A 64,104-nucleotide genomic window follows, 5' to 3' on the forward strand; every position below is an offset into this window, starting at 1 on the left:
GTCACTTAACTTCTCTGGGCCTCAGTTTACTAATTTGAAAAAATGGAAGAAAATGTTTTAAAATATAGGTTTCATTATTATTCATGTATGGTGAAGCCAACAGATCAAAAAACAACTGCCGCCTGACCAGGTGGTGGCGCAGTGGATAGAGCATCGGCCTGGGACACAGAGGACCCAGGTTAGAAACCCCTAAGGTCGCTGGATTGAGCACGGGATCACCATATTGAGCGCAGGGTTGCTGGTTTGAACATAGGATCATAGACATGACTCCATGGTCACTGGCTTGAGCCTAAAGGGCACTGGCTTGAGGCCCAAGGTTGCTAGAGTCGTTGTCCCCCCCCACACACACACACCCCAGTCAAGGCACATATGAGAAAACAATCAATGAACAACTAAGGTGCTGCAACGGAAGAATTGATGCTTCTCATCTCTCTCCCTTCCTGCCTGTCTGTCCCTGTCTGTCCCTCTCTCTGTCTCTCTCTGTCTCAGTCTCTCTCGCTAAAAAAAAAAGACAACTGCCATTGAAAAGATAGTCTGTTACTCACAGATCCCAAGTGAAGGGGGCACTCCACGCCACAAAAGGCCACACGGGGAGCACCAGGGTTGGTCAGGAGGCAGAGAGGGGGAATGTCACAAGAGTCTTTATTGTGGTTTCTGTGGGAAAGAACAGGTGAGGCACAGTAAGCTAAGATTGGCTAGTTTGAATAATTTCGAACTGAGCAGGCTTTCTGGCATAGGGGCTGTCCCTGGCTGTCTGCTAACCCGGCCATGGGGTGAGCAGGGCAAGTGGGAGTGGCCCTGAGTGTGAGAGCCCATAAAGAAGGTGGTCAGGGTGCTTGGTTTGTACATGAAAAGCATGCTCCTGGGCAAGTTGTTTGCTTTCTCTAGAAATTAGCTAGCCCTGGGAGGAACAGTACCTCCAGAGTCAGCAAGGCCCCAAGATGTCAAGTCATCAAAAATACAGAATAAAAACTATGATCAGTACAGGGGAATAACAGCATCTCTGCATTTGTTTGGAGATTAAACCAGTTATTGTGGTGAAAGACCCAGCATGGTGAGCAGGTAGCAGGAGCACAATACAGGCTAGACTCCACAGCCACATCTCACCTCCTCTGAGAAGCCTTCCCAGACTGACCCCACCTGGCATATCTTTTGCTTGATGCCCCTGGGTTCTGATTAGCACTGTCAGGCCTTTACTTCTACACCTGTGAACTTTTACACATGTTTCTGGGGGACCAGGGGTCTCACCAGCTGGGGCTGATGGGGAAAGAGTGGGCAGCTCAGTGTGAATCAAAGAATATTTTGAAGGAAATAGATGAGAACAGTCATACACCTGCCTGGATACTCAGACCATCTGGTAACAGTTTGACCAGGAAACCCACCCCCCTCAGAGAAGTCAGTACAGGGGAGGGGTCTTCTCTCCTATATAGGACATTTGCATATTGTTTCAAGAAGTGCACACACCTCTTCCAGCCCCCCCCTCAGGAATCAGAACCAGAGGGTCTGCTTTCAGGAGAGCAGTGAGCGTGTTGATGGTCAGGAATGGAACCAGAGAATCTGGAGGGGTTAGTTCCAGAATATTCCCTCTCCCAGGCCCCCACTAGCCCTTTGTTATGAGCTGATTTGTGCCCCTCCCCCACCCCCAAATTAATATGAGAAGGCTCTAACCTCTAATACCTCAGAATAAGACTATGTATGTACGGTCTCTAAAGAGGTTTTTAAGTTAAAACAGGTTCTTAGGGTGGGCGCTAAACCAATATGACTGGTGTCCCTACAAGAAGAGGGTAGCAGGACAGAGACACATAGAGGAAAGACCATGTGAGGACACAGGGAGAAAGTGGCCGTCTGCCAGCCCAGGAGAGCAGCCTCAGGAGAAACCAACCCTACCTACACCTCGATCTCAGACTCCCAGCCTCCAGAACTGTGAGACAATCGATTCCTGTTATTTAAGTCACCCCACCTGTGGCACTTTGTTATGGCAGCCTGAGAAAACCTGTGCCCCCTTTGGAGACCGATGGGGGCCCCATCTTTTTTCCAGAAGCGGAAGCTGTGGTTGGGAGACACAGGTGACCTTCACGCACAGGAGTCTGATGGCCAAGGTTCGGCCAGTGGTTCTTACACTTGAGTGTGCATCAGCACCACCTAGTAGGGTTTTTTTAAAGCACAGGTCACTTGTCCCACCCCCAGGTTTCTGAGCCAGGAAAATCTGGAGTGGGCCTGGGAATCTGCATTCCTGACAAGTTTGTTCTTATTTGGAGCTGATACTGCTGACCCAGGGACCACACTTTGAGAACAAATGATTATGACGCTCATTAAACTTGGAGAAAACACTGGCCGCACAGCTTGAGTCCCCTGTGGGAGGGTCTCTTGTAGAGATGGGCCATGTAACCCAGTGTTTTTCAAACTCTGTTATGCACTGGCAGGTCCTGGGGAGCTGCAAACACAGCCACCCCGGGGCCACGGCCTGGACAGTGGAACCCCAGGGGTTCTAATACACAGCCAGCGGTAGGAACCACGGCTCCAGTCTGTACCCCCACTGCGGAGGCAGCTCCAGGTCCGGAGGATGGCAGAGGTTACCAGCAGCCTCATACAGCAATGGGGGCAGGTCAAGGAACGGAGTGCCAATCTCCTGAGGACCCCGACTCCCCAGCGGAGTGGTGGTGGTTGTGCTTTTTCAAGCCCCAGAAACCTTTCTTCAAATGAAGCGTTGTTACTCAGAACCCTAGGATATAAACCACACAAAACCAGGTCTGCCTTGGTAGCAGCGGGGTGGGCCCTGGAGCCCTGCCCACCCAGCAGTCTCACCTCTGTCCTCAGGTTCCTGAGGAATGTGCCCTGAAATCCCTGCTCTCCCCCGAGATGGCCTCTCAGGGGGACCCTGGGGAGTCTGAGGGCTTTGGGCTAGGAGCAGGCAGGCACTTTCCCCCAGAACAATGGCGACCAGAGACTGGCTGCCAGCACTCCACTTCTTATCAACCTGTCAGGAGTATGACCTGTGGCAAAGCCAAGGCGGGGGTCAGGGAGGTTTGTAGCAAAGGCTCCTTCCCATGAGCAGGACAACAGCCCCCAGTGGAAAGGGCAAAATCAAGTCGTAAACAGTCATCGCAACAGTGTCTTTCAGACATTCCTGACTGACATGTAGGAGAAAAAAGACTTCATTATAATGATGTGCTCACGTGAAAATACATGGAACTCAGACAAAAGGTTCAAGACACAAGGCTCATTCGGTTACATGTACTACATTAGCATCTATTTTATTCTATTCCCTCATTTTTAAATGCTGTTTCTTACCCAGTAAATCAATTTCACACCCTGCCACTGGGTCACATCCTGCAACTTGAAAAGTACTGGAGGCATGTGAAAGGCTGAGCAGGAAGGGCCAACATCCTCCCAGAGTCCGTTGCTGGCGGGCTCTAAGCAGGGCAGGGACAGCTGGGATCGGTGCTTTCAGGAGCTTGGAAAGGAGCCGGCAGCCTGTGGGTGGCCTGAAGGGCAAAGACCAGCCTCAGTCAGGGCTGCCTACAGCCTTCCTCCTTTTGCAAACACCACCTGAACACACTTTCCTTTGAGAGAAGGGAATAGGATTCAATTCTGGCATCAGCTCCTCCAGGAAGCCTTCCTGATTGCCTCCCCTTTGCCAGGACTGTAAGTGCTTGGTGTCCTGTCTGTACCCCCTCTCAAGGCCCAATGCCCAGCCAGACCAGGCAGCTCAGAAATGTAGAGAGCAGAATAAATGAGGGAGTAGATAACCCAGGCCCAGTTGGAGCCCCTGGCCCTGTCTTGCCCGCCTCCCACCCTGCATCCTGGCAGCTGCCCTGCCCGCCCTGTGGGACCCGCCCGGCGCCACAGGGATCAGGCCAGCTAAGGGTTCCGGGCATGGGTGGAGGGGTCTGTCCAGGGCAGGGAGTGGCCAAACGTGGTGTAGGGATGGAGATCAGCAGAACGCGAGAGGAAGAGAGCTCCCTGACCAGCAGTGTTCCCGGGTCAGGCTCTTGGAAGGGCTCTTAGGCACGGCAGGCTGGGGGAGGCGAGGTGATAAGGGAGGGCAGGAGGGAGCTGCTGCGAACAGGGCAAAGGGAGCCTGGGCCAGGGAGGGGGAAGAGGGAGCGTGGACACTCTGCCTATCTGCCCCCAGCGCCAGCACAGAAACCCCTGCCGTGCCCAGCCCAGGGAAGAAAAGGCTCTGCTCTCCAGGTGTTGAGTGTCCCCAAAGCTGAGGCCGTTCGTGGCCTCATCGGAGAGCAGTGTGGTTGGCAGAGTGAAGCACCCCCAAAGCCTCAGCTCCAGGCCACAGTGCCTAGGGGTGACCTTGGGCCAGCTGTGTGTTTTCCTCAGGCTCTTTCCTCGCTTAGGTAGCAGGCTGGTTTATTAAGTCATGATCACCTCTGTGTGTCCGCCCTGTATGCTGCCCCTCCAGCGCTCACCAGGCTGCAAGTCAAAGCAGCCTGGAGCCTTATTCCTTTGAGAGACTATCCTAATGGGACAGGAGACTCAGAGAGAACATGTCCCACCCTGAGGGCTGGAGAACCCCCTGTGCATCCCTGGAGCAGATCACTGCTTGCAGGCATGCCCGAAGACAGCCCAGGCTCCAGGCCCCCCTAGTCTCAGGGTGCACAAAGACACAGAGGCTCCAACAAGGGGGCATCAAGGCGAGGGCCCTCTGTCTCCAGGCCCCGTACACCCGAGACGCCTGGATTTTGGTCTGGAGTGAAGGCAGAGACCCTGTAACTGGGATGGAATTTACTGCTGCCCGCCCATGTGACGGGGGCTCAAAGTTAAGATTAAATAGATCTAAAGGAGATACCAAGAGTGCTCTTTCTGGCGGCCAGAGCTTGTAGACAGGGCTCCTAACCCTGTGTTTATAAACTGGGATAATAATATCTGTGATCGCAAAGGGAGATGTGCTTTGTAAACTGTCAAGTGTCAAATGAGAGGCGTGTTCTGGACTCCTCATCCCAAGGCCCCTGGGGAGGGGTGCTCAGAGCACCCGGCTCACAATGTTCCCCCCAGACCGCAGCGGACAGCCCGTGAGGCAATGTGGGAACAGCACGGGGCAGAACAACCGGTCCAGGACACCCACCCCCCACCCTGGCTTGCACCCGCCAAGGACCCAGACTGACAAATGACTCAGACACGCAAACACCCAGGCCTGAGCAGAGGCAGTGATTGTGCAGAGGTCGCCGGATCAGAGATGCAGCTCAGGAGCAGGGCTTCCCAGAGGGTAGTGGGACTGGTACTTGTGGGAGGGGCTTCCTGCCCCCCTCTGCCCTCCCCCTCACCGGCACCCCCCCAGACTGTTGTTTGCTTCAGTTGTCTGAGATGGTGTCATGGACCTCATCCCACCTTTGAGCACTTACTGAGTACTAGAGTTTAAGACATGAGCCTTCAGTCTCAAAGGCTTGTGAAAACCCATCTCCAGGAAAGGAAACAGGGCTTCCCTGGGTTAATTACTGTTTATGCCACCATTATCAGGTATGACTAGGTGGCCTGTTAATTATGCTAATTATCCTAATCCCCATCACAACGAAGACCACTGGCCCCCTGGACCTTCCCTTGCACCCCCACCCAGACTGCTCCTGGTACCCCACCTGGGGGCCGTAGAGCAGCCTGTGCTGCTTCTGGAATTCCGGCCCCTCGTCCCAACTTCTAAACCCCTCTCGAAGCACAGGCACAGCCTGTTCTTCCCTCAAGCCAATCAACCCTGCGGGATGAAGTGAGACTCAACCAGTGGCCAGACCAGCGGCGTCCCATCTCTTGTCGGCTGCAGACCCTTTACCTCCAGTGAAGTCTGACACCTGTCCCGTTGCGGGGTCCCTTCTTTTCCTGGCTTCTTGCTGTTGGAGGGGTCCCCGGCGTCCTCTGGGAAGAGACCAGCTGCAGAAGGCCTTTCTCATTTTCTAGCCAAAGTGTTGGCTCTGGGCGGATGCTGCCTGGTACCCTTCAGTAGGCGGTACCCTCCCTGGCTCGGTCACCAGCACGAGGGCAGGGCCTCACCCCTGGGGCTGTCTGTCGTGGGTGCGCCCAGGCCTTTCCCTGCCAGCCCTCAAGGACGTCCCCCCTTTCCTGGCCCTCTCCCTTATCCTCATGCCCCATCTTACGTGTAAACTATGAGCAGCAGTAGCCACCATTTGGTCTTTCCTTGTCACTTGTCATAAGTCAGCTTCATCCTCACCCGCCCTCTCACGGTCTCAACCTGTGCTGTCCACTCCGGTGGCCACTGGCCGCCAGTGGCTTCTGAGCACTTAAAATGCAACTAGTCCAAACTGAGGTGTGTTCTAAGTGTGACTTACACACCAGTTCTTAAGACAGTCCAAAAAAGGGTACAAAACATCTCATTAATAATTTCCACATCAATTACATGTTCAAATGATAAAACTTTAAGATGTGTTGGGTTAAGTATAACTTATTACTAAAATTAATTCTACTTATTTTTTTTTCTTTTATGTTATATGGCTATTAGAAAATATTAAATCAGAGAATGAGAAGGTTCTGGCCTCCTCCTTAATGTCTGCAGCTGGGTCTCGTGGATGAGGGCAGGTGGGTGGTGTGTGAGGGATCCTTCACTCTACTTTGCTGTTGATTCTCTCCTGAAATGTCTACATGGGGACCCATGCTACCCAATCAGCATTCATTTCTGTCCCAGATCTCACTTGGGTCCATATGAGAAATTCATGTTCCTCCCTCACCCACACAGGTATAAATGACTGAACTCACATATTACCACACTGGTAGGGAGCCCAGCAGGATCCTGGGTCTGGTTGACACCAAGCTCTTCCTAGGCTAGCCAGGCAGCCCCTGCTGGTCTCTCTCTGGTCTGAGGCTCCATGCAGACAGGTCATCCTGCTCTCAGTGGATTAGAGGACCACGTGTAGACAAGGAATAAACAGAAATTGCCCTCCCAGGATTCTAGAGGTCTGTCTCCATCTTCTGGAGAGCACATCTTTGCTTATTATCTGACACTCTTGGATAGCAGGAGGGGAGGCAGAAACGAGCCCATCCTCTAGCTGGCTTCAGTGATGGCCAGGTTAGTAGGGGAAAAGATGAAGCACCGAGCTCCATCTATGAAGGCCAGCACCACGGACCCTCAGAGAGACCCAGGGGGCAATGATGCTGAGGGCACAGACCTGCAGGGAGGGAAGCTGAGACCAGGGAACCTTGGCAACGCCGGTCCAGCGTGCAGCCCTCTGGGGAGCAGCTGTACCAGCCAGAGGGAGCCCAGCTGGCCAGGAGGAAGGAGAGTGACAGAGCCCTGATGGTCATTCTCAGAAGTCGGGACTTTATCCAGAAGACACCTGAGGGTTGCTCAGAGCTGTGCGAAGGCTGGTGGCTGTTTTCTTCTTAAACAGGTGCACCTGGAGGGGCTGAGGACAGAGACTGCCTGTCAGTGACACACCTGGATGCCCAGCAGATGAAGCCTGTCAATGACAACAGCGAACCCATGCTCACCCAGCATTTGGTGAGCCCTCTGTGGGAAGTTTTACATTTATGACCTTACTTAATCTGTACACCTATGCAGGGAGGTGGCACAGAGCTGAGGACTGCAGGATCTCTTCACTGTAGAGTGAATGAATGAATGAAAGTTGGTTGATAACTGTAACTTCCAGTCCTTACATTATGTGTTGAATGCATTGGGCTAAATGGTACTAGATAATCAGTTTAATGGATTGGATTCTTAGCCGAGGCCCCCTCTGGAGGTGCACAGAGCCTTGTTGGGTACGAGTTAACGGAGCTTCCACAATGAGCATGGCATGCTAAGAAGAAAGAGAACACAGGTGGCAGGCAGGACACACGGCTCTGGTCCTACAGAAAGAGGCCTGGCCCAGCAGCCTCCAGTGTATCCCTGCAAACGCCCCTCCACACCTCTCCTGGATCCCCCCACAGCAAGCCCTCTCCAGCTGGCTCCAGCCTCTCTCCCGGTCCTGGAATTAATAAAGACTCTGAGCAGACTGCGGTTTGCAAGTCTGAAAGCCGGTTCCTGCCCACGTCATTGCCCTGAGAGGAGTGGGGCCCAGCTCCTCCCCAGGACCCCATCCTTCCCTCTTCCTGGGAGGGGGCAGGCATGCAGATGCACCCATGACAGCCAGTCACTGAGCCTCAGATCCTGATCTTGAGCAGCCCCTACATCCCCAACAAGGGCTGGCTCAGGCTCCTAATCTCCATTAACTACCCTCAAGGCACCCCCATATAACACACCCTGGAAGTAAGAGCTGCACACTTGCTATGCAAACACAGCTGCAAGAGAATTCTCCCAGCATGCCCACCCTTACAAACTCCTGGAGCACCCACCACCTCAGAGCAGGAAGAGAGAGGAATGGCTCAGGGTCCCCCCAAAGTGTCTCAGTAGAGAGCCCAGCCTAATAGTTACTCTGCAAACAGGACTGGTGCTTACAGAGCTCATGGTGCTAATGGTGGTATTACCAGAACCAGCACTGGATGAATACAAAGGATTTTGGATATATAGTGCCAGGCACAGTATAGAAATATATGTCTACATTTTATTTACCTTTGCAATAACCCTCCAAGTATAGATATTAATTACTACTTGACAGATGAGGAAACTGAAGCTCTATGAAGAGGTGACCCCACTAGAAAGTGCCAGAGCCAGAACTAATGCCTAGGGCCCCTGAGTCCAGTGCCCGCCTTTGACATCTCCACTCTTGGCCGCCCCTGGTAACCCTCCAGACTGTCACGGTGCTCCTGGCTGGAGGAGGGGTCATATACCTCCTTCCCTTGAAGCTGTAGTTGTATCCTCCCCTCGTTCTCCATTTAGGAGAGGGAAGGGGTGTAGAAGCTCTCAGACCTTGTGTCTTGACTTTTCCCCTTCTAGACTTTGATGAAGGCAAGTACCAGTTCCCCTCTCTTACCTTCTGGCTCCCAGATTTCTTCCCTCCCCCACCCCCATTCCCCAAATCCCCAGGGTCCTCATCCTGTCCAGTTAGGGCAGACCGGTCCCAGACCTGGAAATGCTGGTCCCAGCTGTTTCAGCCCAGGGTCGCCCCCTCCTGGCCACCCGAGGAATATTGGTCCTGGGCGTTCTGAGGCAGGGAGACAACTAGCTGTCTGGGAGCTCTCACATCTGGTCTGGGTGCTAGCAGTACTTAGTGTTGAGACAGGTGGGGGCAGAGTGATAAAGGAGGGCTAGGCCACCTACTAGTTTTACTGGGCTCCCCAAACCCCTGTTCTTCCACCCACAGGGCACCTTGGGGGTCTAGCCTGATTTTTGCCAGACACTATGACCAGCACAGACCTATGTTTGGGATTGTGACCTTGAACCATGTAAATGGAACCCCTGTGGTGTGACAGGTATCTCCCACATGTCCCTCAGTTGCCCCAGGGAACAACACTAACATGGTCTTAACTCCCAGGCCATCCCCTCCCCCTGCAGCCCCTCGTCCTCTGCAGCCATGGCTCGCAGACCTACCCCCCCCCACCCGCCCACCCCCCAGCTTCAGACAGGAGGTTGTGACCTTAGTCCCTGCAGAATGGAGCATGTAGTGTGTCAGGGTCCCCCTCCAAGCTCCCAGATGCCTCAGGGGACAACAACAACGTGATTTCACCTTCCAGGCCATTCTGCCTGTAGCAACCTCAACTTCTGTAGACACTGGCCCCGAGCCCCAACCCCCAGACTTGCCCAACACCCCACTTCCCAGCTTTAAGCAAGGCTTGTCTCTGGCCAAGCCTGGGGGTGTTGGGGAAGTCTGGAGGGCCAGGGTGGGGGCAGAGGCGCGGGACAGCTGGCCTGTGTCCCCACACTGGGCCTGGGGCCCAGCCGGAGGGGCGGGGACCTGGCCACTCGGGCCTTGGCTGGGGCTGGATTTTTGGCCGGGCTGCAGGGCCCTCCCTCCTGCTTCCTCTCCCGAGGGCTGTCCTGGCAGAGGCCCCCCTCACACTTTCTGGCGGGAACAGGGCCAGCAGTGAGAGAACAGCCACAGAGGAAAAGCGAGAGAGATGGGGGAAAACTCTGTGCGTGTGTATGTGTGTGTGTGTGTGTGTGTGTGAGCACACGCGTGAGTGTGTGTTTTAAGGAAAAAAGCCCACAGTCCAGTCCACTCAGACCCAGCCTGGGAGGCTTGTGAGCCGGCCTTTCGTAATTGCCCCCCTCCCACAGCCCCCTCCCCCAGACCTCCCCCTTCTCAGCCCTCCTGCCCGCCCTCTCTCCCTCCCTTCTTCCCTCACAGCCGAGGAGGCAGCAATTACGCTTTGGGGATAAAACGAGGCGCGGAGAGCAGGCTGGGGCATTTCTCCCTGAGATGGCGGGTCTGACAGCTGCAGCCCTTCGGCCCGGAGTTCTCCTGCTCCTGCTGTCCATCATCCACCCCTCACAACCTGGAGGTAGGCCTCACCCTGTTCTCAGCGCTGCTGCAGCCCTCCCGCCTCCCGGCCAGGTGTCCGGGCTAATGGATGAGAGGGTGCCCTTCACCCCCCGCATCCTCCAGGGGTCCCCAGGCAGGAGCCCTGCAGCCACCGGATCCTTAGAGCTGCCCCTCCCTGGTCCCAGCCCATGCTAAGGTGGAATCTGTCACATAGATACCCCACGATTCGGGATGGTCCCCACAGTGTCCAGATCCTGCTGCCCTGAGAGGACTGAGGGGTCCCTGCTCTGTCCCAGGCACCCTCCCAGTGGGGGTGTTGCGAGCATGCTGGGGAAGGGCCGTTCCCTTTGGGTCTGCAGGCACCGGCAGTTTGCACACCTGTGGACCCAGCCCAGTGGGCACACATGCCCTGTGCGCAGGGGACCTGAGTTAGAGGCCAGCCAAAGTGAACCGCGTGACTTCAGCAGGTCCCTTATCCCTCTGAAGGTCAGAGTTAGTTTATGGGTTTGCCAGCTGGGAAGCTGCTGCTGTGGTCTGTCCCTCGTGAGAAGGGCTGGGACTTCTGAGTGTGTATGAAGTATATATGTGTGTGCACTGCGTCATACACATGCATACATGAATGAGTGTGGTACATGCTATTGCACAGGTGTGTGATATTGGTGTCTATGCTCAAATATATCACCAAACAGTGGAGGGATTTTCTGGGGTAAAGTGCACTCACAGGTTCATCGCTGGACAGGTGTATGTGTATGTGCGTGCGCGTGTGTCTATATTTGTGTGTTTGGGGGGAGGAGGTTGTCGGATATGTGAAAGTCCCTATTGGCATGTGCAAAAGTCTGCCACCTGACAGGCTTGTACACATGAGAGATCTGGTGTCTAGATCTGTGTCTCTGGGTATGAGTGTCACTGTGCATGTGAGAGTATGTGCGAGTGTGTGTGTGTGTGTGGTATAGGACACAAGAGAGGACAGGGAAGCTGGTGAGGTGTCCATCTCCTGGCAGAGGGAGTGTGGCCCATGGCAGAGACTATAGTGAGCCTCGGGCAGTCCTAGACCAGCTAGGATATGTCTTCCTGCAGGCCCCAAGGGTCCCCCATGGGGCTGCTACACACCTTGTGGGGCCCTGGGAGTGACCCACCAGGGACCCTTGAAGGTGTTCCTGACCATGGGAAGAGGGAGGTGAAGGCTCATAGCCATTTGGTGGGGTGCCTTGGGTGGGGTCTTGTTCTTGTGACAGTCCTCCTTCCCATGGGAACCAGACCTCCAGTGGGGACCAGCGTGGGGGGTGCACAGGGTGGAGCAAGGCCAGGCAGGCGGGCTGGAGTAAGGGACCAGGCAGGGGCAGCAGCTGTTTCCGTGAGATTGACTGTCTGGACAGGACTGCTGGGAACAGGGGCTTCCTGCACAGAGATTGTCAGCTCCTGGGCCTGAACCAGGCTAAGTGGCGTGCGCACCATCAGGTGGGGCCCAGCGGGAGGAGCGAGACAACCCAGAGGACCAGCTACCCTGCTGTCTGAGAGCAAGCAGACCTGAGCATCCCCCCTTCAAGGCATGACCCCGAACAGCTACCTGCCTTCCCACCTAGAGCATAGCAGTTAATCCCTACAGGAACCTTGAGAATTAAGAATTACTATCTTCACTTTACAAATGGGTAAATTGAGGCACAGACAGGCTAAAGTAGCCCCGGGAGCTTTAGTACCAGCCAGCTCTCTGTTCTGGACCAAAAGGTTAGGGACCAGGTGCCAGGCAACATTTGGAGAAGTTCAGATTAGCGGCCGAGTTCTCTAGGGTGGGCAAAACCCTAGGGCAGAATGTCCTCTCTTCTTGTCCCCTCAGTGACACTGCGAAACGCTAAGCTAGCCTTGTTCTTTCCTTGCAAACATAAATCACAGCTCTGTCCCAAGTAGTAGAGTACTGGGTCCAAATAAGGGGTGTGAATTGATGAGGTTTTTAAGGGTTTGTGCCCAGAGCCTACTAAAGTCTAGAGAGGTCAAGGAGTGGGAGGGGCCGAAGATACACACACATACACACACACACACACACACACACACACACACACAGAGCCACCTGACTGGCTGTCCTGGGGGAGCCCAGCTGCCCCCTACCGCAATAGAGTGTCACTCCCATGAGTTTCCCAGTTCCAAAAAACCATGTTGCCAGTGGAGGCAAGAAAGGGGTTCCCCAGGATGATTCTGTGGCAGAAAGGGTTGTCTAGACCCGGCTAGGATGAGTCGAAAGCAGCTTTGAGGGCCAGCTGTCCCAGAGCCCAATACCATTTAAAGAGAGAGAAACTAAATCAGGCATTCCCCACCCCCAGAAATATTATTAGGGTTTTGTTGTTGTTTTTTTCTGATTTTGGAATGGAAGATGATTTGGAAGAGGGATTTTCAAACCTGGCTGTATATTGGAGTTACCCAGAGAACTTTAAACAATTCTGATGTGGAAGTCCCACCCAAGAATTCTTGCTTCTTTGGTCTGTGAAGGCACCATGACATGGAGGTTTTGTCAAAGCTGCCCAGGTGACCCCAATGAGTCAAGGACCTCCAGCTTAGGGGTTGATCCTGCTCTCTGTGTCCACTAAGGCCAAGGCAGGAGGAGAGACGTGCCCGGAGAGGAGGGAAGGAGAGGATGGAGTCACCCACTGGAGGACAGATTGTTTTTGAAAAGCCCTTGGCAGCCTTTCTCCATGCAAACAACAAACAGCTTCGTGTGGTCTTATCTGCTCCCCAGGCTGGCCCTTTGGACGTGGGCTTGGCAAAGCCCCTTACCAAAGCCCTCTGGCTCATTGCTCGCTTCCAAACAGCTTTCTCCCAGATCTTTGAACTTGGAGCCCAGTGCCCAGGCAGAAGGCCCTGTGTGTGACTGGGTTCAGCTATGGGTCCCAGGCCAGGCACTTCATTTCACTGGCTCTTGGTTTCCTGGCTATGAAGTCGGGAGAAATGTTCTTGCCCTCCTATATCCTAGGGCTGGTGGGAGGCTCCAACAATGAAACATCTGCCAAAAATGTATCAAATAAGGGGACTGTGGGAATGTGAATTTTTAAAATGATGTATCTTCCTATTCAGAATTTGCTAACTTTAGCTGATCCACCCTTATAATTAGTGCACATTTATAAGCTGTAATTGTCCTCTTGCTATTCCTGCCATGTTTTGTCTAGTGGAGAGCAGAGTGCGGTGATAAAGGAAGCAGACAGGACTGAGGCAAGAGGTGCCCAGAGGAATCCCAGGAAACCAAAGAAGGCTTCACTGCAAAGTAACATTTGAGTTAGATCTTTAACGAAAAGTCAGTGTTTGAGGGGCTCTCCTTGGATGACAGGTGCACCTCAGTCTGTGGAGCTCTGGGAAACAGAATTAGAGAGATAGAAGAGCAGATTCTATCTTGATAGGAGGAACACCTCCCTGCAGGTAGAGCTGGCAACATCAGGAGGTGGTGACTTTCCTGTCACCGGAGGCGTACAAGCGGGAGCATCAGGGGATGTTTGCAGAGGAAATTTCCTCCCAAGCTAGAAGACTGCTCTGATCCCTGAGAGTCCAGGATCATGATTCTAAAGTGCAAGAGACAAGTTCACCCTGGACTAGCTGGTGAAACAAGCCAAACCCACTTAAAACAGGACAAATGTGCTGCAAGCCAAGTGTTCTAGGCCAGCTAAGCAGTGAGAATCACAGACTCGGAGAAGGCAGGAGGGAGAATCTGAGCTCAGTCTCGGTGGAAGGGTAGGGCTTGGAGAGAGGAGAAAGCGTTCCTGGCAGGAGGAACTGCTCGGGCCAAGGAGTGAGGATGACCTACTGGAGCAGGAGAGGTGTCCGCTGTCCTTTGAAGGCCCTTGACTGATTGCTGTCTTCTTCTAGTCTCACCTCTCCTGCGCTTGAAGAGAGAAGGCAGGGCAGGGGAACTTTATACCCACTAAGTCTTCTCCATTTCCTCAGTGCAAAATGGGGATGACAAGCTGTAGCACCCCAAGCTGTCATGGTTCAGGCACAGAGTTTGGCACACGCTGTTGGGATTTGAATCATGGAGGTGGAGAGTGTGGAGAAGAGATGGGTAGGCGCCGGGAGAGAGGAAGCAGAGGAGGGGCTGGCAGGCCCGAGAGCAGCCTGGTCACAAGCAGGTGTCGGAGAGCAGAACTCCAGGAGAGGAAGTGGGGGTTTAGCCAGGCCCGAGTGCTAGCCCAGCCCAAGCTGGGAGACCTCTAGGCTGATTGGAGATAGAACAGGCCAAACCTAGACTCACAGGCAGTATCCTTGCCATCTCTCTATCTAATTCACCCATCATTTATTGAACATCTATTATGTATCTGGCCTCAGGCCATGTACTATGCAGCAAAGTGGAGACATAGAGTCACCATTTTTATTTTTTTTTTAAGCAGTTACTGTGTGTCAGGTTCGGGGCAGGACAGGTCTCTTACTTGAACCCTTTTATAACTCGCAACAACTTTGCAAGGCAGTGTTTATCAACCTCACATTGCTGAAAAGGAAACTGAGGCTCAGAGGAGTTAAGTGACTTGCCCAAGGTCACACAGATGGTAAGAAGTGGCACAGCCAAGAGTAGAGGCAGATGGATCTGTCCTGAGCCCCTTGCTCCCGCAACTCCCACCCTGCTCCTGCAGTCTGCTCTGGAGCTGGAGAGGCGGGAGAGGGCCGAGGCGGAAAAGGCCTGGAGTGCACCCGGGAAAGACACATAAGAGCCAGTGCTCAGAGCTGGAGGCCAGAACCAGGGAAGGCATCAAAGGCTCGAGGCGGGCCATGTGTGTGCTTGGCAACGGATGACAGGGCCGAAGCACTCATTCCCAGCAGGCCCATCCTCCTGGGGCCACCACTTTGAGCCCCTGAGGCTTTGACCAGATTGTTTGCACACTCTAGGCTGGACTGCAGTTCCTGGGGGACTGAGGCCCTGGGGGAGGGGGCTGGCGCCGGGACTTTGGCAAGGGGTGACTGTGACAGCTTGGCATCCCCTACCCTGCTGGGCTGTGGCTGAGGCTGACAGGGCCCTGGGGCCAACAGGCCCAGCTGTGCATCATCACCAGGCCACAGAGGCCAGATGTCTGCCCGTGAGGCCTCTGAATATACTGCAGAGCTGACCGACACTGTCGCCTAGCCCTGCCTGTCCCCTTTTCAGCAGGGTGGTGCTGGGGCTTGGGCTGGGGCATGGACAAGGCAGCTTGTCAAGGCTGGGGCCATTCTGTGGTGGTAGAGTTAGGGCTGGGTCTGTACCAGGATCATCTGTTGCCATGACCGTGCTGAGGCGTGGGGTCTGGGTCCCAACATCACAGTGTTCCCCAGTGAGAGCTTCACTGGTCTGTGGGGACTGAACTTGTGGTCCTGGCTGGGCAGACAGCCCCTGGCCTGGCCAGTGAATTAGCTTTTCCTTAGGAAACTATTCACTTTGCTCATTCATGGTGTCCCCCTCTGGGCTTCGGCGCCTCCTAAGACAACCCTGTGTCAGGCAGCCAGAACCCCACCCATCCACTGTTGCCCAGCGGCTAAGGACGCTGACCTCACGGCGTTCTATCAGTGTGGGAATGGCTGCATTTTTGCTGGCAGCAGCCGCATTTCCTTACTGTTCACTGAGAGCCCAGCCTGCCCTCCCACAACTCTGGCCCCTGCCCATGCTGCTCAGGGCTGGAGAGAGTTCACAGCCTAGTGAAAGGCACTCAGACTGGGCCCCATGCCGAGCGAGGGATTGACTGAATTTGAATCCAGGCTTCATCTCTTTGCAGCTGTGTGGCCCCAGGCACGTCCCTTAACTTCTCTGAGCCTGATTTCACATCTGTTAAAATGAAGGTAGTCATCCCAGCCCTTCCTACCTCGCAGGGCCATTTTGCATAGCATTGATGAAAAAATGCTTTGAAAACAAAAATTGCTTTGTGACCGTGCAATATTATTATCACCATCAGTCATCATTATTGTTATTATTGTTATCATGATTTCATTAGTTTTGGCTAACAGCAGAATCTACCTACTTCCTCCTAGGGGTCCCAGGGGCTGTTCCCGGAGTAGTTCCTGGAGGAATTCCTGGAGGAATTCCCGGAGGGGTTCCCGGAGGAGTCTTTTACCCAGGTAATGTACATGAAACTTCCATACACCTGGGTGAGGCAGATTGTGAGCACATTTGTGGGAGATGCACATTTTGACATTGCAGAAGGGAAGAACGTTGTCACGTTTACCACAGAGGACCCACAAGTCACTCCGACTTAGATAAGCAGTTTACGTAACACTGTTTTACAGCTATTAAGAGCGTAAATCTTCTGACAGATGAAACAATGCTTTTGAGGCTATGGGAAAGTGGGTGCCTTCATGCATTCCTGCCATTGACAGTCTGTTTAAACCATTAACCCCACTCTTGGAAATCCATTTCAAGGAAACAATTGAAGAGAAAAAGAATGATCTGCAACAAGGTTCATAGGAGTGGTGTTTGCAAAACTATAAAACATGAAACCCACCTGACTGGAGGGTGTGATTAAGTAAACTCTGAAATATTATCCAGTTACTAAAAAGTATGAATATGTTATCAGTTGTGCAATATGGTGAAGTGTTTTTCAAGTAAAAACAATATAAAAGCAACGACCATGTGTAGATGGAGACTGGGAGCCTCCCCCCCCCCCCCGCCCCCGCCACAAGAAAATGAGCAGAGTATTGGAGCAATGCCATCAAAAAGCTATATTTTCTTTTAATTTAGAAGAAAAGCATAATGCTTTAAAGTAGATTGAAAAGTCAAAGTCCTATTTTTCAATGCTTAAAAGGTATGTCCAGAGCTGACATGGCAGTGAGGGCACCTGCCAGCACCAGCACACTCTCGGGCACAAACTGGCACGGGGCTGCCGGGTCAATGATACAGATGGGGAAACCGAGGCTCACAGAAGTTAAGGCTTGCCTGAAATCATGTAGGAAGGCAGTGATGGGTTTGACCATGGGTTGATGGGTGGCTTTCTGGAAGGGGAACTGATGTTTCTCTCTCTGTCTCTCACTCTCTACACAGGAACTGGTCTCGGAGGCCTCGGAGGAGGAGGTAAGCTCAGAAACCACATACGGTTTCTCACTGATGGGCTCTGAGTGTCAGCCTAGCCCACACAGGTCCGCAAACCTCAGAATCCTAGTAGGCCCTGGCCTCAAGGGCCCCCTTGCTTTATAGACCGAGCGTGTAGTGGGACAGACCTGTCTGAGAGCTGGAGCCCACTGGCCTCCCGAGCCCCTACCCCCGGGCTTCCTCCCTGATGGTCCCTGCTTTCTTTCACATTTCTTTTGATCCTCCATGACATCCCTGAAATCCTGGCTAAGCGGGTATCATTGCCCCTTCAGAGGCTGAGAAACTGAGTCGGAGAGAATGTAAACCACCAATCAGAGCTGGAGCTAGGCCTCCCACCAGACATCTAGACACTGGGCTCCCAGCGGCTCCCTGTCCAATGGAGGGCTGTCCCTGATGGTCCTTTTAGGACTTGGAGAGGGAGACTCCACAATGCTCTTGCTTTGCCCTGGGGGAATAAATAGTGGGCTGGGGCTCCCTATTCATTACCATCTCTTCCTTCTGCAGCTCTGGGGCCTGGAGGCAAACCACCCAAGCCAGGTAAGACCTGAGGTTTAGGGGACCTGAGGTCAGGGAAGGAGAGGGTCCACAGAGTTGTGGGCCTAGCAAGGGAGCTACTGGGCAAGAGGCAGGGAGGCAGTGGTGGGCAGTACCAGTCTCCCAGGTATGAGCAGGCTGGGACCAGGCTGCAGGGCTCCAGGGACAGGAAGCTGGTGGCAGCTTGTGTGAGGAGTGTCCAGCATCTATCCTGTAAGTGCCTATCTGCCCACCTGCCCTGTCTGCTCTGAACAGGGTCTCAGAAACAGCCCTGCTGCTCAGGACAAAGGCAGTGATTGATGTTACAATGGCCACCAAGATTGTGAATGTCACTGTGGGACTCAGACAAAGATGGTGGGCTTCAGACCCTATCTGAATGGTCCCTTGACTCCAGACCAAGCCCTCTCTAACCCCAGGTCAAGAGCCTCAATATCCCTGACCTTGATGACAATCTGAGCCCTTATCCTAATCCCAGGCTTAACCTTGGCTCCAGACCAAGCACTAAACTCAACACCAGTTTGGACCCTGACCCTCATGAGCATCATTTTTGGTCCCAGATGAGCATCCTTCTTGATCCCAGGCCCCTCTGAGCTGTGTTTAGACGATAGAGTTTTCCAGGAAGTAGATGCAACTAGATATGTCCTGGCCTTGCAGAATCTACCACCAGACTCCACCACCAGTTCCAAAGAACACACCCTCAGGAAAAAGCAAGGGCGTGTCCCTCCGGGAAGCACTGGTGGATAAGGAACAGGTGGAGGAAATGGTGTCTCTGTCCAGATTTATGGCCCCAACGGTGTGAGATGCTCCACATGTGGTCTTGGCACCCCCCACTCTGCTCTGTGAAGCCCAAGGCTCCAGGACAGCTTGGATGTCCAACAGCTCTTACGAAATCCCTCTGTTTGATGATCCAATTGCAGATGAATCTGCAAGACTCAGATTCCCCTTCCCTGAAAACCCATCTGGGTTGTGAAACTCCAGGGCTGGGGCTAAGCCACAGAGCGGCAGAAGGGCAGGAAGCTAGGGCAAGGGGTTTCCTGATGCCTGGGCAGGGGGGAGGGATCTGTAAGACCAGAGCCCATGTCATTTACTGCTTATCCTGCCAGAACCTGCATCCTGCTTCCTGGAGGGATCCTCACATGATCTTTGATGATGGAAAGAATATAATAGACAACTAGATAAGCCAAGGTGTAGAAGTAGGTCCATGTTTAGCTGAGAAGACCCACATCGTGGAGGTTGTGACTGCAAAGCCAGAGGGGTTGATTGGCTGATCCCACCTGCAGCAGGGGACACATGGCAGGTTGTGATTAAACACAATTGAGAAAACTGCTTAGAGTCCCATAACAGATGGGTGCTTGCTAAAGTGAAGCTTTTATGAAAAATTTAGTTTAGACTTCCAAAAGAACTTTCAGCTCAGGGTGAAAGAGTAAACCTGGCTGGATCCCACGGCCTCCCTGAGGTCATCTTTTAGCCTCAGAACTCTGGGCTACAAAGGCCTGGACAAAGCCACAGTGCTCCTCCTTCCCCCGGGCAGCTCCCCGCATCCGGGCCGTGGGGATGTCCGGGCCTGCCCAGGCAAGACGGAACGGGCCATAGGCAGTGCGTGTTGTGCTTAGGAACAATTAATCCCTTGGCGAGTAGAGGGTGGGTGGCCTGGCAGCTGCTCCGTGTGGGCCTCGGCAGGCTGGCCCTGCCTGGGCTCTCAGTGGGGGACCAGGCAACTGGGAGCCAACAACACCCACACCCTCAGCACCAGCTGGAGGCCAGCCACCCATGTGAGAGGACCACAAGGATCAGGGCACACCCACTGGGCACCCTGGCTTATTTCACCCACTAGGTGCTTTCTGCTCATGATCTCATGGGTCCCAGGAAGGTCAGAGACACAATGGCCATTTTGTGTAGGGAAATTGAGTCTCAGAGAGGTGAAGGGATTCACTCCTACATGCATAGAGTCAGCAGGGGCAGCAGTATTTAAATCCACAGCTCTCGGATTCCTGAAGAAAGAGGTTTGGGCTCGTCAGTCCCCTGGGCTCCCAGTTGTGGAGGCAACTCACCCTTCCTCTCCTCCTTTCCAGGTGCAGGACTCCTTGGGGCATTCGGGCCAGGTGAGTCCAAAGGAAGGAGGACAAACAGGGGTGGCGCTGGTCGTGCCGGAGGGTGGCATTGGGACCAGACAGCTAGGGAGGACTATGGGAAAGACAGAGGGCTGCCTGCTCCTGCCCTCACCTGCCCCAGCCTCTTCTAACTCCCTGGTCGGTTCCCATCATCTCTTCCCAGCCCCTCTGTGGCCATGAAAGTTCTGAGCATATCTCCTGCCCTGTTGGAGCTCAGGAAACAGGCCTGGCTTGAGGGAAGCCCCTGACAAAGCTGGGGAGAGACAGGCCTATAGTGCTGGGAAGTGAACTCCACATGCCCCAGGCCAGGCCTGACCCAGACCACGCAGGCCTGAAAGGGAAACCAGCCAGAGTTAGAGACCCGTCTTACAGAGGGTTTCAGGAAACCAGCCCGAGTTAGAGACCCGTCTTACAGAGGGTTTCAGCTAGGGCCAGATCACACAAGTAGGAAATGAGTAAGGGGGTGGGGGGAGACCACACCCAGCGAAAGCCAGGTAGACACTCCAGGACTTGGCCGTCCTCCATGTTTGGGGTCAGTCACCAGAGAGGGCTTCCCTGGGCTCAGGACCCTGGCAGCCAGGGCTGGTGCTTGCAAGAGAGATTCTCACGTAATTGGAAACAAACCCTGCACGCTTGTGAACTCCAACCTGATTGCCCATCAGTCCTGGCCAAAGCCATGGAATGTCTCCTGGAGGGGGAGCAGGAGCGATTGGGCCCAGATGTGGGAAGGAGAGAGCCAGAGGGACCCATTCGACTTCTCATAAACATTTTAGCATCGGTCTGAAGTCAAGGAGGTTCCTGGACTAAAGGCCACCTGCATGGACAGATAGACAGATAGTGGGACAGAAAGGTCTCCAGATACAAGGAAGGGGGAATGAGCTCAGTAAGCCAGGAGACACCTGCAGAGAAGAAGAGGGTTCCGGAGTGGGGCTGACAGAGGAGCAGGGCAGGGCCTGGCCTGGGTGAGGTCTTGCTGGCAGACTTTGCCCAGCTTCCACCTTCACAGAAAGCCCTGCTGAGTCCCCCATTAGCTGGCAGGACTTCTAGGGGAAGCAAGGCCTGGCCTAGGTGTGTTATGGGGTGGGTGGGGTAGGGAGAGGTCAATGCAATTACATCTACATGGCACGTAGCAGCTGGACACTAAATGGTAGCTACTGTTTTATTGGGATCAGCCCCAATAGAACAGCTTAAAAGGGGGCCACGCACTGCCTGGCTCCTGCTTGAGCACCATGAGGCCCTTCCTACCCAGAACCTAGGAATGGTGTGCACACCAGTCCCTCCTCTCCTCACCTGGCTCTGTCTCCTTCTCTCTGCAGGTGCTGGAGGGCTCGGAGCAGGTGTCCCGGGGGCAGGTTAGTGTTGACACCCAAGCAAGATGCCCATTTGGGGACCAGAGCCACACCCAGGATATCTGCCTAGTATATGAGCCAGGCTAGTCCTGGGCACTGGCATAGGGGTGATGCTGAGACCACTTGCCCCAAGCAGCTGCCCAGGACACAAGGAGGTCACTTCTGTGTCCTGAGTGCTATGACGATGTAGTGCCAGGAGCTGGATGAAAGAGGCTGCAGGGGCCAGTGGAGCCCAGAGGAGTTGCTCAGCTCAGCAGGGCTTCAGGAAGTCTTCCTGGAGGAAAAGGTGTGGAAGTTTGACCCCAAAAGATCCTGCAGTTTTGTCAGGCTGAGCAGAATCCTATGGCACATACTGCTCTCCAACACCGAACCCGGTGCTGGGAGCAGAGGCTGCTGCTCGGCGTGGAAGCAGCGGAGGAGCAGAGAGCAGAAGAGCCACCTCCAGTGTGCTTCATGGGCAGGGCTGGGTGGGCTCAGGGCCTCACCCCATTCTCCCTCCACAGGGCTCGGGGCTTTTCCTGGGGGAGCCTTCCCGGGAGCACTCGTGCCTGGCGGAGCGGCTGGCGCTGCTGCAGCCTATAAGGCTGCTGCCAAGGCTGGTGAGTGTGACTCTGGGACATGTCATGAGACCCTCTCGCTTCTGTGGGCTCAACACTTTGCAAAGAACATTTCCTGGGAGGCAGGCAGGCAGGCAGGAGTCTCATCTCTAATCCACCGGGGCTCAAAGGGGTGACCAGTCTCCAAGTGAGACAGTGGCAGGATCAGATCTCAACACGGGGCTCTGCACACACACCCAGGTCCCATCTGCCTCCCACTGCCCCTTGCATGACGCTCGCCTCTCCCACTCTGGCTCTTTAGGTGCTGGGCTTGGCGGTGTCGGCGGACTTGGCGGTGTCGGTGGACTTGGCGGTGTTGGTGGACTTGGAGGCCTTGTAAATGGCTTAGGAGTGTCCACAGGTATGGTGGCTAGCCCTGAGTTGCCCAGGTGAAGGCTGAAGGCCTGGTGACACCCACTCTGACACAGCTCCTTCCATGCCAGGTGCAGTGGTGCCTCAGCCTGGAGCAGGAGTTGGAGTCGGAGCTGCAGGGAAACCTGGGAAAGTGCCGGGTCAGTGTGGAGTCCCGGGGGCTGGACAGCAGGATCAGGGAAGGGCTGCAGTCCCCACCTCTGCACTGGGCAGGAAAGGCGAGGCTTGCTGCCGTGGGGCAGGGAAGAGAGCCAGGTGTTCAATGAGGGAGAAGGGCCCTGGCCTACCTTCTGGGCCCTTCCTCCACAAAAAGACCTCAGGGACAGGCTCTGTGGCAGATATTCAGGTGCCAGATGGGGACACTGAGGCTCGGAATGAAGAGTCGGTGCAGAGGGCCCTTAGCGGTCACAGCAGAGCCAGGGTGGCCCAGGGTGCCTTGCCGCCCATCTGGTGTTCATTCCTCTGCACCAAGCCCTTGAGGAAGTGACTTTAGGTTAAACAAAAGCCTGCCTGAGTCCACACAGCAGGGAGAGAACATCTGGAAGCTGTTAGCCCAGAGGTGGACTGGGCCGGCCGTGTAAACAGGCTCCAGGAGACAAGATAGATCCATGTACAGAAGGGTTTGCAGATGACTTCTGACACTTGTGGGAGGAAGGCTGCGGTCACCGGCCCGTGTTCCCGGCTGCCCCTGCTGGGCACTGCGGTGGCTGGTTCGTGAGCCCGAGAGCTGTGGCAGGAAGAGGCAGGGAGGGAAGAGTCCTGGACGCTGGGCTGCTGATCACGGCTCCTCCTTCTTTTGGCTGCAGGTGTGGGGCTACCAGGTGTCTACCCGGGTGGAGTGCTCCCAGGCACAGGTAAGGGAGAGAGGAGAAAGGGACCTCTAACAAGGAGACCATCTCCTGACAGCCTCCTTGGTGGCCCCTCACCTCCCTGCAAGCTGAGGCCATCAAAGCTCAGGCTAAGGGACACAAGGCTCCTGTCATTTTTCCCCATGAGGGCGGTCAGCTTCCCCTCCTCCCACCCAAGCCCTGACCCCAGACCCAGACCCAGATAATCATCACAGCCTCAGGTGGGCCCCTGAGGACACACCAAGTTCCCAGTGTAGCCAGCTGTTTCTCAAAAGCATGAGTCACCAGGGAGCCCGCCCAGAACAGCCACCCTGCAGGAGACCCTCAGAGCCGCCCTCCCATCCCTCTCTCCCTGCCAGGGCCTGGCCACTCCACCCAACATGTGACCTCCTGAATTCCCCCAAAAACCCAGATTTGTGCTGCTCTGCTGACAGAGACTTGCTGACAGTGTCCTCCCTCTGTCCCTCTGGCCGAGGTGGCACGGTCCCAGGGGAGACAGGACAAGTGGGAGGGCCAGATGCTGGCAGATGCAGAGTCCCCAGCCACAGCAGATGACTGTGTGTGTTCAGTTGTGGATGCGTGTCAGGCAAAGGCCCCAGAAGGGCCCAGGCTTCCGACTTCTGCCAGCTTTTACGGCCTGCCCTTTCCGGGAAGGGTGGACAAGGCGGCCGGCAATTCTCTCCAGCTTAGAGATAGGCCAACTGAAGCACAAGGTCACATGGCTAGGAAATGGGATTAAAATTCATATCTCCTGAGTCAAATGGGGAAGAAAAATCACCACCAGACAGCCCCCGCATCCCACATGAGCTGTGTCCGTCACTGACAGTCAATGCAGAGGGTCAGCTGTATGTCCTGAGGAGTCGGGCTGTGAGGTCTACCTCTCACTGCACTGCCAACCCCCTTTTGCCCCCTCAGGAGCTCGGTTCCCAGGAGTAGGGGTGCTCCCTGGGGTTCCCACTGGAGCAGGAGTCAAGCCCAAGGCCCCAGGTATGTAACCAGTGGGCTGAGGACCCATGGTGGCAATTTGTACCCACCTTCAGGCCCCTATGTGGGGAAGTGAGGGTGGGGCTTGGGACCCTGGGCTTAGGACCCTCTGGGTGGGCACCACTTGTGCTCTAGCCCGACAGCTGGCCAAGATGGACAGAACACCTCTCAGAAATCCCGAGTGTGTGTGGGGGCAGCATAGGCCAGGAGATCTGGGGCAAAACTGGCCACTCCTTGGGCTAGCCCACCGCTCGGCGCTGCCTGGCACCAGCCATAGGTCCCTCAGCGCCCTGCACCCATGGTGGAAGGGCTGCAATAGCTTCTTGTCATTGCAGGTGGAGGTGGAGCTTTTGCTGGAATCCCAGGTGAGCCAAGGCAAGGATCCCTGGTGGGCGGGCGGCACAGCAGGGTGGCAGCCAGGCAGGGGCTCTTGTCCTGGGAGGGGCTGGGCATTCAGAATCCCGTCGGGCCTATCTCGTTTCCCTCATGCCTACTGCTCCAGGCCTTGGGCTGGCTCCGGCACAAAGTGGCATCAATCACAGGTCTGCTTCGCCAGTCCCAGCCCCTCAGGAGTAGCAGCCCACTCGAGACCAGCAAACCTACCAGTCTGCCAAATGTTGAAAGGGCTCAGGCCCCGACTATGGCCCAAGCCCCAGGAGGGAGAGAGTTCTGCCCTTTCCTGTAGGAGACGGCCCGGCACTGAAAGGGCTCCGCCGACTGGTGACAGCGAGGCAGGAATGCCCCTAGTCAGGACACGGTTTCTGGCTGCCGTGGAGGCTCGGTCCATCTGAGCAGAACGTGGGGAGTGAGGCTGCGGGCTCGGCGGAAGCTGCTGGCCCAAGTTTCTAGGGCCTAATTGGGTTCTCCTTGCTGTCACAGGAGTTGGACCCTTTGGGGGTCAGCAGCCTGGAGTCCCACTGGGCTACCCCATCAAGGCACCCAAGCTACCAGGTAAGTAGATGCACTACTCGCCAGGTCTCACTGCTGGGAAGTCAGCTTGTTGGGGGCACTTTTTTGGCTACTGATGTCTCTTGTGGGGGTATCAGGAAACCTGGTACTGAACCCAGCACTTGGTTGCCAGCACAGGAAAGCACGGGAGGCCATCCTGCCGGCGTTGGCCTCACTCACAGGCTCCCTACACACACACAAGCTTGCACAGGCACAGAAACCCGTAGCCCCGATAGGGAACCATTTGTGTTAATGGTAAGAAACACTGTCACTGGAAAGAGCTTTCTGATGTCACTCCCCCCCCCCCACTTCAGCTCACACAATGAGATGTTTCTTGTTGGAGAGGGGAGTAAGGAAGCTACTCTGATCTAGGGACCTGGCAGGGTGCCCCGTCTCCCCTTCCACCCAGGGCCTCTGCTCTCCTGAGAGCCTCTGCGAGCTGCTCATGACCCTCAGGAGGGCCTCGGGCCTCAGCACCTGCGGGAATAGATCTGTCCACCAAGGTGGTAGGATCCCAGCAAGGCATGGGGCTGCTACGGGCAGCCCCTGAGCCCACACTGCCCTTTCCTCAGGTGGCTACGGACTGCCCTACAGCACCGGGAAACTGCCCTATGGTGAGTAAGGCCCTCCTACTCCAGCGGGCTTCCGGCTCTTTCCTGATGCAGGCTCCTGGCAGGGGAGCTGCGGCCCCAGCCCTGGGCTAGCAGGGCACCCAGCTGGGGGCAGGGTGGAGTCTGGGAAAGGGAATTCCTTAAGGAAGGAACGTGGAATGTGGACTCCGACGGCTTGGTTCTCAGTGCTGGCCCTCACACGTAGCACCAAGCCTTGGGAGAAGCAGCTTCTTCTCTGAGCCTCAGTGTCTTAGTCTGTCCAATGGGAGTAACCATCCCCCACAATACTTGAATTTGTTTTAACTCTGACCGGGGGTGACAGGGTGGAGACTCTAGGCAGCCCAGCCTCTGAAGGGCAGGGCAGGGTGGCAGCTGCAGTGAGATCCATGTGGATGCCCACCGAGTCTCTCTGTTTTCCAGGTTATGGGCCTGGAGGAGTGGCCGGCGCAGGGGCCAAGGCTGGGTACCCAACGGGGACAGGTAAGGAAAGCCTCATCCCACTGCCAACCAAAAGGGCACTGATCACCCAGGCTCCAAAGCTTCGGGTGGCCAGCCCCCCTTCATTCAGACCCCAGCCTGAGCTGGAGAAGGATCTGGGTGGGTCGCTCTACCAGCCTCTGCTGCCTAGAGGCCCCCACCTACACACATGTGTGAACAGCTGGTTCTCTCAGGGCTGAAACAGGAGGGCTCTGGAGACTCGGGGGCACACTTTTCAGTCTGTCCCTTTCCCCTCCCACAGGGGTCGGCCCCCAGGCTGCCGCAGCTGCAGCTAAAGCAGCGAAGTTTGGTGAGTACCCCTGGAGACCCTAGCAGCTAGCCTCCAGCCCCCAGCTCTCCACCCTGTTACCACTGACAGCACGTCAGATCACTAACCAAGGCAGCCCCTCCCAGCCCACCCCATGTGTCCAACTTTTTTATTCTTCTCTCCCTCCACTCACCCATTCATTTATTCTTCCCTCCACTGCCCTTTCCATCTTCCCTCCCTCCCTTTCCTTCCCTCTCTCCTTTTCTCCCTTCATTCACTCCTCCATCCCTCCATCCTTTCATTTCTCCATCCCTCCATTCTTTCTTCCATTCATCCATCCACTCACCCATCTAATTATCCATCCCTCCCTCACTCCCAACTTCCTTCCATCTACCCACCCATTCATTTGAGAGACTGGGGACAGATAGGAGTTCTGCTTGAGACTGTGGACATTGTTACGTGCGTTGAGAAGAGGGAGATATGATTTCTACCGGGCTAAAGAAAATTAGAGAAAATGACATTTGACTGAGATCTTAAAATATAGGTGGAGTTTGCCCTGTGTTTAAAACAGGAAGAAGGAGCCCATGCAGAGGGAATGGGTACTATGGTGGGTAGAATGATCGTTTTAGGTGGACCTATATGAGCATTTAAAAATTTGATAGTTTAGTATCAATTTAATGTGTACTATAAAATTTTTAATTAGTTTGTCAAGCTCATGATCCCTTGGCTGGCAGACAGGGCACGGCATTCCCTGTGCCCGTGCGGTGAGCAGAGTGAAACGGTCCCCCCTGCCCCAGATAGTCCCCGTTCAGGGTCAGATCACTGGGACTAAAGTCCTCACCTTCACTCCCAGTGCCAGGGGAGCCCTTCCTGTAGCCATGGTGGGTAGAAAACATCTGCCCACCAGCCAAGGGGCAAGAATGTGGAGGGAAGCACTGAGCTGGAGGCCTGCCCCGAGGAGGCCCCACAGGCCCTCCCTCTAGGCCCCTAAGGGTGGAATGTAGGAGCAGGAGAGCAGGGCGGCGAGGGGCTGCCAGAGCCAGGCAGCCAGGCTCTTGGATTACAAACTTGGCCGAGTCTTCGGAACACAGGGAGAGGAAGCCTTGAACATTCCTACAGGGGCCCCTCTGGCCCTGGGAGCGGCCGCTTGTGGTTTCTCAGTATGTGGCAGTGATTAGAATGGGATTTGTCTGAAAACATACAAGTCCCTTAATGAGCGTGTTGAAATGGACACTTTGGGGGTGAGTCAATGAACAGTGGGGTGGGGGCCTTCTCCAGCAGGCCCAGCCAGAGATGCCTGGGCCTCATTCCCAGAGGAGATTGTGCTAGTTAGAATGCCAGCATCCCAGTGGCCTTCCATCCCAGCCTTAGGAGGGGCCCTGAGAGCTGCATCTGCACCGTTCCCACCCCAGCAGGTGCCGGAGGAGCTGGGGTTCTCCCTGGTGTTGGTGTTGGAGGCGGCGGCATTCCTGGTGCGGCTGGAGCAATTCCTGGGATCGGAGGCATTGCAGGTAGTGTCTTTTCCAGCAGGGGGTGGGGGTGTCCTTTAGAAGGCCACCAGGGAAAGACCTTACCCTCTGTGGTTGTCTCTCCAGGGGTCGGGACTCCAGCTGCTGCTGCAAAGGCAGCTGCTAAGGCAGCTAAATATGGTGAGTTCCCCCAGGGGAGGCAGGTCTGGGGCTCCAGCCTACCCTCAGACCCGTGGGGCCTGCCCAGGCCTCTGGGGAGCCTTGGAGACCTCTGTCCTCTAAGGCTAAATGAACTTCGCTTTCGTTCATCTGTGGAAACTTCCCTTCCACCTCCTCCAACCTCCCTTTGCCCATTCTGGCTACTCTGCCTTGCCTTCTCTGTTGTTCTCTGCTGATTGGCTCAGCAGTGGTTGGGGGGACCCCTGAGGAGCATCTGGCTCCTCCCATCCTAATCCCTAGGCCAACTCATAGCTGCTGTACCAACTGCCTGGGTGCTAATGGTATGCTCTGAATTTGCTTTAGACATAGACCATGTTCTTCCCACCCACAGACCCAAACCGTTAGAGCTCTGTAGGCAATACCAGCCCCCCTAAGATCCTGTATTCATGACCACTCCCACAGCTCCCCAGAGTCATACCCTTGGAGGCCCTCTGAGGTTCCCACAGCATCTAGGTCAGAACAATCCTTTCCTTCCACAGGAGCTCCTGGAGGCTTGGTGCCTGGTGGCCCAGGAGTTGGAGTCCCTGGTGTTGGAGTTCCTGGCGTTGGAGTTCCTGGCGTTGGAGTTCCTGGCATTGGAGTTCCTGGCATTGGAGTCCCTGGTGTTGGAGTCCCAGGTGTTGGAATCCCTGGTGTTGGAGTCCCAGGCATTGGGGTCCCAGGTGTTGGAGTCCCAGGTGTTGGGGTCCCAGGTGTTGGAGTCCCAGGTATTATGGGTAGACCAAGGAGTTGGGGTGTGTGTGTGTGTGTGTGTGTGTGTGTGTGTGTGTGTGTGTGTGTGTAAGAGAGAAATATTAAAACTATTGCCAAGCCTTTTGGATTCTCCCTAACACTTCACCCATCTATCTTCATTTCCCAAACCCTTGGCCATGACTCATCTTCTCTCCCTTGGGCTATAACAACCTCCTAACTAGTTACTGTCAGCATTGTCTTCTCCAACTCACTTCTGGCTGTCAGTGTGCTCCTGGGGAAAGGAACCATGTCTTTTTTATTTCTATGTTCCCAGACCTTAGCTGAATAGATGCTCAGTAAATGGTGGATAAATGGGTGAATGGGTGGGTGGATGGATGGATGGATGGATGGATGGATGGATCAATCTATCAATAAATAGATGGATGGATGGATAGATAGATAGATAGATAGATAGATAGATAGATAGATAGATAGATAGATAGATTAAAAGCTGGGTATGTGGGTGAGTGGCCATATGGCTATGTAGATAAGTTGATGGATAAGAGGATGAATGGACAGACACAAGGATGGATGAATACATGAATGAATAGATATGGAAAAATAGTGGATGGAGAAATGAATGGGTAAATAAAAAGATGGAAAAGCAGGTGAGGGACTAGATAAGTGGTTAGAATGATGAATGGATGCATGGATGGATGGATGGACAGAGAGATAAGTAGTTGAGTGGTTGGATTAAAGTCTAAAGATAGACAAATGGACAAACACATAGGTAGGTAAGTGGGTAGATGACTGTGTGGTTAAATACACAGATGGATAAAAATGCATGGGTAAATAGATGAATTGACAGCCATTGGGTTGGCTTGATAGGTAGAAAGAAGAAAAACTGGACAGATGGGTGGACAGTAGAATATATATTGAGCATCTCTTCTCCATTCTCTCCTGATCATTTGTGTCCTTTTGGTCTCTCCAGGGGTTGTGTCACCAGCTGCAGCTGCTAAAGCAGCTGCCAAAGCAGCCAAATTCGGTGAGTGTGCTAATAGCTCTGCCCCACCCTCTTCTGGCCAGAGAAGGGGGATGACTTGCTCAGGGTCACACGGCGAGCCACTGGCAGAGCTAGGAACTTGGACCTGTTGGGCTCCAGGATGATGTCTCTTCCAGTGGTCTCCCACAATGAGGCCATGGGCTGAGTGATAGGAGAGTCCTTGTATGGCATTCCCAGCGGGGATGGTGTCTCTGACCCTCCCTGCCCCAGCCAGGGGCCCTCTCGGAGGAGCCCAAGCCTGGCCGGGGAAATGAGACCTTCCCACAGTCTCTCCATCACCAACAAAGGAGCCCTATCCCAATCAGAAAAGAGAGGGGTTGGGGAAATGCTTACTGGGGTGTCAGTAAAGGCTTCCTAGAAAAGGCTGGTGGGGGCCCAGGCACTCTATGGTTTTTTGTGCTCAAGGCTTGGGGGAGGCTTGCACCCACTTTCCCAGTCTACCAGCACCGTCCGCCCCGGCTCTCCCAGCCTCTGTCACGGAGATCCCTTTCTACCCTATTCTCCTTCCACAGGGGGCAGAGCTGGAGTGGGAGTTGGAGGTATTCCCACTTTCGGAGGCCTACCAGGCTACGGTGGACTTGGAGCTGGAGTTGGAGGTGTCCCTGGAGCCATTCCTGGAGTTGTGCCTGGAGCTGTCCCCGGGCTTGTCCCTGGAGCTATCCCTGGAGCTGTCCCTGGAGCTGGCATTTCCCGTGAGCCCTAGTTCCTTCTGGGGAAGCCGGGAGAGGGCATGGGGGCTTCTCTTCTGTAGGGCTGAAGAGGGAGTGGGGGAGCCTTGACCGGGCTTCACTGTGCTCAGGGAGGAGTTGGCGAGAGCACAGGGAGAAGGGCCTGCGGTGCTTTTCGGGGCAGGAGAACCAACAGCACAGCCCCACTGAGGTCCTGCAAGGTTTCTAAGGGTCTCTTTTCTCTTCCATTTCAAAATAGCTGCAGCCCAGGCAGCAGCGGCCAAGGCAGCCAAGTACGGTGAGTGCCCTGCCCCCACTGCCTGCCCCCATACCCTGGGCAGTGCCCTCCCCTCCTCTGCACCCCAGTCCCACCCTGCCATGGGGCCCAGGCTCTGAGCTCAGAGCATTCTCCAGCTTGAGGAAAGAGCAAGCTCACACTCAGGCCTCCGGGGCTGAAATGGCCTGGGCCATGATCGGAAGCCCCTGGCCCTAGCTTCCAAAGCGACAGTAAATTTTTCTGCCCTTTTTGATTACACACCATTAGGATTACTAGTGCCCAGCTTATCACCCCACCCCAAACTGTCAAGTGAAAGGTGCTCGCTGCAGCCATTCTGTTCCCCACCCCACCCCACCCTCTGCTTCCTCAAGGAGGGGGGGGGGCTTCCAGGGCAGAGCGGGATGCTCTTTACTCCTCTAGGTGCTGGAGGAGCAGGAGCCTTGGGAGGGCTGGTGCCAGGTGCTAGAGGCGTAGTCCCAGGTGTGCCGGGAGCTGGTGGGGTGCCAGGTAAGCTGTGTCCCCAACCCAGAGACAGGCCCTGGATTTGACTCAGGCCAAAGGAACCATTTTATAGATGGCAAGACTGAGCCCAGAGATGGGGAGGAGAGAAAGCAATGTCCCCTAGTTTGAAGGGGAGACCCTTTATGGAATTCCATGGGGCTTCTCAGGACATCCGGATGGCAGCCGGCTGGGTGCTGGAGCTCTGTTCTGTCAGGGTTGGGTGGCCTCACTTCAGAGTTCTTTCTGCTCCTGATCTGGTGGAAGAGCCTGTGTCACCGTTTGGTTTCCCGGCAGTCTTTCTCCTCCACCAGTCAGAGGCCAAAGGGAAGAAATTAAGAGTTACAGTGTGATTAAGATACAACCTTCCTTGGTTGTTTTTTCTCACCAGAAGATTTCTTTTCTATATTCCTGCTTTCTGGGAGAAAATTCCTCTTTTGAGTTTCACTCCAAAATGATATAATTTTGGATACAGACACAATTAATATAATTTTTTAAATTAACATCACCTTTAAGCAGAAAACGTCACAAATCCTTTAGACAGAGGCTTGGAGGGGATCTAGGCCTCCGCCCAGTGGCTTTGCTTCACCACTACCGCAGTCCAAGCCAACTGTCGCAGTCTCTGAGCTGCTTTTGGTGAAGGGACACAGCAGGGCACCACGTGGCTGCTCCTCAGAGCCAGCCTGGAACCCACGTGGCCTGCCTCGGGCTGGGCTCTCAATGCTTCCCTCTCGTCTCCAGTGTGAGGAGGCATCATGGAGAGGGTCTTCTGGGAGAGGGGTAGTTCCCTAAAGGGGGACTCTGGGAGGCCTTTCCACAATGGGGGGGGGGGCAGGGGACCCCTCCCTAATCTCCTCTCTTTACATTTCCAGGAATTGGGACCCCAGCAGCTGCAGCTGCTGCAGCTGCCGCCAAAGCTGCCCAGTTTGGTAAGTGACCTGCCTCAAGGGTGCTCCCAGGGCTCACCCCAAAGCAGTGCTCTCTCAGGTCCTCTGCTCTGGTGTCCCGCACCCTCAGGCTGCCACACTCTCACTGTGGGCCTTCTGACCCGCCTAAACACTTCTAGGGGTGTGGGTAAAGTCTCTGATTAGGATAGCAGAGAGGTGAGCCCCTCAGTACAAACCTCGCCACCCTTCCCTAAGCCCCTGCTGTCCCTGTGTCTTGCTGGGGCCTGTCCCCATTCTGGAACTCAAACTGGGCTCCTCTGGGTTCCCGCCTACCTCGATGGCAGTATTTCTTGCTCCCTGACAAGGTTTTCCATCTCTTAATACATCTGAGGGCCACCCCAGCAGCCCCTGGTGCCCACACCTTCCTGAATGTAGCAAATGGCAGTAGACCCACCTTAGAGCTCACCTGTCAGCCAGGCCTGGGCCAGGGCATCTACACGCCTTGGCTTTAAAGATCTGGGGGCAGCAAGATTCAGATCAGAAAATCTAGGGCTGTCTAGACCAGAGAAATCTTAACTTCAGGTCCACTGACCCCCAAACTCACGTCTGACAAACGACCCCTCTTACATAAAGCTGCCATGTGCTGACGACGACTTTATGAAGTGGGTACCATTATTCCCATTTCACAGACATGGAAACTGAAGTTCTGAAAGCTTAGGTATCTTTCCCAGTCACAGAGCGGAGTGGTGGTTGAGCTGAGCCTTGAACCCGTGTCTGCCTGTCTTGCAGGGCATCCTTTATTACATAACTCTGCCTCCACCACCCTCCAAGATCTCAAACAGGCACTTGGCCCCCCAAAGGTCAAGAACTCCTGATCCTACACATACCTCATATTAGGAATGAGGAAGCTGAAATACATCAGGGGAAAGTAATTTGCCCCAGGTCACCCAGCAGTGCCGTGCCCCTGCTGGGATGAAACCTAAGGCTCCTGATTCCCACTTTGCTGCTCTTCCCCTTGGCCTCTGTCCTTGGTTGGAACTGGGCTAAGGGTTCGTTCTCACTCTTGTAGGGTTAGGCCCCGGCGCTGGCGTGGTTCCCGGCATTGGACCCGGCGCTGGCGTGGTTCCCGGCATCGGCCCTGGCGCTGGCGTGGTTCCCGGCCTCGGACCCGGTGCTGGCGTGGTTCCCGGCATTGGCATTGGCCCTGGCGGTGTTGCAGGTGAGCTGGGTGAGAAAATGGGCCTGAGGACCCTCTGAATCCTCCATGGATGACATCCGTGACGCGCCCCTCCCTTTTCTTCCAGGAGCAGGGACCCCGGCTGCAGCCAAATCTGCTGCTAAGGCCGCCGCCAAAGCCCAGCTCCGTGAGTGTCCTGCTTGGCTGCCCCACCCGCACCCCGCACCCCACCAAGCCCACGCGGGCCAAGCACAACCCGAGTGGGAGCCAGGCCATACAATACTCAGCCTCTCAGGCCCACCATGCAGGCTTGGGGGTCCCAAGGCAGTTGGCAGAGGGGTTGGAAAAGCAGATTTAGCATAAGGGAGACCCAGGTTGGAATCCTGAGCCCCACGCTAGCTGAGTGACCTCTGAGTTTTCCATCCTTGTGTGTGACAAGTGGGTGTCGATGGCATCTGCTGCAGAGGTGGCTGGGAGAATTCAGTGAGTTCATCCAAGAGGGAGGTGAGGCTGGCAAGGAAAGCGGTGTACTGCATGGGCAGCCCTGAATGCCGGCCGGGGAGGGCTCAGCTTGGTGGTCAGAAGGCCATTCTGACGGCAGCACAGAGGGTAGATTAAAGGGGTCTGGTCCCCTTCCCTGGGGACCTGACGTAGCTCCCTGGGAAGGACACGCCCACACGGGCGTCGCCACCCCACTGCCCATCTTTCCCAGGGGCTGCAGCTGGGCTTCCAGGATTCGGACCTGGTGCTGGCGTTCCTGGATTTGGACCTGGTGCTGGTGTTCCTGGATTTGGACCTGGTGTTGGCGTTCCTGGATTTGGACCTGGTGTTGGCGTTCCTGGTTTTGGACCTGGTGCTGGCGTTCCTGGTTTTGGGGCAGGTGCAGGTGAGGGGCCTTCTAGGCTGGAGAGAATGACCCCTGAGCTCAGAAAATAAAAACCTCTCCCCTTCTAACACATCCCCTAGAACCTTATCCGGGGGCTTTTAATAAAGTCCTCATTAGGTTCTCGTGAGCAGTCAGAGGTGACCAGGGTAACAGATAGGGGACAGGCCAGGTGAGGAAACCTCAGGCTGTCAGTTGTCAGAGTTGCTACCTCCTCAGTGGAAGAGTCACAGGCTACAAGCTGAAAAGAAGCCCACCATACAGGGAAAGAAGCTGAAGGTCCTTGGGCTCCACAGACTTGGGGGGGGGCAGCCTGGCTCCCCTTCAGCAGTGCGCTGTGGCAAGGCAGCCACTAGGAGCTCCAGCTCTTCACCTGGGAGTGACTGAGCCTGCTGTGCATCCAGCCTCAGGCAGACCACACCGGACCTGAAGGGAACGGGAGGGCTGACGGAAGCACCCCCAAACCAGATGGGCAGAAGCATGGTTAGATACGAGGGAATGGGAGGGCTGATGGAAGCACCCCCAAACCAGATGGGCAGAGCCATGGTTAGATACTAGAGATCTGATCTAACTGGCAGGGAGAGCTTTTGGCTGGGGAGTCATGGCTTGAGGGTTTGAGAGAAGCAAAGAAGGCCAAGGAAGGCAGAGAGGGCTCCCAGGAGGAAGCAGAACCCCCAAACACAGAGCGTGGCTACTGACTACCTCCCTTTTCCTTTTCCTGCAGGACCTGGAACCCTGGCTGCAGCTAAAGCAGCCAAATATGGTGAGTGCCCCCACACACTGACCACCTCTGACCACGTTGGTTCCACTGCTGCACCCCCACCCCTGGCCACCCACTGCCCCTCTCTGAGCCGGGGCCCCGTGCCCGGAGTCTGCAGCGCAGGGCCAGGATATCCCGGTCGGGATGGAAAAAGGCAGTTTCTAGGACACATTCATGGCAGCTCAGCAGACCTGGCTCCTGCCCACTAATTGCCTAGTGAGCCTCCAGCCCTGGGACAACCAAACATGCCCCTCACATCTCCAACCTCCCTGGGCACAGTTACACTTCTGTGAAGACTGTGGTTCCTAAGGTACCTCTGGCCTTCACATTTCTGTGGGCCACAGGGCCACAGAGGGGCCAGGGTTGCTGTCAGCTAGGCAGCTTCTGCCTCCTAGCCAGCAGAGGCCCCGGCTCTCCGGCCACCTCCCTGTCAGCATGGCTGCGCCTGCCACGAGCCACGAGGACGTGGCAGACATACCTGCCCCTCCACTTGGCACTCCGCAGCCCTAGCTGGCCAGACCCACACTGTCTGTGGCCCCTGAATTCCTGGCCTCTTGGGAGCCAGGCTGGGGTCTCTGCCAGGGAAACACCAACCAGCCCCGGCCAGTCCACTTGGGGCCAGTTTCCACCTCGGAAAATCCCGGCTTCCTGAGCCCCCACCCCTGGCGGGCCTGGTGACCACAGCCCCTTCTCCTGTTCCTTGCTGGCTGCTCTGCTAGTTTGAGTCTAGCAGACATTGCCAGGGAAACAAAGCAGTTAAGGGTACAGGCTCCAGAGCCATTTCCTGCCTGTGGGACCTTGAGCATATTGCTTAACCTCTGCTGTGCCTCAATTTTCTCATCTGCAAAATGGGGATGATAATAGGGTCCACCTTATTATCCATTGTGTTGCAGTAAATAATGAGCAGGCTAGTCTGCGGGAAGCACTGAGAACTGCGGAACGCCTGCTGCTGCAATTCTTAACAGTGCTGCTCTGGACAGTGGTTCAGAGTACATTCACAGATGGTGTGCTCTCTCATGCTCCAAACACCTGTAGGGCGAGTGGGTTAAGATCATCATCTCCTTTGGAGAGATGGGGCTTTGCAGCTCAGAGAGGTGACGATTCTAATGAGTGGAGAAACCAGGATTCAAACCCAGGGCTGTCCGAATCTGAGATTAGTCTCTTCCCCTCGGCAGCTTGTGGCCACCTGCAGCTCCAGTGCCAGCCCAGGGGAATGGAGAAAAAATGAGCAGGCCAAGGCTCAAGGGAGCCCACTCTTGCCTGACTGGTTCGGGACACAGGCCAAGGTGTCTGGGAATGGACTTCTACCCAGTGCTCCTTCCACTGGGTCACATGGCCTCAGCCACCTGCCTGCTTGACTCATAGCCCCGGGTCAGGGAGACTCTGTCCTTCAGAAATGGGGGGGTTGACTCTCTGTCCCTCTCCTCAGGAGCAGGCGGTCCTGGTGCTCTTGCAGGGGTTGGAGGTCTTGGTGGAGCCGGTGTCCCAGGTGGTTTGGCAGGTGAGTTGAAACCCCAGGCCAGGCTGGGCAGGAAGGGAGACTGACTCAGGGAGAATTGCCCCCTGAATTGTCCCTCTGTGTCCCTAGGAGCCGGACCTGCTGCCTTGGCTGCTGCCGGCAAGGCTGCTGCCAAAGCTGCCCAATTTGGTGAGCACTGTGCAGAGGTGGGGGCGGCCATCAGGCCCCAGGGTTGGGGGCCCCTCTGACCGTGCGATGTGGAACACTATTCCCTGACCCGCCTCTGAGGCCTGCGGGGCATTGTCTCCCCAGGGCCCAGCCCGCCTCCTGGGCCTGCTGCCCTTGCAGAGGCCCCGGAAGCTCAGGCTCCACCTGGGTCCTGGGACAAAAGGTTCAGCTCTCCACGGATGGGCAGCGTGGGTCCCCCCAGCGGAGTTTTAACACACAGCTCTCTCTGCAGGCCTGGGGGGAGCCGGCGGGCTCGGAGCTGGTGGGCTCGGAGCTGGAGGACTAGGAGCTGGAGGACTAGGAGTTGGAGGACTTGGGGGTGTCCCAGGGGCTGGGGGCTTTGGAGGTAAGGGTCTGCTCTGGAATCAGTGAGTTGATGGTGTGTGTGTGTGTGTGTGTGTGTGTGTGTGTGTGTGTGTGTGTGTAGAGGAAGAGGGAGAGAGACTTTCCTTCCTACCTTGCACATCTTGCTCAAGCTATTTTCTCTCCCCCCCAGTCCAATCCCACTTCATCTGCCAAAGTTGTGGTGGGCCAGCCCCCTTCCCTGGGCTCCTACAGCATTTAGAACGGGCCTTGGAGCAAGCGGGAGCGCCAGCTGCTTCCCAACCCCCTCCCTCTCCTCTCTCCTTCAACCCACATGACCACGTCATTAGGATATTAATGGTTATGCCCCTTTTCTAGAGAAGAAAACCAAAGCTTGGAGAGAATTACTTTTTCAAAGTTTCTGCCATCTGGCGGGCCTTGTGTTGACATTTCACTCCTTTTGGGGTCATCATTGTGTCCCCCTACCTCTTCCTGTGTGCGCCACAAGGCTGGACACACAGTAGGAGCTTAATAAAGACTTTTGGAAAGATGGATGAAGGAGGGGTGGAGGGATGGTAGAAGGATGGTAGAAGGATGAGTTGGTGGGCAGATGGTAAATGGTGAACAGGTCAGAAAGGGGACATGACTGGGAGGGAAGGGATGTTCCTGAGCCCTCATGTACCCCATCTCCCCAGGTGTGTCCCCAGCTGCAGCTGCTAAAGCCGCCAAATATGGTGAGTGGCTCCCTGCTGCCCCGCTCCTGCCCAGGCCTGTGGGTTGCTAATACTCCCCATCCTGAGCACCCCATCCCACCTGCCTCAGGCCTCAGTCCTGCTCAAAGTACTCCGACAGCCTGTTCAGGACCGCCCTGGCCCCAGAACCCAGAGGGGATGCTCAGGGCCCCTTAGGCTATGCTTTGTCCCAACCCCCACCTGCCCTATTCTCAGGTGCCGCTGGCCTTGGAGGTGTCCTAGGAGCTGCCAGGCCATTCCCAGGTGCAGGTAGGGCCATCTCTGCTCTGAAACCCTCAGCTCTGCCAGAGTCTAGAGCACGCCTGTTGGATGGGAGGGGAAGGCCTGGAGCTGGAGCTAGCACAAGGACACAAGAGAGAGGGTGGCAGGGACGATCCAGGAAAGGAGACATCCTGGGTAGAGGGGCAGGCCTCAGGGTTGGGGGTGCACTGGGGGCCTCAGACAGCAACAAACCGAGGCTACGGGGCTCCACACCAGGATGCCAGGCAGGGACAAGGTTTGTGAAGAAAGGCACTCTGGTTATGGAGGAGGAGGAGGGTGGGCAGCAGGGAGGAGGTGGTCCTGGGCAGAGAAGAAGAGGGGACGAGGCCAAAGCAAGGCCTGCCCTGTGCCAACCCACATCCCTCCTGCAGGAGTTGCAAGACCTGGCTTTGGACTGTCTCCTATTTTCCCAGGTACGCCCTGGCCTCTGCCCTGGGCCCTGTGCTGCAGCTCCGGCCCTCCTCTTCCCTCCCCGCTCACCTCCCGCTCAGGAGGGCTGAGCCAAGCCCCTAGACGGACCCCATGTCAGCTTACACTAGGCTGGGCTCCCCCTTATTCTTCTCTTCCTCCCCTGCAAGGTCAGGGAGTATCAGCTTTTCTAAACTGTCATGTTCCAGACTGGGTAAAGTGAGGCTCCTGCAGTGGCAGACACTTGCCAAGGTCACACAGTGAGTGAGGCAGAGCCAGGGCTTCCAGTACCCAAGCCCCAGAATAGAGCCCCCTCAGGAGAGGCCCATGCTGCCAGGGTAGCGTGGCGGGCTCCCAGAAGCGGCTCTCATAGCCCCTTTCCTTGCCTTGCAGGTGGTGGAGCTGGGGGCCTGGGAGTTGGCGGTGAGTCTGCAAGAAGAAAGCGGGGCCCCACTTTCAGCAAGGCCCTGCGCTCCTTTACTGGGGTGGGAGAGGAGTCCTGTTGAGGGAGTGGCTAGTATGGCCGCAGCCCTCGGCTGGCCCTCCGGTGTGGGGGCTTGAGGGGAGTCACAGAAGCTGAAAGCTCACTCAGCCCTGGGATGTGGGGACAGGGGGCAAGGATCCTGATTCCTGGGGCTCCCAGCCTGGCACTTGACTAGACACCAGGAGTGAGACAGGGACCTGGGTCATGCTTGAGCTTGGGGTCTAAGTGGAGAGATTGACAGGTTCCCATAGAAAAAGAAAGGAGCTAAGGGAAGAGCAAGGTGTACCCAGCAGGTAGACAGGGAAGCCAAAACCTCCCCGATCCCAGCTGAGGCTGGGGTCTGGCCGTGGTGGGAGGGGGCATCCGCCAGCTGCTCGGACCTCCGTGTGAAGATCCGATCCACAAGGCCTTCAGAACCTGTTGTGACAGGATTGAGGCCCTCCATAGCCCGAGTTCTGAGAGATGCAGGAAAGCCTGACCCCACCCCCCAACCCCCACCTTTCCATCCACAGGCAAACCTCCCAAGGCCTATGGAGGGGCCCTGGGAGCCCTAGGATACCAAGGTGAGTAGAGTCCCCACCCCCAGGAGAGAGCAGGGAGGGCAGGGCAGAGGCAGGGGCAGAGCCCCATCAGTCTGGGAGAGGGGGAAGCACGTGTGGACTAGGCCTGGCCGGGAGTCAGGAGGCTGGAGGAGCTGGAAACTTCACCCATCCTTTCTTCTGCCTCTGACACAGATGATCAGACCTGGGAGTAGGCCCAGGACCCTCCACACTCACCCCGGCCTGGCCTTGTCTAGCAGTCCTGCCTCCCTGCTGCCCACATGGCCCCTGCAGGAAGGAGCCAAGGGAAAGAGAAGGAAGGAGGAGAGGAAAGAACTCAGGGCAAAGATAGAGAGAGAAAATGTAGGAGACAATGGGAGCCCTAGAGTTTAGGGAACACTGAAGGGTGGGCAGGGAGTCCAAGGTGCCCAGGCTGGGCAGAGGGCACTACCTGGCACTGAGCCATACCCTTGCTCAAAATGCATACATGCGTCTGGAAGTGTGTGGGGTGGGTCCCGATCACCGTCTCCCAAGTTCCTCCCAGTGGAGACCCACGGAAGCCCCAGCTCCATCCCTGCAGTTGCTCAGACTGTGGATTCCCTCCACTCCCCCCCCCCCCCAACTCCCCACCACACAGATGAGGCAGCTGAGGCAAGGCCATGGCTGGGAGAGGCAGAGGCAAGAGCAGCCTGACCCTTTCCAGGGTGCCTCGTGACGCCTGAGGCACTATCCCATTGCTTTCCAAACACCCTGGATGAGCTTCAGAGATACCTGTCCCTACCCCACTTGGCCTCTCACTGCCACCAGGTGGCGGTAATAAGCCATGTCTATTTCCCATAGGGGTAGGAACTACAGGCCCTACTACCAGACAAAGGTGCCTTGATGATTAGAAACAAGGTTTACCAATCAGACAGACCCTCTACTGGGAAAGGGCAGGAGCCCTGGGTTCCAGTCCCAGGTCAGCCACTGACTGTGGATGAGTATGGCTCTCCCTCTCTCTGGGCCTGTGTACTTATTTGAGGCACTGTCATGTTCATCACACCATTTCTGGGGATGGGGTCTTCTCTGAGTCATTCACTAAGGCTTCCCAGATGCAGTGGACTCAGTATAGAGACCTCGTCCAGGCCCAGTCCTTCCCGGACCTGGCCCCATACCCTGGCCTCTTCCCTTCTCTGAGCCTTGATTTCATCAACCACATCTTGAGCCCTGGTCCCATCCACCAGTGGGAGTTTGTATAATGAGTTTGGCCTGGGGTGGAGCCCAGGCTTCTGGTAGCTTCTCGGAGCCTCCGTTCCCCACTGTGATGATGTTGGAGTTGGTCAATGGGCAGTGGCTTGAGCAGCAATGGGGAGGGGTGGGACTGACCATTGCATGTGCTTCCTCCCACCCAGGTGGAGCCTGCCTGGGGAAGTCCTGTGGCCGGAAGAGAAAGTGAGCTTCCCGAGACTCCCGACTCACGACCTCATCAACGTTGGTGCTACTGCTTGGTGGAGAATGTAAACCCTTGTGACCCTCCCCCACACCCCCTCCTAAGTCCCCACCTCTGGAGGGGACAGGGCTGGCCGGGCGGACTTGGAAATCCACAGGACAAGGAAACAAGAGAACAGTGGCCGAGTGGGCCTTGGGAAGCCCCCTGCTTCAGAGGCCACCCCTTCCCACCCAGGAGCTCCCCCTCCACACTCTCCATCTCCAGGGGAACTTGGTGCTAAGTGCTGGTGCTTTCATCTTCCGGGGGAGGGAGGAGGGAAGGACGGCCCCTTGGGAAGCCTTCTCCCTGGGACTCCTCTGAAAATGGTGCAGACACTTCCTGGGCAGTCCCACCTCCCCCTGCCCACAGGGACCCACCCCTGGCTGCGGTCCAGTTGGTACCCAAGCATCGACAACCTCAAGCTGGATTTGGTCCCACCATCTCTTGGTCCCCTTGGCCTCCTTTCCCCCAACAGTCGCTATTCCTCATGTCTGGGGCACCTTCATATCAGAAGAGCCCCGATGGGAATGGCCCTCTTTCTCTTGTGGAATTCATCCGCCCATCTGTCCATCCATCCATCCATCCTTGTCCCCAGTTGACCGCCTGGCACCACGAGCTGGCTGGGCGCCCCCACCATCAACCTGGTTAACCTGTCATGGCAGTCTGTGCCCTGCCTTTGCCCCATCGCACACACCCCTGCAGAGTGTGAGGGGCTGTGTCAGCTGGGCGGCAGGAACCCCCTCCCCAACCGGGGCCCCCCCATGCAGTACTGTATCCCCCTCCCTCCCTTGAGCCACTGTACTTCACAGCATTTCCTGTCCTTCCCTGCCCATCTCTTTGTGTCTCGCTGTGATAGATCAATAAATATTTTATTTTTTGTCCTGGATATTTGGGGATTATTTTTGACTGTTGATGTTTTCCCTTGGTTTTATTTTTGTGGTTAATTGAAAAAAAAAAATTTTTTTTTCTGATCTGGGGAGCTATATCCCCACTAGAAAATTCATTTTAATCACTTTGGTATAACTCTGGATGAAACACACATTTTTTTAAATAAGAAAAGAGAATTAACTGCTTCAAAAAAGACTAATAAATAAAAACATTTTAAAGGAAACGGTGTGTCTTGGCCTCCTTTGTCATCTGCCCTGTGCCGTCAGCTCCCGGGCTAGGTAGGGAACAGGGCTCAGCCTCGCGAACCTCCACTGTTCAAGGTGTACTTAGAGGGCGGCTTACAGAATCCCCAGCCATCGGCTTCTGGTGAAGGGTCCTTCTCCAAGTTCAGGTTGTCCTTTAACAGTGAAAGTCCCTTATAGGAGGAGCAAGGCCAGCCAGCCCCACACATGCCTACCCACAGAACGGGGGTCTCCTCCGGAGGCGGGCTCACCTTCCCAGCCACGCGGTCCCCAGCCCTGCCCCATAGGACTAAGATAAGCACAGGGCCTGGTGGGCAGTCTCGGAGCACTGAGGGTACAGCTGGAGGGGTAAGCAAAGGCGACCCTCCTACCCAAACCAAACCCTTGGCCTTGGTGAACAGCCACAGAAAGGAGAAAATGGCCCCACCTAAGAAAACTAGGAGACAGGTTTTCCTCTGAAACACCCACTCTTACACATGGCCATGTAAGACACCAATTCAGTGCTTTAGAAAACATAACAAATGTCCCCTGCAGGCAGCACAGGAGACTCAGTACCGCTCTTAGATGCATCCAGCTATAGGGACATCCCCTGCCTTCGGGGCCAAAATATCATAGGGCCTTGGAACATGCTTACAACTCCCTTCTAGATACGCTCTGGATACCAGATTCTGGACTTCCTTCCCAAAACCACCAAGTCCACTTCCGGGGACCACATGACCCTATGCCTGCATCTGCCCTCCTGAGGGCGGACCCTATAGCCAGTGGCACAGCCCTAAGCCAGAAAGGCGGCAAGGGCGCTGTCTGTTGGGAGTGCGGTGGTGTAAGCAGACTGGACCATCTAGCACTTGTTCGCAAGGACCCCCACAGTGCCAGGAGGAGTTGGGATGAAAAGAGAGAGGGGTGAGGACGATGCTCAGAGATAGAGGATGATGTTCCAAAAAGCAACTTACCAGGTAAAGAATAAAGCAGGGAGGAGGGCTGGGCCCATGTGAAGGGAGAACAGCCTGTGTGAAGGCCTGGAGGCAGGACGGTGAGAGCACCCTAGGGGACAGGGCGGAGCCAAGGACAGAGGAGAATGGACCTGAAGTTGGTGGGGGCTGCTGTGACAGTCAGTGAGGAATGACAGCCGACCCAGGAGTAGTGGCAAAGGAGGCTCACTCCTTCCTTTATTCCTTCAACAAAAATACCCCTTGCTGGTCTCCCATCAGTTCTCTGGCCTCTGAAAGTTGGTCAACCCCAGCTGGGTCATCCCTGTGCTGGTTTCACATGGTTCAGGGCTTTATACACCACCTATGAACTGGCAACTCCCAAACTGATACCGCCAGCCTAGACCTCTCCCCTGAAATGCGGACTTGTACACCCAAGGCCAGTTCTAAATATCTCTATCTGGAAGTCCCACAGGCATCCCTGCATAGCATGATCTTCCCTTCAACCCCTGCCCCATACCCAATAAAATGTGCTCCGCACCCCCTGCCTTCCCCAGCTCAGTAAAGAGCAGCTCCAGTGGATGAGGCTGGCAGCTTGGAGGAGTCTCTGAGTCCTCTCCCCCTCCCGCTCCCCCTAGCACAGGGGTCGGGAACCTTTTTGGCTGAGAGAGCCATGAACACTGCATATTTTAAAATGTAATTCCATGAGAGCCATACAACGACCCGTGTACATTACGCATTATGCAATAAAAATTTGGTGTTGTCCCGGAGGACAGCTGTGATTGGCTCCAGCCACCCGCAACCATGAACATGAGTGGTAGGAGATGAATGGATTGTAATACATGAGAATGTTTTATATTTTTAACGTTATTATTTTTTTATTAAAGATTTGTCTGCGAGCCAGATGCAGCCATCAAAAGAGCTCCATCTGGCTCACAAGCCATAGGTTCCTGACCCCTGCCATAGCAGATCTACCAGTAAGTCCTGCCGTGAATCTACCTCTGGAAGATACCCAGAGTCCAGCCACTTCTCACAACCTCCAGGGGCCGTGCCCTAGGTCCACCAGCAGCTGGTGCCTAAATTACCGACACAGCTTCCGAACTGGACTCCCTGATTCTGCCCTGGCTCTCCAAGCAGCCTTCTCTCCACACAGCAGCCAAAACAATCCTCTTAAGTCAGTTCAGGTCAAACGTCTGCTCAAAATCTTGCAATGGTTCTCATCTCACTCCGGCGCAAAGCCAGATACCTTTCAATGGCCTAGAAGCCCCTACCTGAGTTGCAACAGCTGTTCTGACCTCACATCCTGCTACTCGGCCCACCATCGGAACTTGCGGTTACGTGGCCCTCATTCTTTCTGTAGGCAGCAGCCCCTTCCCCCCACTGCAGGCTCCACGTCTGCTGTCTTTGCTGCCCGGAATGCTCTTTCCTTACTATCAGTGTGCTTGGCTTTCTCATCTCCTTCAGGTCTTCACTCAAAGGTCACCTTCTCAGAAGGTCCTCCCTTATCCCCTTTCTAAAACTGCCATCTCTTCTGTGCAGCACTCTCTCATCTGTCCCTGCCTTCTTTTTCTTCAGAGCACCCATGTGGCAAAGTAGACTTGCCTTCTTTTTTTATTGTCTGACTCTCCATACCAGAATGTAAACTCCCTGAGGATAGACACTGTTTTAAGAACAAAACGATAAATGCCTTGCTTTCATTAGTTATATACTCTTCTAGAGAGATGAAAAGCAAATGTGCTGGTAATGTACCCAAAGATATCTAGGTCCTAATTCCTGGAGTCTTATAAAATATCACTGTATTTGCCTGCTTGAGACATTATAACAAAATACCATAGGCTGGGAGGTTTTAACAGCAGAAGTTGATTTCCTTACAGTTCTGGAGGCTGGGAGTCCAAGATCAAAGTGTTAGCAGGGTCGGTTTCTTCTTCCTTGGCTTGCAGGTGACCATCTTCTTCTTGTGTCCTAATATGGTCTTCCCTCTGTGCATTTCTGTGTCCTCATCTCCTCTTCTTATAAGGACCTTGGTTTTATTGGACTAGGTCCTACCCTAGTGACCTCATTTTAAACTAATTGCCTCTTTAAGATTTTATCAACAAACACAGTCACATCCTGTGGTACTGGGGTCAGGACTTCAATATATGCATGGCGGGGGTCACAATTCAAAATTCAATCATATGTAATTAAATTAAGAAACATGATCTGGGGAAGATTAGCCTATTTATCAGGTTGAGTCCTAAATGCAATTACATATATTCTTATTAGCTGAAAGAACCACATGCCAACAAATTGGGTAACTTACAAGAAATGGCTAACTTCCTAAATACATGCTATCTACCAAGACTGAATCATAAAGAAATAGAAAATCTGAACAGACCGATAACAAGTAAGGAGATTAAATTAGTCTCAAAAAACCTCGCAATAAAGAAAAGCCAGGACCAAATATCTTCACCAGTGAATTCTACCAAATATTCAAAGAAGAATTAACACCAATCCTCCTGAAACTTCCAGAAATTGAAGAGGAAAGAACACTTCTAAGTTCATTCTAAGAGGTTAGCATTACCCTGATACCAAAGCCAGACAAGAATACCACAAGGAAAAAAAAAAAAAAAACTACGGAGAAGTGACATCAGCGATATGACAGAATGTGAGGTCTTTAGTCCACATTTCCTTACAGAAACAATTCTAAAACTCATATGGAACCACAAAAGACCCCAAATAGTCAAAGAAATCTTGAGCAAGAAGAATAGAGTTGGAGACATCATACTTTCTGATTTTAAATTACATTCTAAAGCTATCGCAATAAAAACAGACATATAGACCAATGGAACAGAACAGACTGTAGAAATACATCCACGCATTTACGATCAACTGATCTTCGATGAGTGTACCAAAAACACACAATGGGGTAAAGATAGACTCTTCAATAATTGGTATTGGAAAAACTGAATATCGAATATTCAGGTGGAGAAGAACGAAATTAAAATTCTTATCTCTGCCTGACCAGGCGGTGGCGCAGTGGATAGGGTGTTGGACTGCGATGCCGAGGACCCAGGTTCGAGACCCCGAGGTCGCCAGATTGAGCGCGGGCTCATCTGGTTTAAGCAAAAAGCCCACCAGCTTGAACCCAAGGTCGCTGGCTTCAGCAAGGGGTTACTCAGTCTGCTGAAGGCCCACGGTCAAGACACGCATGAGAAAGCAATCAATGAACAACTAAGGTGTCGCAACGTGCAATGAAAAACTAATGATTGATGCTTCTCATCTCTCTCCGTTCCTGTCTGTCTGTCCCTGTCTATCTCTCTCTCTGACTCTCTCTCTGTCTCTGTAAAAAAAAAAATTTTTTTTCTTATCTCACACCATACACAAAGGTCAACTCAAAACGCATTAAAAACAAACAGAAGACCTGAAACTGTAAAGCCATTAAAAGAAAAAAAAACAAGGAAAAGCTTCTTGGCATTGGTCAGAACAATGATTTTTAAAAAAATATGATCCCAGAAGTACAGAAATAAAATAAAAAATAAGTAAGTGGGGCTGCATCAAACTAAAAAGCCTCTGCACAGCCTGATCAGGCGGTGGCGCAGTGGATAGAGCATTGGACTGGGATGCGGAGGACCCATGTTCGAAGCCCTGAGGATGCTGGCTTGTGTACAGGCTCATCTGGTTTGAGCAAGGCTCATCAGCTTGAGCATGGGATTGCTGGCTTGAGCAAGGAGTTACTCGGTCTGTTGTAGCTCCCTAGTCAAGGCACATATGAGAAAGCAATTAATGAACAACTAAGGTGCTGCAACAAAGAATTGATGCTTCTCATCTCTCTCCCTTCCTGTCTGTCTGTTCCTATCTGTCCCGTCCCTCTCTCTGTCTCTGTCAGAAAAAAAAAGCCTCTGCACAGCAAAGGAAACAATCAACAAAGTGAAGAAACAACCTATGGAATGGAAGAAAATATTTCAAAACCACACATTTTATATAGGAACTCACACAACTCAATAGCAGAAATAAATAAACAAAACAAAAACCATATAGCCTGATTTTAAAATAGGCAAAGAACCCTGAATAGACATTTCTCAAAAGAAGTCATACAAATTTCCAACAGGTACAAAAAAGTACTCAGCATCACTGATCACTAGGTAATGCAAAACCACAATGAGATATCACCTCACCCTTGTTAGAATGTCTATTATCAAAAAGACAAAAGGTAACAAGCATTGGAGAAGATGTGGAGAAAAGGGAACCCTTGGACACTGGTGGGAATGTAAACTAGAACAGCCACTATGGATTATGGTGTGGAGTCCTCAAAAAATTAGAAATTAACTCCCTATGATCCGACAATCCCACTTTTGGGAATACATACAAATATCTAGAAGAGATAGCTGCACTTCCATGTTTATTGCAGCATTACTTATCACAGCTAAGATATGGAAACAACCTAAGTATTCATCAACAAATGAATGTGTAAAAGAAACATGTTGTATCTATACAATTATAACAGAATATTATGCAGCTTTAAAAAAGAAGAAAATCCTGCCATTTGCAACAACATGAATGAACCTAAGTGAAATAAGCCAGACACAGAGAGACAAATGTTGCATGATATCACTTATATGTGGTATCTAAAAAAGTCAAAGTCATAGAAGCAGAGAGTAGAATGGTGGTTGTTAGGGGTTTAGGGGCTAGGGAGTAGGGGATATAGGGGAATTTGGTCAATGGCTACAAAGTTTCAGTTATGAAGGATGAGTAAGTTCTAGGGATATAATGTACAGCAGGGGTCCCCAAACTTTTTACACAGGGGGCCAGTTCACTGTCCCTCAGACCGTTGGAGGGCCGTACTATAAAAAATCTATGAACAAATCCCTATGCACACTGCACATATCTTACTTTAAAGTAAAAAAACAAAACGGGAACAAATACAATATTTAAAATAAAGAACAAGTAAATTTAAATCAACAAACTGACCAGTATTTCAATGGGAACTATGCTCCTCTCACTGACCACCAATGAAAGAGGTGCCTCTTCCAGAAGTGCAGCAGGGGCCGGATAAATGTCCTCAGGGGGCCACATGCGGCCCGCGGGCCGTAGTTTGGGGACCCCTGCTGTACAGCATGATGACTATAGTTAATAAGACTGTATTGTATACTTAAAATTTTCTTGCCTGACTGGTGATGGCACAGTGGATCCACCATCAACCTGGAACCCTGAGGTCCCCTGTTCTAAACCTCAAGGTTGCCAGCTTAAGTGTGAGATCATTGCCTTGAGCGCAGAGACTCTGGCTTGAGTGCAGAATCATTGATATGATCCCAAGGTTGCTGGCTTGAGCCCAAAGTTTTCTGGCTTGAGCAAGGGGTCACTGGCTCTGCTTGAGCCTCCCCCTCCCCCGGTCAAGGCATCTATGAGAAGTAATCAATGAACATACTTCAACAAGTTGATGCTTCTCATTCTCCCCCTCCCCCCCAACAAAATCAGCCTGACCTGTGGTGGCACAGTGGATAAGATGCCAATCTGGGTCCTGGCCAGTTGGTTCAGTGGTAGAGCATCAGCCTAGCATGTGGATGTCTCAAGTTTCATTCCTGGTCAGGTCACACAGGAGAAGTGTCCATATACTTTTCTACCGCTCCCCCTCTCACTTTTCCCTCTCTCTCTCTCTCTCTCTCTTCCACTCCTGCAGCCATGGCTCTATTGGAGCAAGTTGGCACTGGGTGCTGAGGATGACTCCATGGCATTTTCCTCAGGCACTAAGAAGAGTTTGATTGCTGAGCAACAGAGCAATGCCCTGAATGGACAGAGCATCGTCCCCTATTGGGCTTGCCAGGTTGACTCTGATCGGGGTGCATGTGGCAATCTGTCTCTCTGCCTCCTCTCCTCTCACTGAATTAAAAAAAAATCATCCTAAAATTCACATGAAATCTGAAGGACCAAACAATTTTGAAAAAGAATAAGCCTGACCAGGCGGTGGCACAGTGGATAGAGCATCGGACTGGGACGTAGAAAAAGAATAAAGTTGGAGGACTCACACTTTCTGATTTCAAAATATTTATATATTCATACAGAGCTACAGTAATTAAAATAATTTGGTACTGCATAAAGATAAATAGACCAATGGAATAGAATAGAGCCCAGAAATAAACTTTTACATAGTTGGTCAAATGATTTTCAACAAGGATATCCAGAACACTCAATAGAGAAAGGCTCTTCAATAAATGGTGTTGGAAAAACTGGATATCCACTTGCAAAAGGAGTTGAACCCTTATCTTACACCACAGACAAAAAATAACTCAAAATAGGTTAAAGACTTAAACGTAAGACTTAAAACTATAAGTTTCACCCTGGCCAATTGGCTCAGTGGTAGAGTGTCAGCCTGGCGTGTGAAAGTCCTGGGTTCGATTCCTGGTCAGGGCACACAGGAGAAGCGCCCATCTTCTTCTCCACCCCTCCCCCTCTCCTTCCTCTCTGTCTCTCTCTTCCCCTCTCACAGCCAAGGCTCCATGGGAGCAAAGTTGGCCCAAGCGCTGAGGACAGCTCCATGGCCTCCATCTCAGGCGCTAGAATGGCTCTGGACAAAACGGAGCAACGGCCCAGATGGGCAGAGCATCGCCCCCTGGTGGGCATGCTCGGTGGGTCCCTGTTGGGTGCATGAGGGAGTCTGTCTGACTGCCTCCCAGCTTCTAACTTCAGAAAAATACCCCCCCAAAAAAATATATATATATATTTATATAAGGTCTACCAGAAAGTTCTGTCCGTTTCTATCACAAGTTTCAACATGTAAGCACATGTTTATTTGGCGCATGTGTGCCTCTCTATTTTTATCACTTAATGTATACATATTGACGTAACAAAACAAAGTTGATTCACGTTAGTCTTATGTGTGAAGTGATAGTGTACCCATGGCTACTGATAAAGTTCATTTACGTCACTGTATTGTATATGAATTTCAACAAGGAAAAAATGCTACAGAAGCATGTAGAAATTTATTGAAAGTGTTTGGTGAAGGTACAGTTTCTGATAGGACATGCAGAAGATGGTTTGAAAAATTCGAAACAGGTGATTTCAACCTTTCTGATAAGCCATGTTCTGGGCGACCATCTTTGATTGATGACGATGTTGTTAAGACCATGTTGGAGCAAGATCCTTTTCTGACAACATCGGAGATCGCAGAAAGGCTTAATTCAGCTCAGCAAACCATTTTGGACCATATTTGGAAGATAGGATTGGTGTAGAAATATATTATTTAATAAAGTTTATTGATGGTAAGAAAAATTTGTATTTTGTTTTATTCCAAAAACGGACAGAACTTTCTGGTAGACCATATATATATATATACACACACACACACACACACACACACACAGCTAGTGCTCGACTTACAACCATGATTGGTTCTGACAGACCAGTCGTAAGTTGAGTAGGCTATATGTACAGTACTGTGAAATGATGTTATAAAAATCTTTAAGTCATATTTTATCATAATTTTCTTTCATTATTGTACCGAGCCTGGGATAACAGTTGAAATGGTGCACATGGAGATGGTAGTGCTGCCGGAAGCTGGTCCGCACTGTCATACGCCCAGCTGGGCAACGCCAGACGCGGAGCAGTCGTGGCTAGCGATTGTGGTCGTAAAATCAAATGGTCGTAAGTTGCATAGGTTGTAAGTCGATCAATACCTGTATGTATATATATATATATATATATATATATATATATATATATGTATGTTTCCTCTAGGAAAATTTTGTTTTCTAGAAAAAACATAGGGAAAAAGCTTTGTGATATTGGGCTAAGCAATGATTTTCTAGATATGATGCCAACAGCACAAGTAACAAAAGTAAAAAGAAAAATATGACTGCATCAAACTTAAAACTGTTGTGCATCAAAAGACATGATCAATGGAGTGAAGACAGCCTACACTGGGAAAAAATATTTGCAAATCATATACGGGGAGGGCAAAAGTAGGTTTACAGTTGTTCATATGGAAAAATAATATGGTAATTAATAAATAATACACAAGATAAACTATTTCATGTACTCACAACTGTAAAGCTATTTTTTCCCATCCTTGTATATGACAATGGGTTAATATTCAGAATATACAGTGAACTACCACTCAACAATAAATCAAGCCAATTAAAAAATGGGCAAAGGATCTGAATAGACATTTCTCCCAAGATGATATACAAATGGCCAAGAAACAGACAAAATGATGCCCAACATCATTAATCAGCAGAGAAACACAAATCAAGACCATGGAGTAAAAATAGCCTAAATATTGCAGAGAAAAAAAAATAACTTATCAGTTATGGAATCTCTACAGGTCAGGATAAAAAAATAAATAAAAAATTTTTTTAAAAATGAGGCCCTGGCCAGTTGGATCAGTGGTAGAGCGTCGGCCTGGCGTGCAGGAGTCCAGGTTCGATTCCCGGCCAGGGCACACAGGAGAAGCGCCCATCTGCTTCTCCACTCCTCCCCCTCTCTTTCCTCTCTGTCTCTCTCTTCCCCTCCCGCAGCCAAGGCTCCATTAGAGCAAAGTTGGCCTGGGCGCTGGGGATGGCTCTATGTGGCCTCTGCCTCAGGCATAGAATGGCTCTGGTTGCAACAGAGCGACGCCCCAGATGGGCAGAGTATCGTCTCCTGGTGGGCATGCCGGGTGGATCCCAGTCGGGCGCATGTGGGAGTCTGACTGCCTCCCCATTTCCAACTTCAGAAAAAATAAAAAATTAAATTAAATTAAAATAAAAAGGAATTAATCTAAATTGACAGTCCATCTCCACTAAACCTTTTTTTCTGTCAAACATCTTTATGTATTTTTCCTCTCATAAGACACTTATGAATTAATTAACATATTTAGTATTTTTTATGATGTGAATATTTAAATTATATCACATTACAAAATGTACACTATGATTATAGGAGAATAAAAACTCTGAACCAGTCCTTTGAAAAGGTAAAACAGATCAATGAACCTTTAACCAGACTCACCAAGAAAAAAAGAGAGAGGACTCAAATAAATAAATTAGAAATGAGAGTAGAGAAATAACTGACACAACAGAAATACAAAATATTGTAAGAAAATACTATGCTAAAAAATTAGACAACGTAGATGAAATGTACAAATTCCTTGAAACATATAATCTTCCAAAATTTAATCTGGAAGAATCAGAAAACCTAAACAGACCAATTACAACAAATGAGATCGAAACAGTTATCAAAAAACTCCCAACAAAGAAAAGTCCTGGGTCTGATGGCTTCACAAGTGATTTCTACCAAATATTCAAAGAAGAACTAACTCCTATCCTTCTCAAGCTATTTCAAAAAATTCAAGAGGAAGGAAGACTTCCAAGCTCCTTTTATGTGTCAAGCATAATTCTGATTCCAAAACCAGGCAAAGACAACACAAAGAAAGAAAATTATAGGCCAATATCCCTGATGAATTTAGATGCTAAAATCCTCAACAAAATATTAGCAGACCAGAACCAACAATATATGAAAAAAATCATACACCATGATCAAGTGGGATTTATTCTTGGGAGGCAAGGCTGGTACAATATTCACAAATTAATCAATGTGATTCATCACATAAACAAAAGGAAGGAGAAAAACCACATGATAATTTCAATAGATGCAGAAAAGTCATTTGATAAAATCCAGCACCCGGGGAAATGGCGCCGTGAGCAGCGCGTCCGACAGATCTCCCCAAAATCACAACAAATTTATCAACTAGAAACAGGAAAATTTATCTTCGGAGCAAACTGAAAGCAAAAGGACTGTTATCACTCGAATCTGAGAGACGAGGGTGTGGAGGAAGCAAACGCAGGGACGTTCATTCAAGCTGCGAGAAAGTGCGCCGGTGGTAAGTCATTCCCGCACTCGGAAACCGCCGCCGCCGCCACCGCCACCGCCGCCGCCGCCGCCGCCGCGAGCAGTGGGTCGGTTGCAGAGCCAGCGGCAAACAGCCGCTGGCGCGCTCCCGGTCTGATTGCAGACGGAGCATTGCAGACCGAGCACCGCTAACGTTCCCAGCGGCCCGCGCACGGGGAGCGGGAGAGGCCCCAGGGCGGTATTCCCTACTTGGGAGATTCTCTCCGCGGGCGGGGCACCTCACCCAGCCATTCAAGCTAACAATCAAGCGTTGGGGGAGGGGCGCGCGCAGGCAGCCTGAAATACCTTCGGGAGCACAGCTGCGACCCAATTACTAAAATTAACTTAACCCGTGAAATCTGCGCACCCTCGGTTCTAATTGATAAGATCTCTCTCAGTTCACCGACCCAAGACAAGAGGCGTGATATTTTTTGGTGCCTCTCGCTAAAGGGGCGGAGGCAACTTCTGATTGATAGAGCCTCCATATTCAGGGATAAACGCTAACAAGAAGGACTTGGCAGATAATAAGATCTATACCACACTAGTCGCAAGCAGAGACTAGTGTCTCTTTTTACCGGCCAAAACAGGCTACAAAGTGTGGAAAGCCTGGGTTGAGAGGTCCAACGGAATGCTAGGCGCTGAACAATCACCTTGACAACAATTGACTCCCACCCCCGCCTGATTACACTGGAGGCCCTGACTGTCAGAGCCCTTCCCAGAGCCTTGCACTGAGTGGGGATAGAGTGGGGATTTCCCAGCTTTTTGAGCCTCTTACTCCCCAGGCAGAAGCAGTGGCAGCCTTGGGGCTGGATCGCCAGGCTGCTGGTTCGGGAGGGGGGGACTGGGAGAGAGAATCCACGAAGGCGAACTCTCTCGTCGTTAGACCCTGCAGACGCCGGCAGGCCTTGACTACCAACAAGACTAAAGCCAATTGTGTGACATTGCCATAGAACCCCATCAACTGCAAGTCCCTGCCTGGGTGTGGCGCAGGGGCAGGGCCTGGGGTGCAGAGTCGCCGACCGGGAAGAGGGAGAGAGGAGAAGGAGGAAGAGGTTGACATCTCAAAATCAGGAAAAATCCACAGACTTTGCAGCTTGTTCCACTGTTTGTTGGGTTTTTTTTTATTTGTAGTTGTTGTTTGTTCCTTCTATCTTATTGCCTTTATTTCCTCCACCTCAGCCCTTCTATTCTCTGCCCATCTTATGCTTCCCTTTTCTTGAACTACACTACCCATAAGTGTTACATTTTATTTCTCTCCTTCATCCTCACCCTCCTTTGGGGTTATACTCCAGGACACTTAATTCTCACTCTCTCCTCTTTTGTTTTTTTTGCCTTATTTTGTTTTTTTCTCTTCCTTTTTTATTTCTTCCTTCGTTTTTCACTTTTTCTTATTTTTTCCTTTCTATTCGTTTTTTCTTTTCTCGTTTTACTTTCCTCCCATTTAATCCTCAATCACGAACAAATTAGTTAATTTGGGACTCAAGGTTTTTTTTTGGCTTTGTTTTTCTTTTTCGGTTTTGTTTTTGTTTTTTTCTGGTTGGTTTGTTTTTGTGGCATTTTGGGTCCTCCCAACCCAAGGTCTCCATTGTATTTGGTCTTTGCTCCACTTAATACAACGTATTTTTACTTATTATTTTTATTTTTTCTTCTTGATTATTCCTTTTTTTTGTCCTTTTTTCTGGTTCCCTCTTGTCCCTCTCATTATATCTCTTGGTTGACCGTCACCCGCAGGCAAATCAACTTATGCTTGTCTAAGATTTTCTTCCCTTTTTTTTTTTTTTTTTTTTTTTTTTTTTTTTTTTTAATTTATTTATTTATTTTTTTTTTGCCCCCTTGAACTCTTCACCGCAAACCAGGCCCTCCATTATAGGCACGATATTTCCCTGAGGAGGGGAGAGGAGGGAAGGAGAACAAAGAAAAAAAAAAAAAAAAAAAGGGGGAAATAATAAATTATTACTGCTTTTTTTTTTTTTTTTTTTTTTTTTTTTTGTGGGGTGTTTTACCCTTTGTTTTTTTTTTTTGTTTTTTTTTGTTTTTTTTTGTTTTTTTTTTGTTTTTGTTTTTTGTTTTTGTTTTTGTTTTTTACTTTTTACTCTTTATTAATTCTAATTAGTGCTATCAACAAGACCACCCGCAGATGCCAATAAGAAAGAGGAAATCGAATATTATGGATACAAAAGAAAGAGAGGTAACACAAATAGATGTGGAAAAATCTATGGAGAAAAGACTTAACATATTGGAAGCCTTGGAGCTAAATGACAGAGAATTTAAAATAGAAATCTTAAAAATACTCAGAGATATACAAGAAAACACGGAAAGGCAATATAGGGAGATCAGAAAACAACTCAATGAACACAAAGAATATATTACCAAGGAAATTGAAACTATAAAAACAAATCAAACAGAAATGAAAAACTCAATTCACGAGCTGAAAAACGAGGTAACAAGCTTAGCTAGCAGAACAACCCAGATTGAAGATAGGATTAGTGAAATAGAAGACAAACAACTTGAGGCACAACAGAGAGAAGAAGAAAGAGACTCAAAAATAATAAAAAATGAGAAAGCCCTACAGGAATTATCTGACTCCATCAGAAAGAATAACATAAGAATAATAGGTATATCAGAGGGAGAAGAGAAAGAAAATGGAATGGAGAATATACTCAAACAAATAATAGACGAGAACTTCCCAAGCCTGTGGAAAGAACTAAAGCCTCAAGTTCAAGAAGCAAACAGAACACCGAGTTTTCTTAACCCCAACAAACCCACTCCAAGGCACATCATAATAAAGATGACACAAACCAGTGACAAAGAAAAAATTCTCAAGGCAGCCAGGGAAAAGAAGAGTACAACATATAAAGGAAGGCCTATTAGATTATCATCAGATTTCTCAGCAGAAACTCTACAAGCTAGAAGAGAGTGGACCCCAATATTTAAGGCCCTGAAAGAGAGGAACTTTCAGCCAAGAATACTATACCCATCAAAGCTATCCTTCAAGTATGAAGGAGATATAAAAACATTCACAAATACAGAAAAGATGAGAGAATTTATCACGAGAAAGCCCCCACTCCAGGAAATACTAAAGGGGGTTTTCCAACCAGATTCAAAGAACAAAAGAAAACAACACCACAAGTAACAGCTCCACCAAGAACACAATAAAACCAAACTTAAACTGTGACAACAAAGGAAAAAAAAGGGGGGGGGAGAGAATGGAGATTAACAGTAGCAAAGGACGATGAAGTGCAGAAATACTTATAAGATAGGGTACTACAATGAATATGGTAGGTACCCTTTACATTACTTAATGGTAACCACCCTTGAAAAAACCACCACAAAAACACATGACTTAAAAAAGGTAGCAACAGAGGAAAGAAGTATGGAACACAAACAAACAGAAACAAATGATAGAAAAACAAAAGAGAAGAATCAAACTAGATACAAAACTAACAGAAAGCAATTTATAAAATGGTAGTAGGGAACCCACAAGTGTCAATAATTACACTAAATGTAAATGGATTAAACTTACCAATAAAAAGACACAGAGTAGCAGAATGGATTAAAAAACAAAATCCAACTATATGCTGCCTACAAGAAACACATCTAAGCAACAAGGATAAAAACAAATTCAAAGTGAAAGGCTGGAAAACAATACTCCAAGCAAACAACACCCAAAAAAAAGCAGGTGTAGCAATACTCATATCTGATAATGCCGACTACAAGACAGAAAAAGTACTCAGAGACAAAAATGGTCACTTCATAATGATTAAGGGGACACTGAATCAAGAAGACATAACAATCCTTAATATATATGCACCAAACCAAGGAGCACCAAAATATATAAGACAGCTACTTATTGACCTTAAAACAAAAACTAACAAAAATACAATCATACTTGGAGACCTCAATACTCCGCTGACGGCTCTAGATCGGTCATCCAAACAGAGAATCAATAAAGATATAGTGGCCTTGAACGAAATACTAGAACACCTGGATATGATAGACATCTACAGGACACTTCATCCCAAAGCGACAGAGTATACATTTTTCTCTAGTGTACATGGAACATTCTCAAGAATTGACCATATGTTGGGCCACAAAGACAATATCAGCAAATTTAGAAAAATTGAAATTGTACCAAGCATATTTTCTGATCATAAAGCCTTGAAACTAGAATTCAACGGCAAAAAAGAGGGGGAAAAACCCACAAAAATGTGGAAACTAAACAACATACTTCTAAAAAATGAATGGGTCAAAGAAGAAATAAGCGCAGAGATCAAAAGATACATACAGACAAATGAAAATGAAAATACGACATATCAGAATCTCTGGGATGCGGCAAAAGCAGTAATAAGAGGAAAGTTCATATCACTTCAGGCCTATATGAACAAACAAGAGAGAGCCGAAGTAAACCACTTAACTTCACACCTTAAGGAACTAGAAAAAGAAGAACAAAGACAACCCAAAACCAGCCGAAGAAAGGAGATAATAAAAATCAGAGCAGAAATAAATGAAATAGAGAACAGAAAAACTATAGAAAAAATCAATAAAACAAGGAGCTGGTTCTTTGAAAAGGTCAACAAAATTGACAAACCCTTGGCAAGACTCACCAAGGAAAAAAGGCACAGGACTCAAATAAATAAAATCCAAAATGAAAGAGGAGAGATCACCACAGACATCATAGATATACAAAGAATTATTGTAGAATACTATGAAAAATTATATGCCACCAAATACAACAATCTAGAAGAAATGGATAAATTCCTAGAACAATACAACCTTCCTAGACTGAGTCATGAAGAAGCAGAAAGCCTAAACAGACCAATCAGCAGGGAGGAAATAGAAAAAACTATTAAAAACCTCCCCAAAAATAAAAGTCCAGGCCCAGACGGTTATACTAGTGAATTCTATCAAACATTCAAAGAAGACTTGGTTCCTATTCTACTCAAAGTCTTCCAAAAAATTGAAGAAGAAGCAATACTTCCGAACACATTTTATGAGGCCAACATAACCCTCATACCAAAACCTGGCAAGGATGGCACAAAGAAAGAAAACTACAGACCAATATCTCTAATGAATACAGATGCTAAAATTCTAAACAAAATACTGGCAAACCGAATACAACAACATATTAAAAAAATAATACATCATGATCAAGTGGGATTCATCCCAGAATCTCAAGGATGGTTCAACATACGCAAAACGGTTAACGTAATACACCATATCAACAAAACAAAGAACAAAAACCACATGATCTTATCAATAGATGCAGAAAAGGCTTTTGATAAAATACAACACAATTTTATGTTTAAGACTCTCAACAAAATGGGTATAGAAGGAAAATATCTCAACATGATAAAGGCCATATATGATAAACCATCAGCTAACATCATATTAAATGGCACTAAACTGAAGGCTTTCCCCCTTAAATCAGGAACAAGACAGGGTTGTCCACTCTCTCCACTCTTATTTAACGTGGTGCTAGAAGTTCTGGCCAGAGCAATCAGACAAGACAAAGAAATAAAAGGCATCCATATTGGAAAAGAAGAAGTAAAGGTATCACTTTTTGCTGATGATATGATCCTATACATCGAAAACCCGAAGGACTCCACAAAAAGATTATTAGAAACAATAAACTAATACAGTAAGGTCGCAGGATACAAAATTAACATACAGAAGTCCATAGCCTTTCTCTATGCCAACAATGAAATATTAGAAAACGAACTCAAAAAAATAATCCCCTTCACGATTGCAACAAAAAAAATAAAATACCTAGGAATAAACATAACAAAGAATGTAAAGGACCTATATAATGAAAATTACAAAGCATTGTTAAGGGAAATCGAAAAAGATACAATGAGATGGAAAAATATTCCTTGCTCTTGGATAGGAAGAATAAATATAATCAAAATGGCCATATTACCCAAAGCAATATACAAATTTAATGCAATTCCCATCAAAATTCCTATGAGATTTTTTAAAGAAATGGAACAAAAAATCATCAGATTTATATGGAACTATAAAAAACCCCGAATAGCCAAAACAATCCTAAGGAAAAAGAATGAAGCTGGGGGCATTACAATACCTGACTTTAAACTATATTATAGGGCCACAATAATCAAAACAGCATGGTATTGGCAGAAAAATAGACACTCAGACCAATGGAACAGAATAGAAAGCCCAGAAATAAAACCACATATATATGGTCAAATAATCTTTGATAAAGGGGCCAACAACACACAATGGAGAAAAGAAAGCCTCTTCAACAAATGGTGTTGGGAAAACTGGAAAGCCACATGCAAAAGAATGAAACTCGACTACAGCCTGTCCCCGTGTACTAAAATTAATTCAAAATGGATCAAAGACCTAAATATAAGACCTGAAACAATAAAGTACATAGAAGAAGACATAGGTACTAAACTCATGGACCTAGGTTTTAAAGAACATTTTATGAACTTGACTCCAATGGCAAGAGAAGTGAAGGCAAAGATAAATGAATGGGACTACATCAGAATAAAAAGTTTTTGCTCAGCAAGAGAAACTGATATAAAAATAAACAGACAGCCAACTAAATGGGAAATGATATTTTCAAACAACAGCTCCGATAAGGGCCTAATTTCCAAAATTTACAAAGAACTCATAAAACTCAACAACAAACAAACAAACAATCCAATAAAAAAATGGGAAGAAGACATGAATAGACACTTCTCCCAGGAAGAGATACAAATGGCCAACAGATATATGAAAAAATGCTCAGCTTCATTAGTTATTAGGGAAATGCAAATCAAAACTACAATGAGATACCACCTCACACCTGTTAGATTAGCTATGATCAACAAGACGGGTAATAGCAAATGTTGGAGAGGCTGTGGAGAAAAAGGAACCCTCATTCACTGTTGGTGGGACTGTAAGGTAGTACAACCATTATGGAGGAAAGTATGGTGGTTCCTCAAAAAACTGCAAATAGAACTACCTTATGACCCAGCAATCCCTCTACTGGGTATATACCCCCAAAACTCAGAAACATTGATACGTGAAGACACATGTAGCCCCATGTTCATTGCAGCACTGTTCACAGTGGCCAAGACATGGAAACAACCAAAAAGCCCTTCAATAGAAGACTGGATAAAGAAGATGTGGCACATATACACTATGGAATACTACTCAGCCATAAGAAACGATGACATCAGATCATTTACAGCAAAATGGTGGGATCTTGATAACATTATAAGGAGTGAAATAAGTAAATCAGAAAAAAACAAGAACTACATGATTCCATACATTGGTGGAACATAAAAATGAGACTAAGAGACATGGACAAGAGTGTGGTGGTTACCAGGGGTGGGGGGAGGGAGGGCAGGGGGAGAGTTAGGGGGAGGGGGAGGGGCACAGAGAACTAGACAGAGGGTGGCGAAGGACAATCTGACTTTGGGCGAGGGGTATGCAACATATTTAATGACAAAATAACCTAGACATGTTTTCTTTGAATATATGTACCCTGATTTATTAATGTCATCCCATTACCATTAATAAAAATTTATTTAAAAAAAAAAAAAAAAAAAAAAAAAAAAATCCAGCACCCGGCCCTGGCCTGTTGGCTCAGTGGTACAGTGTCGGCCTGGCATGCAGGAGTCCTGGGTTCGATTACCCGCCAGGGCACACAGGAGAAGCGCTCATCTGCTTCTCCACTCCTCCCCCTCTCCTTCCTCTCTGTCTCTCTCTCCCCCTCCCACTGCCAAGGCTCCATTGGAGCAAAGTTGGCCCGGGTGCTGAGGATGGCTCTATGGCCTCTGCCTCAGGCACTAGAATGGCTCTGGTTGCAACAGAGCAATGCCCCAGAGGGGCAGAGCATCGCCCCATGGTGAGCATGCCAGGTGGATCCCGGTCGGGCGCATGCAGGAGTCTGTCTGCTATCTGACTTCCTCCCATTTCCAACTTCAGAAAAATACAAAAAAAAAATACAAAAAAATCCAGCACCCATTCATAATCAAAACTCTCGGCAAAGTGGGAATACAGGGAACATACCTCAACATGATAAAGGCCATCTATGACAAACCCACAGCCAACATCATACTCAATGGGCAAAAATTAAAAGCTATCCCCTTAAGATCAGGAACAAGGCAGGGGTGCCCCCTTTCCCCACTCTTATTCAACAGAGTTCTGGAAGTCCTAGCCACAGCAATCAGACAAGAAAAAGAAATAAAAGGCATCCAAATTGGAAAATAAGAAGTAAAACTATCATTATTTGCAGATGATATGATATACTATATAGAAAACCCTAAAGTCTCAGTCAAAAAACTACTGGACCTGATAAATGAATTCAGCAAGATAGTATGATATAAAATTAATACTCAGAAATCAGAGGCATTTTTATACACCAACAATGAACTGTCAGAAAGAGAAATTAAAAAAACAATCCCCTTCACTATTGCAACCAAAAAAATAAGGTACCTAGGAGTAAATTTAACCAAGGAGATTAAAGACTTGGTTATTATAAAACTTTTTATAAAAAAAGACTCGGAAAATTATAAAACATTGATAAAAGAAATCAAGGAAGATACAAACAAGTGGAAGCATATACCGTGCTCATGGTTAGAAAGAATAAACATCATTAAAATGTCTATATTACCCAAAGCAATTTATAAATTCAATGCAATACCAATTAAAACACCAATAACATACTTCAAAGATATAAAACACATATTCCAAAAATTTATATGGTACCAAAAAAGAACACAAATAGCCTCAGCAATCTTGAAAAGGAAGAATAAAGTGGGAGGTATCACACTTTCTGATATCAAGTTATACTACAAGGCCATTGTACTCAAAACAGCTTGGTACTGGCATAAGAACAGGCATAAAGACCAATGGAACAGAACAGAGAACCCAGAAATAAACCCACACCTTTATGGACAACTGATATTTGACAAAGGAGGTAAGAGCATATAATGGAGTAAAGACAGCCTCTTCAACAAATGGTGTTGGGAAAATTGGACAGCTTCTTGCAAAAAAATGAAACTAGACCACCAACTTACACCATTCACAAAAATAAACTCAAAATGTATAAAAGACTTCAATATAAGCCATGAAACCATAAGCATCTTAGAAGAAAACATAGGCAGTAAGCTCTCCAACATCTCTTGCAACAATGTATTTGCTCATTTATCTCCACAGGCAAGTGAAATAAAAGACAGAATAAACAAATGGGACTATATCAAACTAAAAAGCTTTTGTGCAGCTAAAGACAATAAGAACAGAATAAAAAGATAAACTACACAATGGGAGAATATATTCGACAATACGTCTGATAAGGGGTTAATAACCAAAATTTATAAATAACTTGTAAAACTCAACACCAGGAAGATAAACAATCCAATCAAAAAATGGGCAAAAGAGGCCCTGGCCAGTTGGCTCAGTGGTAGAGCATCGGCCTGGCGTGCAGGAGTCCGGGTTCGATTCCCGGCCAGGGCACACAGGAGAAGCGCCCATCTGCTTCTCCACTCCTCCCCTCTCCTTCCTCTCTGTCTCTCTCTTCCCCTCCCGCAGCCAAGGCTCCAATGGAGCAAAGTTGGCCTGGGCGCTGAGGATGGCTCTGTGGCCTCTGCCTCAGGTGCTAGAATGGCTCTGGTCGCAACAGAGCGACGCCCCAGATGGGCAGAGTATCGCCCTCTGGTGGGCATGCCGGGTGGATCCTGGTCGGGCGCATGTGGGAGTCTGTCTGATTGCCTTCCCGTTTCTGGCTTTGGAAAAATACAAAAAAAAAAAAATGGGCAAAAGAAATGAATAGACACTTCTCCAAAGAGGACATACAGATGGCCAATAGGCATATGCAAAAATGCTCAACATCACTAATCATTAGAGAAATGAAATTAAAACCATAATGAGATATCACCTCACACCAGTCAGAATGGCGCTCATCAACAAAACAACACAGAATAAGTGCTGGCAAGGATGTGGAGAAAAGGGAACCCTCCTGCACTGCTGATGGGAATGCAGACTGGCACAGCCACTGTGTAAAACAGTATGGAAATTCCTCAAAAAATTAAAAATCGAACTGCCTTTTGACCCAGCTATCCCACTTTTAGGAATATACCCCAAGAACACCATAGCACTGTTTCAAAAGGAGAAATGCACCCCCATGTTTATGGCAACATTGTTCACAATAGCGAAGATCTGGAAACAGCCCAAATGTCCATCAGTGGACAAGTGGATTAAAAAGCAGTATATACCAGGGGTAGTCAACCTTTTTATACCTACCACCCACTTTTGTATCTCTGTTAGTAGCAAAATTTTCTAACTGCCCACCGGTTCCACAGTAATGGTGATTTATAAAGTAGGGAAGTAACTTTACTTTATAAAATTTATAAAGCAGAGTTACAGCAAGTTAAAGCATATAATAATGATTACTTACCAAGTACTTTATGTCGGATTTTCGCTAAGTTAGGCAGAATAAATCTTTATAAAACAACTTACTATAGTTAAATCTATCTTTTTATTTATACTTTGGTTGCTTTGCTACCGCCCATCATGAAAGCTGAAATGCCCACTAGTGGACGGAAGGGACCAGGTTGACTACCACTGATATATACAATAGAATACTCTGGGGCCATGAAAAAGAAGGAAATCTTACCTTTTGCGACAACATGGATGGACCTGGAAACTATTATGTTAAGTGAAATAAGCCAGGCAGAGAAAGAAAAATATCATATGACCTCACTCATTTGAGGAGTCCAATGAATAATGTGAACTGAGAAACAGAATTGAGACAGAGAAGACATCAAAGGGACCAGAGGAAAAAAGGATAGAGGGAAAGGAGATGATAGGATGGGATAAACCTGAAGGGAAGTGGGGAGGGCGCTTTGAGGAGAGGGGCAAGGGAGATGTTGAAGGGAATAAGGGGAGAGGGGATGCATTCGGGGCAACACTAGAATCTATGTAAACACAATAAATTAAAATCAATTTAAAAAATGGTTAAGATAGTAAATTGTGTGTTCCTTGTTGAGTTTTTTCTTTTTTTCTTTTTTCTGAAGTTGGAAATGGGGGAGGCAGTCAGACAGACTCCCGCATGCGCCCGACCGGGATCCACCCGGCACGCCCACCAGGGGGCATCGCTCTGTTGCAACCAGGGCCACTCTAGCGCCTGAGGCAGAGGCCACAGAGCCATCCTCAAGGCCCGGGCCAACTTTGTTCCAATGGAGCCTTGGCTGCAGGAGGGGAAGAGAGAGACAGAGAGGAAGGAGAGGGGGGAGGGGTGGAGAAGCAGATGGGCGCTTCTCCTGTGTGCCCTGGCCGGGAATCGAACCTGGG

General features: G+C 50.6%; 1 protein-coding gene across 4 annotated transcripts; it reads left to right on the top strand.

The window, feature by feature from the left end:
* Positions 1–10,010: 10,010 nt before the first annotated feature.
* ELN (elastin) lies at positions 10,011–41,975 on the top strand. 4 transcript variants are annotated; one of them, XM_066382400.1, is made up of 38 exons: positions 10,011–10,332; positions 16,281–16,367; positions 17,287–17,316; positions 17,839–17,871; positions 19,941–19,970; positions 21,296–21,331; positions 21,832–21,927; positions 22,187–22,285; positions 22,368–22,436; positions 23,103–23,150; positions 24,060–24,131; positions 24,464–24,493; positions 25,008–25,079; positions 25,649–25,690; positions 26,108–26,167; positions 26,427–26,474; positions 27,845–27,943; positions 28,028–28,081; positions 28,600–28,626; positions 28,711–28,827; positions 29,784–29,837; positions 30,368–30,547; positions 30,783–30,821; positions 31,221–31,307; positions 32,171–32,227; positions 33,255–33,404; positions 33,490–33,549; positions 34,075–34,248; positions 34,970–35,008; positions 36,435–36,506; positions 36,594–36,653; positions 36,925–37,038; positions 37,691–37,729; positions 37,943–37,996; positions 38,380–38,421; positions 38,810–38,839; positions 39,413–39,463; positions 40,831–41,975. In XM_066382400.1, the coding sequence occupies exons 1-38, from the start codon at positions 10,251–10,253 to the stop codon at positions 40,872–40,874; spliced, it is 2,577 nt and encodes an 858-aa protein (XP_066238497.1). In that variant the 5' UTR covers positions 10,011–10,250; the 3' UTR covers positions 40,875–41,975. The 4 variants fall into 4 exon arrangements, with proteins under 4 accessions (XP_066238497.1, XP_066238495.1, XP_066238494.1 ...); XM_066382398.1 differs by having other exon boundaries at positions 27,848–27,943; positions 28,600–28,827; XM_066382397.1 differs by having other exon boundaries at positions 10,012–10,332; positions 28,600–28,827.
* Positions 41,976–64,104: the final 22,129 nt, after the last annotated feature.

This window comes from Saccopteryx leptura, chromosome 4 (genome assembly GCF_036850995.1).
Source record: "Saccopteryx leptura isolate mSacLep1 chromosome 4, mSacLep1_pri_phased_curated, whole genome shotgun sequence".
NCBI classification, from domain to species: Eukaryota; Metazoa; Chordata; class Mammalia; order Chiroptera; family Emballonuridae; genus Saccopteryx; species Saccopteryx leptura.

What these genes read in the sequence shown, in the direction of transcription:
- ELN (XM_066382397.1), top strand. Translation starts at nt 10,251, where the DNA reads ATGGCGGGTCTGACAGCTGCAGCCCTTCGGCCCGGAGTTCTCCTGCTC. An exon ending in CCACCCCTCACAACCTGGAG is followed by an intron (nt 10,333 to 16,280) that starts GTAGGCCTCACC and finishes ACTTCCTCCTAG; the next exon opens with GGGTCCCAGGGGCTGTTCCC. An exon ending in TGCCAAAGCTGCCCAATTTG is followed by an intron (nt 36,654 to 36,924) that starts GTGAGCACTGTG and finishes CTCTCTCTGCAG; the next exon opens with GCCTGGGGGGAGCCGGCGGG.